Here is a 72,089-nt window from a genome sequence, read left to right as displayed (position 1 = left end):
ATCCCCTCCCCCTGCCCCGCATTTCAGGTTTGGGGACTTTTATCCACAGAGGAACGAGAAGTCCTTCTCTCCAAACCCAGGCATGATTGGCAGCTTGCCAGCTCAGATGTGGCTAAGTCTCCAAGCTTGAAATGGTGTATGCGTGTGTGGTGTGTGTGTGCGTGCACATGCAGCACACCAAAGGAGACGTTCTTCTCCCAATCCCAGATATCTGAGCGCTGGCATTTCCCTCTCCAGTGCCCCTTCCCAGCAAAGCAGGAGGACGATGCTGCTGCACATGGAAGGGCTGAGGAGAAAGTTTTCATGAAGCAGTTTCCTCCGAGTCCAACTTCTGCCTTGACAAATCTCTGGTGAAGAGGGGGTGGCTGGGGAGCTGCAGGGGAGGCTGGCCAGGCAAAGCAGGAGACGAGGGTGACATTGCTGCATGTGGAAGTCAGCAATCAAACGTCTGCCTTGACAGATCTCTGGAGAGCAAGAGGAGGCAGGGGATCAGCGCTCCCCTGTCCTGCACAAGGGAGGCAAATGAAACAAATATTTTTACAAAATAAGCAGATTCCCACACGTAATGAATTATTCCATTTACAGTTTGAAGACTTCAGAAACTCTTGACTTAATTCTGAGATTGCTTATTATCCAGTGGACTTTCTCCCCATTTTGCCCACATTTTTAAGCTAATGTTTCATTAGATATTAACAGATTGCTGCATAATTTACTGCTTAGAAATAGCATGCCAAAAAGACAAGTATATTTGCTGCAGGTCATGGAAGCAGAATATATAATAGAGTTCATACATTGATCTGATTTATATATAATAATAATAATAATAATAATAATAATAATAATAATAATAATAATAATAATAATAATAATAATAATAATAATAATAATAATAATAATAATAATAATAATAATAATAATAATATTTTAATTTGTATACCGCCTTTCTCCCGAAGGACTCAGGGCGGTGAACAGGCAGGTAAAATACAAATACACACAATAATTAAAACATCCCTTAAAAACTAATTTAAATGCCCAAATATTAAAATAACGACACCCCATACAATTATAAAACTTTAAAACCCATCCAATAAAAATAAAAATCAGGCTAGTCCAGCCATACGAAATAAATAAGTTTTAAGTTCAGCGAAAGGTCCTAAGGTCAGGTAATTGTCAAGTCCGAGGGGAAGTTCGTTCCACAGGGTGGAGCCCCACAGAGAAGGCCCTCCTGGGGCCGCCAGTCGACACTGTTTGGCTGACGGCACCCTGAGGAGTCCTCTCTGTGAGAACGCACGGACGATGGGAGATAGAAGCCGGCAGTAGACGGTCCCGTAGATAGCCCGGTCCTAAGCCATGGAGCGCTTTAAAGGTGGTAACCAATACCTTGAAGCGCACCGAAAACAACAGGTAGCCAGTGCAGTCTGCGAGGATAGGTGTTATGTGGGAGCCCAACCGCCCTCAATAACCCGCAGCCGCATTCTGAACTAGCTGAAGTCTCCAGGTGCTCTTCAAGGGGAGCCCCATGTAGAGAGCATTGCAGTAGTCCAGGCGAGAGGTAACGAGAGCATGAGTGACTGTGCATAAGGCATCCCGGTCCAGGAAGGGACGCAACTGGCGGATCAGGCGAACCTGATAAAAAGCTCTCCTGGAGACGGTCGCCAAATGGTCTTCAAAGGACAACCGACCATCCAGGAGCACGCCCAAGTTGCGTACCTTCTCCATCGGGGCCAATGATTCACCCCCGACAGACAGCCGCATCTGCAGCTGACTGTACCGAGGTGCCGGCATCCACAGCCACTCCGTCTTGGAGGGATTAAGTTTGAGCCTGTTCCTCCCCATCCAGACCCGTACGGCTTCCAGACACCGGGACAGCACTTCGACAGCTTCACTGGGGTGGCCCGGGGTGGAAAAGTACAGCTGAGTATCATCAGCGTACAGTTGGTATCTCACCCCAAAGCCACTGATGATCTCACCCAGCGGCTTCATATAGATGTTGAACAGGAGGGGTGAGAGAATCGACCCCTGCGGCACCCCACACATGAGGCACCTTGAGTCGATCTCTGCCCCCTGTCAACCCCGCCTGCGTCCGACCAGAGAGGTAGGAGGAGAACCACCGATAAACGGTGCCTCCCACTCCCAACTCCTCCAACCGGCGCAGCAGGATACCATGGTCGATGGTATCAAAAGCCGCTGAGAGGTCTAATAGGACCAGGGCAGAGGAGTAACCCCTATCCCTGGCCCTCCAGAGATCATCCACCAGTGCGACCAAAGCTGTCTCCGTACTGTATCCGGGCCGGAAGCCGGACTGGAACGGGTCTAGATAGACAGCTTCATCCAGGTACTGGGGTAGCTGACATGCCACCACACTCTCTACAACCTTCATTGTGAAGCGAAGATTGGAGACTGGCCGGTAGTTCCCTAAAACAGCTGGGTCCAGGGAAGGCTTCTTGAGGAGGGGTCTCACCACCACCTCTTTCAAGGCCGCAGGAAAGACCCCCTCCCGCAAAGAAGCATTTGTAATCCCATGGAGCCAGCCTCATGTCACCTCCTGAGTAGCCAGTACTAACCAGGAGGGCACGGATCCAGTAAACATGTGGTGGCATTCAGCCTACCCAGCAACCTGTCCATGTCCTCGGGAGTCACAGGATCAAAGTCATCCCAAACCACCTCAACAAGACGGGTCTCGGAACCTCGCCTGGATCTACCCAATTTTGATCCAATCCGTCCCGAAGCTGAACAATTTTGTCGTATAGATAACCGTTAAGCTCCTCGGCACGCCCTTGTAGGGGGTCCTCCCGCCCCTCCTGTTGAAGGAGCGAGCAGGTCACCCGAAACAGGGCGGCCGGGCGGTTATCTGCCGATGCAATGAGGGAGGAACGAGGAACGTCGATCCCTCATTGCCACCAGGTAGGTCCTACTATAGGACCTAACTAGTGTCCGTCAGCCTCAGAGCGGCTGGATCTCCAGGCACTCTCTAGGCGCCTTCTCCGCGCTTCATCTCCCTCAGCTCCTCGGAGAACCAAGGAGCTGGTTGAGACCGACGCCGGGTCAGAGGTCGCAAAGGCACGACACGGTCCAAAGCTCCAGCCGCGCCTGTTCCCAGGCCGCAACTAGCTCTTCAGTCGAGTCGTGGCCAGGTGCTCGGAAACGCCCAAGCTCCGCCAGAACCTCTCCGGTCCATCAGGCGCCTGGGACGGAACCAACGCATTGGTTCCGTCTCCCGCGGTGGTGGGTAGCGGTCAGAAAGTCTAGACGAAGGAGAAAATGATCTGACCATGACAAAGGTTCACAACTAAATCATTTAAAACCAGATCATTAGACCACTGGCCAGAGATAAAAATCAGTCTAGGGTGCCTCCGACGTGGGTAGGGCCGTCAATTAACTGAATCAGGTCCATGGCCATCATGGAAGCCATGAACTCCTGAGCTGCCGAGGATGCCACGCCGCTGATGGCAAATTGAAATCCCCATGACCAACAGTCTGGGGTTTCAACTGCCAACCCGCCAGCAACTCCAACAGCTCAGGCAGGGCTGTAGTCACGCAGCAAGGAGCCAGGTACGTGATCAACAAGCCCACCTGAGTTCTACGACCCCACTTCACGAGAGGATTCACACCCAGCTATCTGAGGCACAGTGGTTTCCCTCGGCTCAAGACTCTCCTTAATAATAACCGCCACCCTCCACCCCTACCCTGGGCCTCGGCTGATGGAATGCTCGGAAACCTGGTGGGCACATCTCCACTAGGGGAACCCCTTCGGTGCCCAACCAGGTCTCCGTAATGCCCATAACGTCCGCGGTCCCTTCCTGAATAAGATCTGAAATCAGGGGGCTTTATTAACATGGACCTGGCATTACATAACATCAGCCGGAGGCCCAGGTCCCGATTATCCTGGCCACTGGTCACGGGAAATTTCTGGGGCCGGAGCACGCAATCGTCAGAAACAGCGAGGGCGAGCCCCCAAAACCTGATGTGGCCTCCCCTTTCCGTCATATCTGCCTCTCCCACTTACCGTAGTAATAGCTCGACCCTGACAAACTGAAACGACACCCCTCTCCACAACCCTAGGACCTATTAAGTTACTGCCGCGAACACATGGTGGACCTAGCCCCCTCCCTGACGGGTTACCCCCCCTACCCATCCCCCCCCAAAACCAAATCCGTCAATTTCCCTCCCCCCCTTAAAATTCCCCTTAAAACTCCCCGGTAAAAAGCGATTAAAACAGTTCATTAAAAATCATCATAAATGTTACTGTCATTTCTGGTGCTGATTTACTTGTGGCTAGTTCTTAAAGCAATTGTCCATTGTATATAAGCCAACTTATATGGCTTAGGCGCTCCATGGCTTAGGACCAGGATATTTACGAGACCGCCTTCTGCCACCGTTTGCCTCCCAACGACCTGTGCGCTCCCACAGAGCAGGTCTCCTCAGGGTGCCGTTGACCAAACAATGTAGGTTGGCACCTCCCAGGGGGAGGGCCTTCTCTGTGGCAGCACCAGCTCTATGGAACGTGCTACCTCCGGGGTTAGACAACTTCCCGACCTCCGGGCCTTCAAGCGTGAACTGAAGACCTTATTATTTCATCGAGCGGGACTAGCCTAAAGTATATTTTTAAACGAAATTTTAAATGGTTTTAAAGCGGTCTTTGACCGTTTTTAGTGATTGGGCCATTAATCTATTTGGTTTTAATTGTTTTTTAATATTGTTATTTATTACTTTGTATTTATCATGTATTTTAATATGGCTGTAAACCGCCCTGAGTCCTTCGGGAGATGGTGCGGTATAGAAATTTAATAATAATAATAATAATAATAATAATAATAATAATAATAATAATAATAACAACAACAACAACAACAACAACAACAACAACAACAACAACTTAACAGCAAAGCATTTATTACAAAATCGTTGGAGATGAAGATTATTTTAAAATTATAGAGTTGGAAAACATAACATAGAGATTTTAAAGGGGAACTATTGAGCATAGTTGCTGATCTGCACCAGAGCATTGTGCAGTCTTCAGGCACTTCTTTATAATATATTAACGATGTCATTTCTTTCTTCTTTTTCTTGATTGAATTACAAAGATCTCTGGAGAGAAGGAAGGGTGGTGAGGGAGCTGTATGAGGGAAGCCTGGCCCAACTAGCCCATATCCTTACCACGCATGCTTGGAAATGGGGATTCCCTTTCAAGAAGGGCCAGCCTTCCTCGTGCAGGACCAGGGAGCGCTGCTCCTCTGCCACCCCTTCCTTCTCTCCAGATATCTGTCAAGGCAAAAGTTGGAGCAAACTGCTTCCTGCAAACTTTCTCCTCCATGCTTCCATGCACAGCAGCCTCATCCTCTGCCTCCTGCTCTGCCAGGAGCAGGCACTGGACAGGGAAACACCAGCGCTGAGATACCTGGTACTAGAAGAAGAATGTCTCCTTTGGCATGCTTCATGCACATGCACATGCACATACATAGACACACACACCATTCCAAGCTTGGAGACTTTTACCCATATTTGAGCTGGCAAGCTGCCAGTCATGCCTGGGTTTGGGGAGAAGGCCTTCTCCTTCCTCTGTGTACAAAAGCCCCAAACTTGGGCTGTGGTCTGTGTGTCTGTGTGCATGTGCACACGCTTGGCTGCTGGCAGTTGGGGGAGGTGAGAAGCTTGTGGGGTACTGTGTTGTCTCCACGTCGAGTTAGCTGGTGCAACTTATTCCCAGGCAGAAGGGCGGAGCCGGCTGCACCTACTAGTCACACCCACCCAGCTATGCCCACCTGACTGGTCATACCAAGTCAGCTGTGCCAAGTGAGTGGCATCGAGCCAGCCACGTCAAGTTGGCCATCTCACTCAACCATGCCCACCTAATTGTGGCGACCCAGCTGTGACCACCTAGCCATGGCTACCCAATCACTTCCACCCTTTCCCAAGAGCTGAGATGCCAAACCCTGAGAGAACAGGGGAAATCTGGGCATGGGAGTACAGACTGGAAAGCCTCAATGAAGCCTCAATAAAACTTCATGGGTCTCTGCCTACAGGGACTCTCCTGGGACCGTGAGCTGCCCCTGCCAACCCCTGCATTCTTCGGGCTGCTTGGCTGAGCAAAAGAGAAGGCAGCCTCTGAGCAGCCCACAAGGGAGGAAAGAGACGGTTGTCCCTGTCCTCGTCCAGTCCTCACTTTCCTTAGTTTGCAGCCCTCTGGCAGAACTCTTGGAGAGCTAGACTACAACTCCCAGCTCCATTTGTCAGTGTATGGAGCACCCGAGTTTCCTGCCCCTCATTCATGACCAGGCTGATCAGGATCATCCAACTGGAACCTGTCAACATGGAGAAAATAGCAAGTTACCAGGAAATAATCTGATAGAGTTAAGCTGGCAAAAAGTAGCTTCAATTACATTCCACTTGGTTTCATTAAATGTATGATAAAGAGAGCTATCTGGAGTCTGGTATCCAAATGCTCCTGGCTGAATCCAGTTCTAGAAGACACTAGAAGATATTCCTCCTGCTGGAGACTTCCAGTGGCTCCGCTTCATTGATGGCGGTCTCTTTTAGACCGCTAGCTCTGTGATTCCATAGAGCCGCTCAGACAGCGCTAAACAGCTGTCTGGGGCTTGAAAATCTCTCCCTCGGGCAAAGAGGGAGAGGTGAGCATTCGGGCTGAAGTAGAGCCCCCAGGAAAGCCCCAGGAAAATTTCTGGAGGCTTGATGGGAACGCTCCTTCTATAGCCCGAGAAAAGCTCCGGAATCTGGAATGCTTCTGCCTAATGGTGGAACAAAACACAGCACCCATCTCCGCAACTGAAAAGGATTTCTGATGGAATGCTAACGCGGACAGAGCAGAAACAGGAGTGTTGGCATTTGTTTGTAAGAAGATTTTAACTCCCTATCAGAGGAAATATTTGTAGTCAAGAGTGGAGATGAAGAAAGGAAATAGTGTTTTGTGTATTGAAAGCAAATGGCGCTTTGTGTATTGGAAGTGAAAGTTAAGGAAATGTTTATTACAACTGCTGGCATGGAACCTATAAGAAGAATATAACAAGATATTTTTTAAATGGATTGTTTATGGTTTTTTTTTTACCTTTTTCTTTTTATTACAGTGGTTAAGAAGAAAAGTTTATCGAAGCCTTTTTTTCTCTCTCTCTCTTTTTGGTTGATGATATAATTTAAAAATGGCTTTTAAGCAAACAGCATTATCTACTACTAAATTTTTGGAAATTTCTTCAGCTCAGGTACGGAAATTAAAAGAAGATACCAAGGAAGGTTTAAGGAATTTTTTACAGGAACTTTTGGAGGCTCATCTTTTAGAAATAGATCAAAAAGTTAATGAAATGGAGAAAGAAATATTGGATCTTAAAGATGTGGTGGAAGAGCAGAGGGGGGCTATGAAAAAGATAAAGGATTCAATTACGCCATTATTGGTATCTAATATTCAGATGGAGGAAAGACTGGAAGAACTTAACCAAATTAACTTAGATTTGCAAATGAAAATAGAGGAAGTTCAAAAGAATCCAATTAATTTGAATTTAGAAAATAAAATAGATGATATCCAGATTAAGGTGGACAGGGCAGATGAAGAAAGGGTTATATTACAATATAGATTAATGGAATATGCTATAAGGGTGAGGGGTTTAAGAGAATGTAGGCAGGAAAATTTAGAGATTTTTACTCAGGCTTTTGCTCAGATAGAGGGAGTGGAACCAGAAGACTTTGAAATTAATATTGAAAAAATTTATCGTGTTAATTCTTGGTTGGCAAGGCAGAAGCGTTTGCCGAGAGATGTAGTTATTTATTTTACAACCAAGAAGATTAGGTATGGAATTTTACAAGCATTTTATAAAAATAAATTTCAAATATTAGGACAAGATATAATAATGATGAAGGAAATTCCTCCTAAAATGTTAAGAAAGAGAAAAGAATTTGCTTTTTTTGTGGATGAGCTTAAGAAACATCAGATATATTTTAGATGGGTGGTTCCAGCTGGCCTAACAGTGAATTATAAAGGAAGAAAGTATTTTCTTAACACAGCTGTTAAAGCTAGAGATTTCTATACCAATGTATTAAAGATTGGAAATCCTTTATTCTTGGATGTTAAGCTGACTGGTGAGCAGATGGTGGGTGGCTGAATGGATGTGGTCGGCTCGATGCTGATTTCTGGACGTGGCTAATTCGGGATGGCTGGGTCGGGATGGAACAAATCACACCTGCCAACTTGACGTGGGGACAGTTCGGAGCCTCACAAGTTCCTCGCCTCTCCAAACTGCTGGCATGCATGACTCTCATTCCAGAGGCGAAATGTAAAATTTTTTACTACCGATTCTGTGGGCGTGGCTTGGTGGGGGGTAATGTGACTGGGTGGGCGTGGCTAACTTTTTTTAAAAAAACTTTTAAAAGCATTTTTTCTACAACCTCTTTGGCCGAAGAGGTTGTAAAAAAAATCCTTTTAAAAGCCTCTGATGATCCCAGCTGAGCCACGATCATCAGAGGCTTTTTTAAAAAAAATGTAAAAGCATTTTTTCAGCCAAAGAAAAAATGCTTTTAAAAGTAAAAAAAAAAAAAAACCTCTGATGATCGTGTGGCTCAGCTGGGCATGGGGGAGGGCAGGGATTTTTGCTACCGGTTCTCTGAACCACCTGCCACCATTGCTACCAGATTGGGAGATCCAGTCCGAACTGGGAGCATTTCACACCTGTCTCATTCCCATCTCCCTCTCTTCCTCCCTCCTTCCTTCCTTTCTCCCTCCCTCCCTCCCTCCACACCCAGGAAGGGCTGAGGGGAGGGGGAGAGCTTGGGAACTGTGCCAGTGAAAGGGAAGCACTTGCAGGCTGTGTGGCTGGGCCAACAATTGAGCCATGGAGGTGCTGGTGGCAGGCACAGATCTACAACCTCGTGGTAGCCATCCAGGTCAGCCTTAAAGGCACAATCAGCCTTAGATCTGGCTGCAAGTCTGCCCTAGAAACAGCAAGGGGCTGCTCCCACCACCTCAGCCCTGCCCCTGGGCCTGCCCCCAGGAGGCAGCAAGCGCGTGGAACTTGGCATCCATGATGGCCATCTTGCCCTGCAGGCTGAGCATGTTCTGAGCACTTCCCTTTCACCTGGGACGCCAGGCCTTGTGTGCTTGCCGTCTCCTGTGTGCACACCCAGGTGGCAGGGCCAAGGAGGAGGTTATCTCCAAGGTAGCCCTGCGGATCTAAGCCTGAATGTGTTCTGGCCCAGATGGTCCCCAAGAAGTTGTAGATCAGCAGCCGCCCAGGCTGGGCTGGGTAGTGAGGTAGCAGGGGCCGGTCCTTCACTGTCTCCAAGGTGGCCCCGTGGGTCAGATCTAATCAAATTGTGGGCCGGAACTGGCCCATGGGCCTTGTGTTGGACATGTCTGCTTTAGAGGCAAACAGGTGGAAAAAGGGAGTGGGACATACTGTAAGGACCAGGGCCACCATAGAAAATAACACAGTCCAAGGGTGATGCTGTATCGCCAGAGTTTCTTGTAGGTTGAAGATTCCTTCCCCCCCCCCCCGCCCCCAGAATATAATTTAATATTTTAATTCTTAGCTGTCAGTGAAATACCTGGTTTGACATATTACCCATGTCTGAGCAATAAGGACAAGTCCACAACAAACAATAATATTCCTTGAGAAAGCAGTCCAGCGCTCGGGTCCCGTCAGCTAAGGAACATAGTTTGGGGTGCCCAGAAAACACTTTTCTGCCTTCACGTCCCCCTATGGAACATTCTCCCTCCAGAGTTTAGGATGGTTGGATTTGTGTAATTTAATTTTTATTTTTATGCTTTTATTTTTATTTAATATTGTTTGCCACCCAGAGTCACTTGCTGAGATGGGCAGCTTTACAATAGATAAATAAATTTAACTTTATGCTTTTCTGACTCTTGGAGAGTCTGGGAGTGGCCTGCTGAAGTGCCTCTCCTAAGGAAAGCAGTTGTCTGTGCCACGGCCAGGCAGATGATGCCCCAAGGCCACAAGCATCTAGGCAAGAAGATGGGAGATGCTGGAAGTTCCTTGGATGGTGGTCTAGGAGAAGCAGAGAAAGCAGAGAAAGTGGGCAGGTGTTGTGTGGCAGATGCTGCAGAACATCTGCTGGAGAGGAGCTCACTGGGAAAGATAGATTGACCTGGAATGAAATCCTGGGGTGGTTTATAAAAAAGAGGATAATGGCACAGAAAGAGTTTGAGATGCATCAGCCATGAACTTTTGTAAACTGTATTTCACTTGCATGTAATAGTTGACACTCTTTTATTTGGGAATCTGTTTAATCTCTTCCCCCCCCTCTCTTTCCCTCCCTCCCTCTCTCTTATGATCTCCCATGTTGACCCACCCTCTGACACCAGCTGGTTTATAACTGGTTCAAACCTTAACACTAAACAAAAAGAATTGAACCAAGGGTATGAATGAAGAACAAAGATGGCAAGGAGGTTCAGCCACCTGGGAACAAAGGGAAACAACCCACCCCTTTAAAGGGAGGGGGAGGTATTGGAAAATGGTTATTAGAAAGCTGAACTGACATCATTTTTAAAGGGAAGCTTGTATTTTGTCATGGTAGAGGCGGAAGTGAAGACAGAGAAGAAAGGAAGGAGGAGAAACTTTTACACTTCTAGCCACTGATTTGTGCCAGAATTTGAGAATTCAGCATACACAAACTGGTTGTTTGTATCTGACTATAAAAGGTGTCATACCCCTGACTGGGGCTACTGGCTGCATTTATTCAAGACTGTTGTCTTTTCTGCCATTTTTTAAAATTCTGATTTATGGTGTCTGGTTTTTTTTTTAAGACGTATGGCAGGGATCACCAAGGTGGCCGGCTGCCTCTGTGAAAGGATTTTTTTTCGGGCAGTGTTATCTTACCCGCTGGATTGCCTGAATGCCAATAGGCAATTGGGGAAGGTTCATGGGAATGGTGTCTGGCATTTGGACCAGTTCCAGCTTCTGGGTGGTCTTCAAGGGCAGCCCCATAAAGAGCACATTGTAATAGTTAAGCCATGAAGTAACCAGGACACGTCTGTCTGTCTAAAGGGCCCCTTTATGTAGGAAAGGCCATAACCAGCACAATGTAACTGCAGAGCTTCTCGCCACAGCTGCCACTTGCTCATCAAGTCGAGAAAGAAATCACCCCACGAAAACAGGGACTGTTACCCAAACAATTTGTTAGCACCTAATTGGACACTCCTTGATAACTAGGTGGGTAGATTGAACTAAGGGGAAGAATGCTTTGGGCATGAAAACCCCAGATTCAGCTTTGCTTCTTCTGTAACTATTTGGCTTTAGTAAAGTGGTTTACTAAAATTTTGCAAAAAAATGCTTGAATTCCTCCTCCTACTAAATGTGGCCCTTTTTGATCTTATCTTTATCTGTAAGACGTGGTTGAATGTATCCTTTCCAGACTCCATTACCACAGTGCATGACTATCATGTTTTCCGATCCGATCGTGAAAACTGTAGAGGAGCTAGTGTTGCCATTTTCTATAAAAAGTCTGTAGATCTGAAAAAGATTCAAGTTACACAGGAGCTTGCTCTTCCTGGGACCATCATCTGCGAACTGTCCCCAAATTTCACTTCTTACTATTAACAAATTAACAGAGTTGGAAGGGACCTTATAGGTCATCTAGTCCAGAGGTTCCCAACCTTTTGGGCCTCAGGGACCACCAAGTTCATAATTTTAAATCCCGTGGACCACTAATATGAATCCAGTGCGCTGCTTGCTGAAGCGCCTGGATTCCGAGTGATGGGATGGGGCCATAAGAGCAGCAAAAAGAAGCTACTCTGAAAAGCTAAAGAATCAATTTTCAGCAAATGAACCAGCAAACATGTGGAAAACTCTTAAAAATATCACCGGCTATGGCAAACCTCCTTCCCAGGCTGAAGGTAATCAACAACTGGCAGATGACCTGAATGAGTTTTACTGCAGGTTTGAAAGGAAACTACAGCCACCTATCTCCACAACCCCCATCTCAGACACACCAACAACAGCCAAGCCTCCTACAACTGACCCCATTTCATTGGGTTCACAACCCCTAGTGATCACAGAAAAGGAAGTGCAGGACCTATTTCACAGACAAAAGCCAGGAAAAGCTCCAGGCCCAGACAAGATAACTCCTTCTTGCTTAAAAGTCTGTGCTGACCAATTGGCCCCCATCTTCACCCATATTTTCAATAAATCACTAGAGATGTGCTATGTTCCTTCTTGCTTCAAACGCCTACCATCATCCCAGTGCCAAGAAGCCCACCATCAAGGAACTGAATGACTACAGACCAGTTGCTCTAACATCTGTAGTCATGAAAACCTTTGAAAGGCTAGTGCTTTCCTACCTGAAAACCATCACGAATCCGCTGTTAGACCCCTTGCAATTTGCATACCGAGCAAATAGATCAACAGATGATGCTGTTAATATGGCTCTGCACTACATCCTACAACATCTTGAGTCTCCAAAGACCTATGCAAGGGTCCTTTTTGTAGACTTTAGTTCAGCATTCAATACCATCATTCCAGACATTCTTCTAACTAAGCTAAACCAGCTACAGGTACCGGAACAGACTTGTAAGTGGATCACAAGCTTCCTAACAAACAGGAAGCAGCAGGTGAAGCTAAGCAAGATCACATCAAATACCTGTACAATTAGCACAGGGGCCCCCAAGGCTGTGTGCTCTCCCCACTTCTCTTCTCTCTGTATACCAATGACTGCATCTCCAATGATCCATCAGTTAAGCTACTGAAGTTCGCAGATGACACAACAGTGATTGGTCTCATTCGAGACAATGACGAATCCGCATATAGACGAGAGGTCGAACGACTAGCCTTGTGGTGCAACCAAAACAATCTGGAACTGAACACACTCAAAACCGTAGAAATGGTGGTAGACTTTAGGAAAACCCTTCCATACTTCCACCTCTCACAATACTTGACAACACAGTATCAACAGTAGAAACCTTCAAATTTCTGGGTTCTATCATATCGCAAGATCTCAAATGGACAGCTAACATCAAAACATCATTAAAAAGGACAACAAAGAATGTTCTTTCTGCGCCAACTCAGTAAGCTCAAACTGCCCAAGGAGCTGCTGATCCAATTCTACAGAGGAATTATTGAGTCTGTCATTTGCACCTCTATAACTGTCTGGTTCGGTTCTGCAACCCAACAAGAAAACACAGACTTCAGAGGATAATTAGAACTGCAGAAAAATAATTGCTACCAACTTGCCTTCCATTGAGGACCTGTATACTGCACGAATCAAGAAGAGGGCCGTGAAAATATTTGCAGATCCTCGCATCCTGGACATAAACTGTTTCAACTCCTACCTCAAAACGACGCTATAGAGCACTGCACACCAGAACAACTAGACACAAGAACAGTTTTTCCAAGGCCATCACTCTGCTAAACAAATAATTCCCTCAACACTGTCAGACTATTTACTGAATCTGCACTACTATTAATCGTTTCATAGTTCCCATCACCAATCTCTTTCCACTTATGACTGTATGACTATAACTTGTTGCTGGCAATCCTTATGATTTATATTGATATATTGATCATCAATTGTGTTGTAAATGTTGTACCTTGATGAACGTATCTTTTCTTTTATGTACACTGAGAGCATATGCACCAAGACAAATTCCTTGTGTGTCCAATCACACTTGGCCAATAAAATTCTATTCTATTCTATTGAGGTACTCTCCCTCCTCTCTCTTTCTCTCTCTCTCTTTCTCCCCCTCTCTTTTTCTCTCTCCCTCTCCCCTCTCTCTCCCACTCTTTCTCTCTCATTCTCTCATTCTCTCCCTCTCCCCCCTCTCTCCCCCTCATTCTCTCTCCATCCTCTTGCTCTCTCTCCCCTCACTCCCCCATTCTTTCTCTCTCATTCTCTCTGTCTCTGTCTCTCCCTCTCTCTTTCTCTCTCTCCCACTCTCTCTTTCTCTCTCCCCCCTATTCTTTCTCTCTCATTCTCTCTCTCTCCTCCCTCCCTCCCACTCATTGTCTCTTTCTCTCTCCCCCTCTTTCTCCCACTCATTCTCTCATTTTCACTCTCTCATGTCTCTTTCTCTCTCTCGCTCTCCCCCTCTCTCTCTTGTTCTTATTCTCTCTCTCTCTCTGATTCTCTCTCTCTCTCTCTCATTCTCTTTCTCATTCTCTCTCTTTCATTCTGTCTCTTTTTCTCTATTTCATTTTGCATGGCATCAGCATTCTGCCTCGGTATATTTCCGCCAGCCAGTGGCGCAAGCAGCCCTCGTCTCCTGCCGCTTGGGACTCGGAGCGGTAAATGGCATCTGGTCCAGGGAGCAGCCAGATTTTGCTCTTCATTGCAGACACCAGATTGGCCCCCTGCAAGCTGTCATCTCTCGAGGAGCCCGACCGAAGTTTCAGTTAGTGCTCCTCGAGAGACGAGAGTTTGCAGGGGGCCGATCTGGCGTCTGCAGTGGAAAGTAAAATCTGGCTGCTCCCTGGACCAGACGCCATTTACCGCTCCAAGTCCCAAGTGGCAGGAGATGAGGGCTTCTTTGCACCACCAGCTGGGCAAATATACCAAGGCGGAATGCTGATGCTGTGCAAGTGCAAGTAGTGCTTCGTTCCCACAGCTTCCAGCCATCACAATCGCTGCTTTGGCCTGCTTGCACTGCCCTCCCCCGCTATGGCAACAACACCATTATTTCATTCTGGACGGAGAGGGCTGTGCTCCTTTTTGTGTATTGCACCACCTGGAAAGTTGCACATTGTACGTGCCTCCCCAGGGCAGAGATTTCCAGCCCTGCCACAGCCGATCCCATATTCCAGAACTGTAGTAGTCACACTCATAGGACTGGACCATTGATCATCCCGGAGCAGCTCCTCCACCAGGGTGCACCGGCAAAAATACAAAGATTTCTCCACCAACCACCAAAATTTTCTTCTTTAGCTATTCCTGCCAGCTTAGTATCATCTGTGTCAGGCTGCCTCTGATTATAACTAGGAAAGAATACACCTTGACTTCATTTGAAAATAAACAAAAGTACTTTTACTAATTACATCTGGATAGCAGCAGGGTTTAAGTTGAATCTGAGACAGAATATGGCTGACAATCTGTATCACCCTATTCCTCCCTCCTCTTTCCCAAAAGGTCATCAGGTCTGGTCCAATGCCAGCTCCTTCCCGGAGTCCCGTGGTAATCTTCTTCTGCAGGTCTCTGGTTGTCAATCAAATCAGGAATGCAATGTCCGTTAGAGTTCGCGCCCAAACATTCCTGTGAATTCAAAACATTAATCTCTCCTCCCACCTTAATTATGTCAGACCGACACTCTTAAAGGCCCCTCTCTTCTTAACTTGAATCCAATAGCTATTTACATTAGAAATACAATTCCATTCTATCTAACAACTGAAATACAATCCCATTCTATCTAACAACTGAATATAAGGAGTACAAAGAGATACGAAGTTTGGAGTGGAGGCTGACAATCTGCAAATTTTGTGAGTCCCTCTTTAATTCCCTCATCTAAGTTATTTATGAAGATATTGAACAGTACTGGGTCTAAAACAGAACCTTATGGCACCCACTGCTTACTTCTCTCCACGTAGACTTAGACCCATTAAGGACTACTCATTGAGTATGGTTTGTCAGTCAGTTGTGAATCCATCTGGTGGTGAAGCTATCTATCCCACTTTTTTCCAGCTTACAAAGAAGTAGGTTGTGGTCTACTTTGTCGAATGCCTTGCTGAAGTCTAAGTATATTATGTCAACAATATTTTGCTGTTCTACTAATTTAGTCACTATGTTGAAGAATGAAATAAGATTGGTTTGGCATGATCTGCTTTTAACAAACCAGTGCTGACTGCTAGTTATTACTTTACTCGTTTCTAAGTGTTGGCAGATCTGGTTTTCTATTATCTTTTCCAGTATCTTCCAGTAATATTGATGTTGGCTGATTGGTCTGTAGTTTCCTGGGTCTGTTTTTTTCCTTTTTTGAAGGAACAGAGCCCCTGATTATGATATCAATCATAGAAATAAGCTCATTGCACTACTAATGTGGGCAGCCTCCTGCTCATACCCTCTTATCTTTCTTGGTGATCTCAACTTATTCTTATTAATTGGACCCTAAACGAATGTACAACTGAATCTATACATGCAACCTTGTACAATACTGTTACTACTCTGAGGCTGGATCAGTTAGTAACAAACAACACTAGACTCAACAACTGCCTTGATCTCTGCCTCTGCAAACAGTTTAAACTCAATTTATGGACCATGTAGCTAACTTTAAAAGTCACTACAAAACCTTATGCCACCAGATAAAGGCAGAATGCACCAATTACCACTGCAAACAAGAGGAAAAGCTGTTACACATGAAATCCACTCGTGCCTTCTATAACTTCATAAACGCCAAATTTAAAGACTCGAAAACCATACCATCCCTAAAAGGGCCCAACGGGGAAGACTGTAATGATGAAGCCATTAAGGCCAACCTCTTCAACACATTCTTCAGTTCAGTCTTTGCCAACAGCTCATGCTCCACATTTCCTAATCATACCACAACTAATTGCAATGATCTGCTACATGTTGATTTTACAGAAGATAACATTGAAAAGGCACTACGCAACCTAAAACCATCTCTATCTATTGACCCTGATGCTAATTGTATTAAGTTTAATAGGGAATCAAATAAAAAATGACCCCCTCCTCCCCAACTCGCAAGATTCAGCTGGGAGCCCTCCTAAAATGGTTGCCTCATTCTGTGGCGGTGGGGACAGCAGCTTTACCTCAAAGGCTGGGGAGACTCTGGGGAGCGATCTGCCACATTTGAATGGGCCAAAGGGAAGTTTGGAGAAGGGTAGCTCCCTACTAACCTTGTCAAAGGAATTTGATTGTTGCTCAGAGATTTTGCGATTTTCCTCTTGCATTTCAGGGATGTGGAATGCTAAATACCTGAACCTGTTCACCGACCTTGAAATCTTGCTACAAGGACCATTTCATAACACCCATCGGAAGAATGAAAGTTCTGCCATATTTTGTCTTGGAGCAATGAGCATTGGCATTACTGTAGCAAGGCAGATGCTTAGCCAACTTTCAAAACTTACAACTGCAGTTGCCGTTTCCCTTAAGAGTTTTTCAACTTGTTTTTCAACAAGTTATTTCTCTTGAAGAGCAACCCTCCCCACCTGGCAGACTGTGGCTGTCTTGTTGCTTTGCGGAGTAGCTCCCATCTTCCAGGGAAGTGTGACAAGGTTCCCCCTGCAAGCTCTGGGCTTCCCCAGAAAACAGAGGAGTGACCACCCCACTATGTCCTGTGGATTCCTGGAAGAATAATTAAGTCAAGCAGCTGAACTTTGGTCACTAGCCACAGTCATCCCAATTTTCAAAAAAGGAGACCCCAGCTTAGTCGAAAACTACAGATCAATCTCTCTGTGCTGCGTCACCTGCAAAGCCATGGAATCAATCATCAACCAATCCATCACCTCACACTTAGAAACAAACAACCTACTCTCTAATAAACAATTTGGTTTCAAGAAAAAATTATCATGCAACTTACAACTTCTCCATTGTAAAAATATATAGACTACAAATCTTGATCAAGGCAAAACAATAGATGCAATCTACATAGACTTCTGCAAAGCTTTTGACTCAGTAGTACACGATAAACTTCTCCTAAAACTAAAATCCTATGGCATTTCAGGACCTCTTCACAAATGGATATCTGCTTTTCTGTCTAACAGACAACAAGTGGTCAAAATTGGCAATGCTCTATCAAATCCTGTTCCTGTCAAGAGTGGCGTTCCTCAAGGCAGCGTTCTTGGACCAACACTCTTCATACTATACATAAATGATCTTTGTGACCATATCTCAAGTAATTGTGTTCTCTTTGCTGACGATGTCAAACTATTTAACACCACAGACAATACATCTATCATTCAAAAAGACCTTGATCATCTAACCGCTTGGTCCAAAACTTGGCAACTCCAAATCTCATCCAGCAAATGCTCAGTCTTACATATTGGAAAAAAGAACCCAAACACTAAGTACATACTTGATGGACATTACCTTGCAGATGACCCCCACCCTGTTAAAGACCTTGGAGTTTTCATATCAAATGATCTAAGTGCCAAAGCCCACTGCAACTACATAGCAAAAAAGGCTCTAAGAGTTGTAAACCTAATCTTGCGTAGCTTCTTTTCCAAAAACACCACACTACTAACCAGAGCATATAAAACATTTGCTAGACCAGTTCTAGAATACAGCTCGCCTGCCTGGAACCCTCACCACATTTCTGACATCAATACAATTGAGCGTGTCCAGAAATATTTTACAAGAAGAGTTCTTCATTCCTCTGTAAACAACGAAATAGCTTATCCCACCAGACTTGAAATCCTAGGCTTAGAAAACTTGGAACTCCGTCACCTTCGACAAGACCTAAGTTTAACTCATAGAATCATCTATTGTAATGTCCTTCCTGTTAAAGACTACTTCAGCTTTAATTGCAATAATACAAGAGCAACCAATAGATTTAAACTTAATGTTAACCGCTTTAATCTAGATTGCAGAAAATATGACTTCTGTAACAGAATCATCAGTGCTTGGAATACTTTACCTGACTCTGTGGTCTCTTCCCATAATCCCAAAAGCTTTAACCAAAAACTTTCAACTATTGACCTCACCCCATTCCTAAGAGGACCATAAGGGCATAAGAGCACAAACGTGCCTACCGTTCCTGTCCTATTGTTTTTCTTTTTCTCCTTCTTATATATATATATGCTTATTCCTCCTAATATTTACTCTTATGTATGTTTATACACTATATAATCTTTTCTGTATGATACTTATATATATTGTTGTGACAAAATAAATAAATAAATAAAATAAACCCCAAAATAAAACTTAAAACTGTACCACTTGCTGAAGTGCGCTCATCCTGCTTCAGATTTGCACCCGACCAGTCTGTTGAACCCTTTGGGAAGAATGCTGGAGCACTGTCTGAATCTCTAAGTCAGGAATGTGTGCTTAGTCACCCATTACACACCATGATGCAAATGTTTAGCTTGGCAGGTGGGAAGCTGCTTGAAAGTTTCCACTGAACCAGGAGTAGGAGGCAAGGAGCAGATGGTCCAGATGCCTACAGCTGGGAGGCAATGTTGGTCTGAAGCCCCTCCACTTTCGCATTGAATAACCACCCTTGCTGATTGGCTGAAAAGCAAGCATGATCTGCTAGTAATGTTGGAATCGATGGAGTTAATTTTAGAGGGGCTCTTAATGGGTTTGATGCCCTTTGAGGCAACCCTGCCTTGCATGTGTGGCTTTTGCTGCTCACACACCCTGTACAGCATAACCAGAACAAGTTTCAGAGCCATGAAACAAAGGCAGAGGGTCTTTGGCGGTCTCTGCTAGAATTTGACCCTTGGCCTATCTCATCTTCCAGCTCATAATTCACTAATTTAAAACCTGCCTTCCATCTAGAACAGGGGTGTCAAACTCAATGTCATTGAGGGCCGCATCAGGGTTGTGTTTGACCTCAGTGGGCCGGGGTGAAGGGGCCAGGGTGGGTGTGGCCAGCTCAATGTGACTCTGTCAGGGGCGCCTGTGGTGGCCAGAGCACTCTGCCAGCAAAAACTGGCTCCCAAGCCCCGTTTTCGGCTGCCACAGCCACCTCTGCCATTGAAAACAGAGTTCAGTGGGGCCTTCCTGAGCTCCACTTTCACTGGCAGAGAGTTGCAGGAGGCCATGGCAGCTAAAAATGGACCTCGGGAGCCCGTTTTCACTGGCAGAAGCACCACAGGCCAGTCCTTTGCTGTTTCCAGGGCAGCCCCGTGGGACAGAACTATGTACCCCATAGGCCAGATCTGGCCCCTGGGCTTTGAGTTGGACACCCCTGATCTAGAGCATTTCCATAAACCTGTAAGGCAGGTTGGGCTGAAAGTTCCCAAAGCTTTCATGACCAAAGATGGTCTTGAACGGTGCTCTCCACAGCCTAGACCAGGGGTGTCAAACTGGCAGCCCGCAGGCCAGATGCATCATGCACAAGCCACATCTATCCCAGCTCTGTGAAGGGGAAAATGTCACAAAATGTCACATGACAGCAGCACAACGCCACAAATTTGACACCTATGGCCTAGACCATCTGACTCCCAGGTCTGCTGTTCCTACTAGAGGTTTGCAATTGCTGGACATGATGAAGGTAAGTTGCAATTCAGATAATACATGATGAATTGAAATTAGGGAGAGAGTGTGTGTCAAATATTAACCGCTCTGCCATGCTGGGACAGTAAAACCATAGCCCACAGGAACAATTTGTAAGTGGATTTTTTATTGTCCTGTTGATCTCCCTGTATTTTAAGCTGTAAATTTTACACTCCGGTTTCCTGTCCTGTGAGTTACACATCATTAACCATACACCTTTGCCTAGAGGCTCTTTTCCGAGGCCACAGGGACGAGGTGTTATAAACACGCACAGTAACTCATGCTTCTGATAAAGTTTAAATACAAAGCAGAACATAAAACAATAGGATTGGAAAGGACATGGAATCTTCTAGTCCAACCACCTGCAGAAGACCCTTTTATAATTTTGGACAAATGGCTCTTAATTCTCTTCTTGAAAACCTCCGGTGATGGAGTGCCTACAAGTCTTTCCACCCATTACTTCTTTTCCTGCCTCTGGTACTTTGGAAAAGAGGTTGAGTCCCTCTTCTCTATGAGAACCCCTTAAATATTCCAAGGCTGCTCTCATGTCACCCCCAGTCCTTTTTTTTTTTTTTTTTTTTTTACACAAACCCCCTCCCCCTCCCCCCCTGGCTTCCCGGAACAAACACAAGGTATAGTTAAAAATAAAACAAACATATGCTAAAAAAAAATTTTTTTCCCAAAACTATTATACCAATTCTCCCTCTCTAGCTCTGACTTCCTCCTTACATAACCAAATCCTTCAAAAAATTAACAATAAACAATAATAAAATATATAAATCAGTAGAACAAATTAATCCTAAAATATTTAAAACCAGCTAAAACGTAAAAATCCAATCCAATTCAGAGAATATCTCCCTTATAGCTTCTATAACCATATAACCATATAATTCTTTCGGGGACACAAATATTTTTGTCTATTAATATTTTAAAAAAACCTTGTTTCAAAAATAATACTATTGTCTCTTGCCATTTTTTTTGGTGCATTAATCTCTGTCTTTCCTTCGTTGCTCCTTTTAAAAAGTCAATCACAATATTTCCTAGTAATTCCTTATGTCCAGAAATCCAAAAATTACTGCCATATATTCCATCAGTCCAAAAAGAGAACTCTTGGGAAACATTAAGCTTGTGAGTCTTTTCCATTTGAGGGACAATCTCCTGTAGCACAAATTCAGGCAGCTCATCCAAACTATTTAAAGAAAACTTCTTTAGATCACCTTGTTTCTTCACGATCAAATCTTCATATTTATCCACTTTTATTTGTATATCCTCCATTCCATTTTCCGAATAATTGCACTGGTTAATTTGCTCCAAACTCTCATCCAAAACGTCCCCAATTTTTATCAATTTGTATTTTTGAATAATTAAATACATTCTTTCTGTGTAGTCCTGTATAACGTCAACCCATTCTTCTGAAAGAACCTCCATAACAAAATTCCTGCTGAGAATCCCTTGTAACGTACTTAAACAGCGAATATAATCCAACAGTCCACAGTCAAACACAATAAGATAAAATCTCCATTCAGTTTCGATTCAACAGCAAAGCTCCTTTGATGTATCGCTCTGCTTTCAGTTTCTCTAAAACGAAACTGAAGGGGGAGGAAGTCAGAAAATCAAAAATACTTGCAAACCAATAATTGCTCCTCACATTTGTTCCGCCTGCTTTTCGTATCCACAAAAATCAATTGCTAGCAGAAGTGGACATCTTCCTCTTTCCTGCTTTTTCAGGAGCGCAGAGAATACTGGAGGTGGGGAGGGGTAAATAAGGATTCACCGTCAGGACTTTGTATTACAAAACAAAGCCCTAGGGAATCTACCCACCTCCCTTGCTCTGTCTCTCTTTCAACCAGAGAGAGAAATGAAGCCGGATCAGTTGTTAAATCCGCTTTACGGTATTCAATGAGTGCCATAAATTGGCACCCATCACCCCCAGTCCTTCTCTTCAGTATTCTTCATAACCAGATCAAAATCACAACAGATGGGAGTTTTGGAACAGAAAAACAAACGTTACTGGGGATTCTGGCTCAAGCATCACACACTCTGATAAAACATGCTTTTTGGTCTATAAACTAAATTTAATTCAAGAATAGAAACCACCGCAATGGATATTTGTCCACTTTTTTCCTTCCTTCTACTAGCAGAAACAGGAAAGCAGATAGCTATTTTGTAAATCTTCCATTGGTCTATATTATTTCCTACCACACAGTTCTTCCCTAGGGAAAAGATATGTATTTTCTGCCCTTCCCTACTTGGTCAGGGCAGCCACCTGGCAATCCCTTTGCTTTTCAATCAACAGCTGGCTGGGTTCACAAAGAATAATAGGAAGCCACAATCCTTGGTTTACCAAAGACAACTTCTCAAGACAAAGTGGCGCATTAGGGCTCTGTGGGATCAAACAACCCAACAGAGCATCAGAAGAAGCAATGATTACATAAGTGATAGAGAAGTCCCTTCATATCCAATGTACAATGTCCAAAAACAGCCCCAACACAGAACAGATGATGCAAGTGATGGCTAACCTTTTTGCCATCGTGTGCCAAAAGCGGGGGGAGTGCAGGGGGGTCACACACACCCGTGCCCACACCCATAATTCTATGCCCCCCATGCATGTGCGCACAACCCTTCCACACTCCCACCGCTTTTGGCACATAATGGGATGGTGGACCTGGTAGGCCCATTTTTTGCTCTCCCCAGGCTCCAGAGCCACTCTAGGAGCCTGGGGAGGGCAAAAACGGCCTTCCCCACGTCCCCGGAGGCCGTCCTGAGGTCAGAAACAGCCTATTTCCCTACTTCCAGTGGGCCCAGAAGGCCCAAAAATCAGCTGGCCGGCGCACACATGTATACCGGAGCTGAGCTTATGTGCTCACCGATATGGCTCCATGTGCCACTTGTGGCACACGCGCCATAGGTTCGCCATCACGGGACTATGCAAATGCCCTTCTGCAGCAAACGATTGTCCCAGCGGAAAAGGGTAAATGGGGGAAGTCACAAGGGGCAATTATCACAAACGTTTCACTTTTATTCTTTTTATAAAATAACTTAATGTGGCGAACATGCCTAAAACTTCTCCCTCACTCCTATTTTCTCCACAAGTATTTGCTGAGATGAGTTGGGCTGAGAGAAACTGTCGTGTCCCACTCCTCCGCTGACGGCCGGGTCAGGGAAATCCGAATCAGGCTTGCCTCTGCAGCTCTGCCCAAAGTCCTAGCAAAGTCCTCAGAACAGGCAGGAGACCAGAAAGTGACTTCAGCAAGATAAGTTCGACTTTGCCTGACTCAGAGACTGCCAGAAAGCAGATCCTTTATATAGGCCATGGGGTGTGGCTCCATGACTCAGCACTTATCAGGCCTGCCCTCCTTCCTTCTGTTGCCTCCGCCTATCAAGTCTTCTGATGCGAGAGTCACTCCAATCAGCAGCTGTTGGAAATAAACTTTCCTCAGGCTCACATGCTGTGGAGGAGGGGGAGGGGTCTAGCTGCTCCGTTTGCCTGGGCATGGAGCCAGGGCTGGGACCGGGAGGCATACATTCCTCCGTGTTCGGGAGCAGATAAGAAGGCCCCGGCTGCTGTGAGAGCGGGCAAGACACAACAGAAACTGGCCCAAGGTCACCCAGCCAACTTCGCTGCCTAAGACAGAACTAGAACTCACAGTCTCCCTGTTTCTAACTTGGAGCCTTAACCACTTATCAATTAAATTAAACTCAATCTGTATTAAAAGAAAAATGAAACGTAACAATGAAAACCAGAAGATTGCTGCAGAGGTATCAAAATATAACAAACATGTGAGCATTCAATATAATCAGTAAGGCATAACTTCCTAACTTCCATCTCTACATATTTGGCTAAAAATATGTAGAGATGCTACCAGTCATGGACAAGAAGAACAGTGCCCATTAAGTGAGATTTTTACTTTATTTTTTTTTTACTAAAGATTTCTTTACCAAAACAACTTTTCCTCTATTTTATTTTTATATGCCGCCCATCTGGGGTGTCAAACTCAATTTCATTGAGGGACGCATCAGGGTTGTGTTTGACCTAGGTGGGCCGGTGTGTGTTACCAGGGTGGGCATGGCCGGCTCAACGTCACTCATTGAGGCTCCATTTTCAGCCATGACAGCCTTCTGGGGGGCTCCCCGTTTTTGCTGGCCGAGGGCTGCAGGCGGCCCGGGTGGGTCACGTGACCAACCTGAGCTCCATTTTCATTGGCAGAGGCACCTTGAGCCGGTCCTTTATTGTTTCCAGGGCAGCTCCATGGGCCAGATCTAAGCACCTTGAGTTTGACGCCTCTGCTCTAGGCAGTTTACAACCAAATAAAAGTGGCAGAGTATAGCATTGACCCCATTTACTCTATTATTTCTTGGAAGCAATTTCAATGATTTCATCTCTAATTTCCACCTCCTCTCATATTTCTTTTGTCATTTACAACTTTAGAATCTCAGGGGCTGGACTTTATAATCCACTATTCAATTTTAATTTGTTTCTATTCTGCAAATTCCACCTTTTAAAAAAATAAAGGGTTCCCTGTCCTGAATCTGGCCATTCTGATCTGACCTGGAGTTCCCCTCACTTACCTGTCGGTGCTGCCTCTCAGTCTCCTGATGACTCTGTGTGTGCACGCATGCACTGGAAAGGGGGTTGGGCAGGTGGATCCACTTGGCAGATCATAACCAGATTTCTAAAACTGAGGTTCAGTGACTAAAGAGGTCGAAGGAAAACTTCCCTCAACTACACCTCCCTTCCCACTTCTTGTCAAACTGCTTATGGAATCGGGGCAGAACCTAAAGCTCCCCTAAGGCTCCTGTCTTTTCCCCAACATTGATTCAGTGCATGCAAGCCCAACCTGAGATTTCAGGAGGGACACAGAGGAGTTGCCCCTAACTGTATGCCTAAACCCTCATATCAAATCTACTATTCGGCAAAAGCCTGGGAAGCATTATAGGGGTGGGGGAGGGAGACCAATTATACAAATCAGGGTCACTGCATTCGCTCTTTATGGGGAGGGGAAGATTCTTTCAAATCAGGCCGGATTCCTGGTGAGTACAGGTAGTCCTTGACTTACAGCAGTTCATTTAGTGACTGTTCAAAGTTACAACAGTACTGAAAAAGTGTCTTATGACTGTTTTTCACTTACAACTATTACAACCATAGCAGCATCATGTGATCCAAATTCTGATGCTTGGCAACTGGTTCATACGTATGACCGTTGCTGTGTCCCACGATCATGTGATCTCCTTTTGCAGCCTTTTGACAAGCCAAGTCAATGGGGAAGGCAGAGTTAACTTAACAGTCGGGGTTACTAACTGATCAACTGCAGTGATTCACTTAACAACTGGGGTAAGAAAGGCGTAAAATGAGGCAAAACTCATTTAACAAATGTCTTACTTAACAACAGAAATTTTGGGCCCAATTGAGAGGGGGCGTGGCCAGCATTGCTGCGGGACGACGATTCTCAGGGCTCCTTGAGGATCCTGAGGATCGCCGATATTCCAGCCGTTTTGGGGATCCCTTTTTGGGATCATAGCAGTCCTGTAGAGAAAGCGAAGAAAGGAGACACAGATCAGCGCGAACTGGGAAGTGGCAAATTCCCTGGAGCGCTGACATCAGCCTCCGACCCGGCGGCATGGGAAGCAGGGGCGACCACACCCAAAAATTGGAGCAGGAGAGGTGACCGAATGGCGGATTCTTACCGGAAAAATGATTTGCCACCATATAAGTAAGAAGAAAAATAACTAAGGCTTGAAAAAAGTTTTTAAGTTGAATCAGTGGCTAAATTGGCATGCGGAAGTACAAATAGAACAGGGGGGGGAAATGGAACTTGGAAATTAAAGCCCCAGAAAAACTTTTCACCTGAATTTCAATTTGACTGTGGAAAAGATTAAATATTAAAAGAAACAAAAAACTGAAAGAAAACATCGTTTGCTAACAAAAAACTAAGTCAGGAAATGATAAATTTGGTGGATACTTTGTAGCTGAAGCATTTGTGAACGGGAAAGAATGATCTGCTGGAGGATAAAGTATCAGAGCATTTAGATCAGCGTGGGGAAAAAAGCATTGTTTGGACATCTGCTGTGAACTTGCACGGGAAGGAGGGGAAGCAGAACTGATAAATACTTATTGGAATATTTTAAAGACATACTGGGTAGACTCTTCCAGAAATAAAGAAGAAGAAAAGAAATATATGGACTTGAATTTTGTTTATAGATTTAAAAAGTCTTTATCCTTGTATTGGAAATATGGAAAATTGGGAGGAATTGTGGGAGATGCTTTTGATGATCCGAGAGTCTGTGAGACATATGGCTGGAAAAGAAATCAGTGAGGAGAATACAGACGATTATATTGGGATTAATAGTGGAAAAGTAAAAATGGAGAGAAGGAAAGAAATTTTTAAAAAGAGAGCGGGGGGGGAATGAAAAAGAAAAGATTGAGAAGGACAATTAAAAAAATTGAAAAAGATAGTGAGAAAAATAGATCATTACACTGGGTTTAGCAGTGAAAGATGAAAGAGAAGAGGAAGAAATAGAGAAAAATTGAGGGGGGGCATCAAAAGAGTGACAGAGAAAAGTAGGAAAAAAGGAAAAAGAAGGGGAGAAAGAAGAAAATGAAAGAAGGGAAGAAAGGGAGGGATATGGGAGACTGAAAGAAAATGGTTAGAGGTAGAAGAAAAATGGATAAGTGCAGGATAAGTGAAGTTCGCAGATGACACAACAGTGATTGGTCTCATTCGAGACAATGATGAATCCGCATATAGACGAGAGGTCGAACGACTAGCCTTGTGGTGCAACCAAAACAATCTGGAACTGAACACACTCAAAACCGTAGAAATGGTGGTAGACTTTAGGAAAAACCCTTCCATACTTCCACCTCTCACAATACTAGACAATGTCAACAGTAGAAACCTTTAAATTTCTAGGTTCTATCATATCGCAAGATCTAAAATGGACAACTAACATCAAAAACATCATCAAAAAAGGACAACAAAGAATGTTCTTTCTGCGCCAACTCAGTAAGCTCAAACTGCCCAAGGAGCTGCTGATTCAGTTCTACAGAGGAATTATTGAGTCTGTCATTTGCACCTCTATAACTGTCTGGTTCGGTTCTGCAACCCAACAAGAAAAACACAGACTTCAGAGGATAATTAGAACTGCAGAAAAAATAATTGCTACCAACCTGCCTTCCATTGAGGACCTGTATACTGCACGAATCAAGAAGAAGGCCGTGAAAATATTTATAGATCCCTCTCATCCAGGACATAAACTGTTTCAACTCCTACCCTCAAAACGACGCTATAGAGCACTGCACACCAGAACAAGAAGACACAAGAAGTTTTTTCCCCGAAGGCCATCACTCTGCTAAACAAATAATTCCCTCAACACTGTCAAACTATTTACTGAATCTGCACTACTATTAATCTTCTCATCGTTCCCATCACCAATGTCTTTCCACTTATGACTGTATGACTATAGCTTGTTGCTGGCAATCCTTATGATTTATATTGATATATTGACCATCATTTGTGTTGTAAATGTTGTACCTTGATGAACGTATCTTTTCTTTTATGTACACTGAGAGCATCTGCACCAAGACAAATTCCTTGTGTGTCCAATCACACTTGGCCAATAAAAAAAAATCTATTCTATTCTATAAAAGAACAGAAATTAAAGTAGTGATAGATTTGCTTTCTTATCTTTCTTTTTGTGTGTGTGTGGGTTAATGTATGGAATGAGGACAAACTAAAATTGATGATCAAGAAATAAATGTTAAATTTTTAAAAAAGAATGGAAAATCCAGAAGAGGAAATTTGGAATGGTATGGTTTATAAACGAAGATAATTGAATTTTAAGATGTAAAACGGGATAAAATTGAAATGTTAGTAAATGATGTATATTGTTGGAAGAAAATGTAAGTATTGAATTTTGAATAGAAATGTTAAGATGATAAGAGGTGGAAAGTAATATTAACTGATCATATGATATAAATGGAATAAGATGAAGATAATATTAAAGTTTAAAATATAGGAGAGGAGGTTGGAAAAATATGTGTAATAAATAAGAGAATTGGGGATGTCTGGACATTAGAGAAATTGAAAATGGATACAGCAAGAGATAGAAATAAGGAGAAAGGTGGAAGAGAGAAAGAGGGAGAGAGAAAGAAGAAAGGGAAGAGGAGGGGAGAAGTGTAGGAGAGAAGGTTAGATAGGGAAGTAGGGTGGAGGAGGAGAAGGGAAAAGGAAGTAGGGAAGGAATAGGAGAGGAGGGGAGAAGAAAGTAGGAATGAAAAAAGGAGGGAATGAAAGTTGTGTAAGAAAAGGTTGCTGTGAAAAGGAAATGGAGAAACAACAACCCCGAAAATATACAAAGAATAAAAATTGAAATAATAAAAAAAAAGAAAAGGAATGAAAGGGAATGAATATGAATAAAAATGGAGAAATTTGAAAACAAAAGGCGAAAAAAGATGTAATTTAATAAAATAAGCAAAGAAATATTAGGAAAGGAATAAAAGGGGGGGAAATATTTTGGCAAAACATGTAATTAAGAAAAATATATTTGAATAGTTTGAACGTATAAGATAATACGTTTATGAATTGTGTTTGTGTGGAGGGGGGGAAATTAAAAATCAATAAAAACTTGTATAAGAAATTTTGGGCCCAATTGTGGTTGTACATCAAGGGCTACCTGTTCTACACACACTTTTTGTGGCTTGTCCCTGCCTTTTTTACCCATTTAGCCAACCCTAATGCTGCGATTTCCTGGTGCTGTCTCACTCCACCCCTCCCAGCCTTTGAGGGAGCAAATAAGCCAAAGCAGAATTACTCAGCTATTATCTTATATGGTGCTGCTATATAGAAACATAGGAAACAGATGGCAAAAGACGACCTGCTGGTCCATCGCCAGCAACTGTGGTGGAGCAGTGAGTAGATCGCAGCATTGTAGGCTGACTCTGCATTATCACTTTCAGCAGATCCATTCTGACTGGCTCAATAGCAATAGCAACAGCACTACACTCATATATCGCTTCACAGTGCCTTACAGCCCTCTTTAAGTGCTATAGTCAGCCTATTGCCCCTAACAATCTGGATCCTCATTTAACTAACCGCGGACGATGGAAGGCTGAGTCAACTTTGATGTCAGCCCTGGAAGCCATTTTTTTCTTTGATAGCTTTGGGGCTGCCATATTTAGTGCCTGGGAAAGCGGGAGGGAAGATTGCAAGGAGCAGAGGAAGTTGAGCCATAACATTACTTTCTCTTGAGAGTCAAGGACAACTGCCCTGCACCTGGATGGGAGTGGCTGAGAATTTCCTCCAGCAGGCCTGGGTGCAAGGTAGATCTTTGACTTTTTTTTGTGTGGGGAAACCTCGGAACTCCCAGATTTGGATTTTCCCAGATGTGCCAATATGACTTCTCTAATAAATGGAACTTTGAGGAATTGCCTGCCTGGGAGTGTTGTTTTGTTGGAGTTATTAGTTAGAATCCTGACACTTGAGCTAGTGAAACTCAAACTGCTGGCAGTCAGCAGGAGCCTGCAGGGCTACATTCTAACCACTGTGCCACCACAGCTCTTCCCTGAGGACTCAGCCTTCTGTCCTTCCAAGGCCAGTAAAACGAGGACCCAGATTGTTTGGGGCAAAATGCTGACATTGTAAACTGCTCAGAGGGCTGTAAAGCACTATGAAGCGGTCTATAAATCTGCTATTGCTATCAAGTATGCCTTTTGTTTTATTTATATTAATTTTAAAACTTGCATTTATTTTTTATCAAATGATGGACACATGCTTATCCCAAGCATGTTTAAAGTCAGTTACTGATGATTGACCCCCTACCTCTGCTGGTTCCCAGCTTCCACTATTCTTTCGGTGAAGTCATCCTTTCTAACATGACTTTTGATTAGTTTGAGGTTATGCTCATCTTCTTGAGTTTTGCTTAACATTGAAAATGCTGCCTTCTAGAACAGAGATCCCCAACCCCCGGATCATTACTGGGCTGCCTGCATCCCCACTTGCGAGAGCAGCAGGTTCTGACGCAGGCTTAACAGAATCACGAAACAGACCCCTTGTGCCCGATAGAACTCCTCTTTTTATTTGGTTAATGTGAATTCCTATCATTCACATCCAGAAAAGCCCCAGCAATAAGCCTTTCAAGGTTTAATTGCAAAAACAGACCTTATCAGTCCTTGGATAGCTTCCAGTCACAATGCTGTAAAATGAAATACCTGGCAAGGGGTCTCTGTGAGACATGAACTCAGGTAGTAAATCTTCACAATAAGCAAATAATCCCCTGCAAACACGATTCCCCTTTTGCTCCTATTTGTTCCTTATGAGAGGGGCCATTCAGCATCCACTTGTGCCTTTACTTCCAGTCAACCCGTTCCTTAGTTGTCCCCTTCTCCTGACAGCTCTGCGCATACGCGCATCTGGAACAGGTTCCAGCTGTTCTTCTTTCCCACTTATCTCCGACTCTGAAGTCAGCTGATAAATGTCAGGTGGCCCTGGCCCCATCTCTGCCTCTGATGCAGAGCACCCATCAGAGCCTTCCCCAGACTCCAGGACTGGCCCAAGTTCCTCCCCAACCTCCTCACTGTTAAGAGTCTGGCAGCCACAATAATGTATTCAGTTCCTCCAATCTCTCCTGATATGTTTTATCCCTCAAAGCTTGCACTATTTTTGTTGCCTGTCTCTGGATCCTTTCAGTCTTATATTGTGTTTTTAAGTGAGGTCTCCAGAACTGGACACAGTGTTCTAAATGGGGCCTGACTAAAGCTCTCTCTATAGCAGGATTAGGACCTTCTTTTTCCTGCTGGTGTTCTTTCTAGTGGTGCATCTGAGAATTTTGTTTGTGTTCACAGCTACCTGGTTTGCTCATTTTGCAGTCATCTGCTATGAGCACACCTACATCTTTTTCTTCTCTTATCCAACACTGTACCCCTAATTCTGTACCATAACAAACAATTCATTTTCCCTAAGTGCATCATCTTACATTTAGAAACACTGAACTGCAGACTCTACATTTTGACCAATTTTTCAGCCATGCCAAATCATTTTCCATGTTACGAATATCCCCAGGAACACCAACTCTATTACAATTTTTTGTGTCATCAGCAAAAAGACAAATCTTACCTAGCAATCTTTCTGCTATATCACTTACAGTGTTTAACGAAAGAGGACCTAGCCTGGGAGTATGCCGCTTGTGACAGGTCTAAGACAGCGGCCCAAGGGCAATCATACCCTGGGCTCTGTCCTTGAGCCAACTTTCCACCACTGAACCACTCAGGGGTTAAGCCAGAGCCTGTACAACTTTAAAACCCAGACAGGCTACATCCACAGCATTTATGAATATTCCCGTTTCCCTGAAAATCAGGCCAGTCTTATTTTCTTTTGACCCCTGAAAAACCGGCTAGGACTTATTTTCGTGTGTGTTTGTGTGCCTTATTTCTCCCCAATGTATGAGGCGAGGGGGTGAGCGGCTTCTTGTGCTAGCCTTGTGGGTGCTGCTCTGGCTGCTGCCTCCAGCAAGTGTGGCTGCTTTTGCTATCAATTGCGGCCATAAAAGCAGCAGGAGGCCAAGCAATGAGCCCCATGCACCTTGCGCTGGCTTCTGAAGGGTACTGTAGCAGCAGTTCCCTTCGGTACCATTTCAGAAATGTTAACTTTTAAGACCATACTGGGCCAAAACAATAGTAAAAAAATTGTGGATAGCTGCTGCTACAGTACCCTTTGGAAGGCTGGTACGAGGAACGTGGGGCGTACTGCTTGGCCTCCGGTTTCTTTTACAGCTGCAATTGGCTGCAAAAGCAGCCACTTACTTGAGGCAGCGGCTTGAGCAGCTCAGCTGATGCGTGGGCCCCGATTAAGGGGCTGAGCAGTCCTGAGGAAAGGGCTGCCTCCTGTGCTGGCCACGGCCACTCACTTCAATAGGGCTTATTTTGGGGGGCTTATATTAGGCCTACCCCCACAAAATCGGGCTAGGTCGGATTTTCAGAGAAACACGGTATTTATAATATATTTGTAATATAATATAAAAATATAAACCTTTATAAAACCAGCATTATACAGCTTCTAAAATATTTCCATAGTATTTCAATATATGTTATATCAGACTGGAAATGTTTATTAAAATATAATCAGGAGTTGTCTCTGGCAATTGCAGAACGAGGCAAAATTCCAAAGCAGATAATAACAGGTGCTGCTTAAAAGAGACTTGTGTTCAGCCAGAATAGAAACATCACCAGCTCATTTTGTTAACTCAAGCACTTCAGAATGACTATCATACGGTCAGATAACAATGGAAAAAACATACTTCTAAAATAAGCCATTAACTGAGTTCCTAGATCATACTGGTTTGCTTAACCACCATTTACTAAAGAAATGAGCTGAGATCATGCAACAAGCTACACCAAAACTAAATGCGTCACATAGTGGCTTAGTGACACCCCCCAAATATTGCAAAGAAAAACCGACTGCTAGGCACATGGACAGAGAAAAAAAGAGAACTAATTAGTATACATTTGGGGACAAAGAAAAGGAATCTGGAAATGCATCTTCCATCTTGATGGATTATTTATTTAAAAAGTCGTTTGGACGTGGGAAAAGAAGGTTTTGACAGCTGCCACAATTTGTTTTTACTGGACCCCAGAGGTAGAGACTGGGGAAAGGAGGGACGCCTGGCTTGCCAAGTTAATCCAGGGAGGGCTGCAGGCCCCCAAGCAGGATGCCAGTCCTTCGGAGAGACAGTTTGGTGGCCGAAGGTCCTCTGCAGAGGTTACCAGGCTGGAGCTGTGTTAGCTAAACGCCTCATGCGCCTGCAGGGAAGACAAGAAGATTCATCAGCAGCAGATTCATGGCACAACTTCATTTTAAACTGGGAAACAGGCTGGAAAAAAAGACAGGAACAACTCCTGTGCAGGGAGAACAAATCATCATTCCTGTTTCAGTACATGGAATTCAGCACAATCCATGGTACAAGAACATTTTCAGGAAAGTTCTCTGCAAACCACAGACGCACAATAAGCCAGGGTTCCTCAAAATGGTCAGTTCTGACCCGAAAAGATCAAAGGGACAATCCGTTGTTGTTATTTTTAGAACTATTAATTAAAATATTATTTATTAAATTATTTTCATACTTTGTTTGGTGATCCATGAACTATCCAAAACTTTACCTGAAGACTCTGGGAAGACTTAAGAGTCTTTTTAACTCTTCTTCTGATTGTCAGAACTAGCTAATTTGTGAAACATCTGGGAACATCAAAAGTTTTTCACTTGTATTTATTTGTTGAATTTATTTGCCAGCTATCTCACTGTTGGGCTACTTTAGGCAAGTACACTTGATCTCATGCAGAAAAAAATAAATAATCCCAAAAGGAGAGGCGGAAGGCAGTACCTTGTATTCCGGTCTTGGTCTCGGATCTTCTTCTCCATCTCTGCATCAGTGAGGGTTTCAAGCAGAGGGCACCACTGGTCGGCATCCCCAGTGTTACGAATGGCGATCTCCACGGTCGGCAGGGGGTTCTCACTAACAGATGACATGAGAGAAGAATCAGAGCTAACAAAGTCCTGAGCTCCAAACCTTGGAGTACCGGGTCACATCCTTTTATTCTCACTCACATCCTATATGGACTGCCACATCCAGCAGAATTGGATCTGAAGTTAAGCAGACAAGTTGGCTTCAGATTGTGGAAGACACTTGGACTCCCAGGTGCAAGGAAGCAGAGGTGCTGCATTACAGCCTCTTGCAGTCACAACAGCTGAACTCCACGTGGCAGGAGTGGGAAAGCTGTGCCTCTCAGAATGTCTATTTCCAACAGTCCTGAGCAGCACAGCCAAAGGAAATATTCAGCAATACCTGGTGGTTCACAAATCGGCCATCCTTCAGATCCCCCCACTTGGGGACAGGATCAAAGCATAAATACCTGAAGGCGTACGTCTTCTGATGCCAGCTCAGCTGCCCCCGGATGCTGTAAGCGATGGTGGTGACGAACTCACCGCCCAGTCCAAGTTCTGAGCACAGCTTCAGGGCAAACTTCTCAGGAGAATTCTCCTTCTCAGACATATCCCACTCAAACTGGTCCACCAAGGAGATGTTCCCCACATGAATGTTGAGCTAGAAGCAGAAAACACAGGTGAGGTCTTCATTTTTTATATGTCAAGGAAACTTGAACCTAGCCATCCCTCTCCATCTCCTACAGAATATAAAGATCAAAGAAACTGAGTGCTACAGACTGAACTTCCACACAAGGCCTCCATGCCTGCTGGCTGCCTTCCTTTGGAGAACAACAGCTTTCATCCTCCACCTATTTCAGGACATGTTGGGGTAGGCAGCAATAAAAAACTCCAGCAAAGAAATGGAACAGTACAAAGGTACCCAGAGGTGTCATGCAAGGCAACTACTTGTTTGATGTCTCATCAGAATCTTTTTCATAGGACTTGCTTATTCCTATAAAAATATATGTATCTCCATCTTTCAGAATACCATACAATTATAATCTAAACAAAACTCATCTAAGGTCTTTTAGCCAAACATAGAATGCAATTACAAAAGATAGTCATTAACATATTTTTAAAAATGTATACTGCTTAAAAAGCAAAAACAGTAGCTGAAAAGTCAACTGATCTGCAGACTTTGGTAATGAAAATTGAGAAACATAATGAAAAAGGGCTCCAGTGACGTCACCGCTCCTGCTGGGTGCTCTAACAAGGCACTTTCCTCGTTAGAAGATCGTAAAAGTCAGTGAAACAGTATAAATCACTGTTCACTGACCTTAACATACCCTTTGGGCATAACAGGGTTTATGCAGAGTTGTGGGGGAGTGGTAGATCTAAACAGGGGGTTTGCTCTTAAGAGCGAATTTTCCTGGATTTATGGTCCCACCGAACTTCACTATCTCCGACTTCAAGCGCGCTCCTGTTTTTTTTCAGGAAAAAGGAGTAGGGGTCATTTCTGCTCAAAAGGACTTATTAAATTGATTGATTTTCTAAGCAGACGGGAATTTCACAAGCGTTCGATCTTTGAAGTAGAATCAACACGGCAAGTATACCGACTCCCTTTTTGAAACTTGAAACCTCTCTTTGTCTCTGATTAATTGACTTTTAAAATGGCGTCTGAAAGTGAAAGTGAATTTTTTTAGTACAACAAAGTAGCATTATTTGTGGATTGTTACAAACGGAGTTTTTATACTGAAAGGAGGAAGGAAAGTTGTTAAGTTTAAATTCCTGATTCTTTTGAAGACAGAATGGCAGCTAAACCTTTAAAGCCTTCTGGAAGAAGGGATCTGAACCAAGTCTTGAGGAAAATATTGAAAGAACAATTAAAACTTTCTGAAGATAGGCAAAAGAGATGATGGAGAATTTTAATGCAAAAATAAGAAGATATTCTCATGGCAGTTCAAGGACTGAGTAAAAATTGAGGATTGGAAGAAGAAATGCAACAGATCTCTCAGTCAAATAAGCATTTAGAAGACAAATGCAAGGTGTTCAGAAAAAAGTGGATCAAAATGAAGATCAGGTTGTGATATTACAATATAAACTTATGGAAGGAGCTCTTAGAATCCGTGGTATGCAAGAAGAGCGAGGAGAAGACTTAAGAAAAATTATATCAGAAGCATTGGCTGAATTTATTGAAGTGGAACCCCAAGAGGTAGCTTACCAAATTGATAAAATATATAGAGTTAATTCCTGGATTGCAAGACAGAGAAAGCTTCCTCGGGACATTGTGGTTTATTTTGTGAAAAGGACTATGAGAAATCAGATTCTGCAAGTTTCATATCAGACAACTTTAAAAATTGGAGAACAGGAGCTGAAGGTGTTGAAAGAGATTCCTTCCAAGATGTTAAGAGATAGGAAGGAATTTGTTTTTTTTACACAAGAACTTAAAAAACATCAGATTCAATTCAGATGGGAGGTGCCAGTTGGACTGACAGTATTTTATCAAGGAAGGAGATATAGAATTGACACTGTTTTAAAGGCAAAGTTTTCTTTCTACAGTTTTGAAAGTCGAAATAGAAGTGATAGAAAACTTCAAGAGATTCAAGAAGGCGTGGTGATCCAAGAGCCTTCATTGCTGCCAGCATCAGAGGAACCACAAGAGCAAAGGGTGACAAGAGGAGCTCTTAAGCGTAAAGAAGAGCAACAGTCTCAAAGTAAAAGTCAGGATCCCAGTATGGAAGCTGTGGGAGGAGCTAGACGGAAGATACCGGAGGAGGATCTTCCGTTGTTTGCTTCAAAGCTTCAGGAGGCCAGTAATGGCAAATAGAATTTTGTCATGGAATGTTAATGGCTTGAATTCAGCTCAGAAAAGAAGGAAAATATTTCACTACTTGAAACAATTTAAAATGATGTGATTTGCCTGCAAGAGACACATATAAAATTATCAGACCAAAATATTTAATTAACTCAAAATTAGGTAAACATTTTGTTGCATCAGCTTTGGAAAAGAAGCATGGAATTGTTGTATATATCAGGAAGGATATACCAGCTAAGTTAATTGAGGCAGATATTCAAGGAAGATTTATTGCTATTGAACTGGTGATAGATGCAAAAAAGACTTTGCTGATAGGTATTTATGCACCTAATCAGCAACAAGAAAAGTTTTATAAAATGTTACACGAGAGGTTGATCCTCTGGGATTATAGTTCGTTTATTTTATTAGGAGACTGGAATGGAGTAATTGATACAAGAAGTGATAAGAGAACCTCTTCCAAGAAGATACCTATACATGCAAAACTACCAAAATCCTTTTTTGAAATGATGGAAGACTTTGAGTTTAGAGATATATGGAGGTTACGGAATCCAGATGAGAGAGATTTTACTTTTTTTTCCGATAGGCATCAATCTTTCTCACGTATTGATTTTATGCAATTTGGAGATTGTTTTGTTAGAATAATCAAAGCGATTTATGGAGAGCAAACAGCACAGATTATAATAAATGGTAGCTTGACAGAAGTTATTAAGATTGCGAAAGGAACGAGACAGGGATGTCCCTTATCACCATTATTGTTTGTTTTGACTCTGGAACCATTATTAGATAAAATACGAGAATTAACGAAAATAGAGGGAATTAAGATTAGACAATATGAGTATAAAGTTAGAGCTTTTGCAGATGATGTAGTGGTTACGTTAACAAATCCTATAAATTCAAGTAGATTTTTGTTGGAAGTAATTGATAAATATGGAAAGGTATCAGGATTTAAAATAAATCAGAATAAAACAAAAGTGATAATCAAAAATATGTCTATACAACAGAAACAAAAACTAGAGGAAATGACAGGATTTGAGGTGGTAAAAAAGTTAAATACTTAGGGGTTTATATTAGCTCATCGAACAAGAAACTTTATAAGAATAATTATGATTTGCTATGGCAAAAAGTTCAGAATGATATGAGTGTCTGGAAAAAATTGCAGTTGTCGCTGTTGGGAAGGATTGCGGCTATTAAAATGAATGTGTTACCTAGATTTTTGTTTCTGTTCCAGATGATACCAATAATTAAGAAAGATAAAAATTTGGAGGATTGGCAGATTGGGATCAATAAATTTATATGGCAGGGTAAAAAGGCGAGGGTTAAAATGAAAATAATACAGGACTCACGGGAAAGAGGTGGCTTAAAAATGCCTAATTTTAAACTATATTATGAAGCAGTAGCCCTTTCAGTAATAAGTGACTGGTTTATTTAACGGAGGAAAGAATTTTGAATATAGAATGTTATGACTTGTTATATGGATGGCATGCGTATTTATTTTATGCAATTTGGAGATTGTTTTGTTAGAATAATCAAAGCGATTTATGGAGAGCAAACAGCACAGATTATAATAAATGGTAGCTTGACAGAAGTTATTAAGATTGCGAAAGGAACGAGACAGGGATGTCCCTTATCACCATTATTGTTTGTTTTGACTCTGGAACCATTATTAGATAAAATACGAGAATTAACGAAAATAGAGGGAATTAAGATTAGACAATATGAGTATAAAGTTAGAGCTTTTGCAGATGATGTAGTGGTTACGTTAACAAATCCTATAAATTCAAGTAGATTTTTGTTGGAAGTAATTGATAAATATGGAAAGGTATCAGGATTTAAAATAAATCAGAATAAAACAAAAGTGATAATCAAAAATATGTCTATACAACAGAAACAAAAACTAGAGGAAATGACAGGATTTGAGGTGGTAAAAAAGGTTAAATACTTAGGGTTTATATTAGCTCATCGAACAAGAAACTTTATAAGAATAATTATGACTTGCTATGGCAAAAAGTTCAGAATGATATGAGTGTCTGGAAAAAATTGCAGTTGTCGCTATTGGGAAGGATTGCAGCTATTAAAATGAATGTGTTACCTAGATTTTTGTTTCTGTTCCAGATGATACCAATAATTAAGAAAGATAAAAATTTGGAGGATTGGCAGATTGGGATTAATAAATTTATATGGCAGGGTAAAAAGGCGAGGGTTAAAATGAAAATAATACAGGACTCACGGGAAAGAGGTGGCTTAAAAATGCCTAATTTTAAACTATATTATGAAGCAGTAGCCCTTTCAGTAATAAGTGACTGGTTTAATTTAACGGAGGAAAGAATTTTGAATATAGAAGGTTATGACTTGTTATATGGATGGCATGCGATTTATTTTATGAAAAAGTGGATAGGGCTTTTAAGAATCATGTGTTGAGAAGTGCTCTTTATGGTCTGGAAAAAATTTTCTTATAAATTAGATTACAAGATTCCTATATGGGCGAGCCCCAGACATGCAATAGAGAATATAAATATAGAACAGAAACAGGAAATGATTACTTATAAAGAACTTTTGTATGCTGAAGGAGGTAGATTGCAATTAAAATCATTACAGGTATTAAATGAAGAAGGGAGGAATTATACTTGGTTTCAATATGGGCAAATAAGTGCTAGATGGAAAGAAGATCAAAAAATTGGTATAATGCAAAGGAGGAAAATTTAATAAAGCAAATTAGAAATCAGACCCAGGAGCATATAAAGAGATTGTATAATGTGTTGCTTGAAATAGATTCGAAAAGGATTTGGTAAAGGACTGTATGATAAAATGGGCACAGAATATTCAGGAACCAATAATGTTGGAAACATGGGAGAAAATCTGGGTTAGAAATGTTAAGTTTACACAAGCACAGAATTTAAGGGAAAATTTTTATAAGATGTTTTATAGATGGCACTTAGATCCCAAAAAATTATCATGTATGTATCCTAATATCCAAGCGAAATGTTGGAGGTGTGATTGTGATGACGCTACATATTTTCATATTTGGTGGACTTGCAAGAAAATTAAGGCCTTTTGGATAAGAATTTGGTGGATTATTCAAAATGTACTGAAGAAGAAGATAAAGTTCCTGCCACAATTTTTCCTTTTGGGAATTATAACGGATTGTACAGGGATTGAGACTAAACTGATTCTGAATTTAATAACAGCAGCAAGACTGTTGATTGGACAATACTGGAAGAAAGAAGAGGTACCTACAATAGAAGAATGGATACTGAAAGTCATTAATTTGGCTGAGATGGCTAAAATCTCAGCTTTTTTAAAAGACAATACGCAGGAAAGATATTTAATTGAATGGAAAAAATGGATTGATTATCTACAAAACAGATATCAGATTAAGAAATATCAGATTGCCTTTGAATAATTAGAAAGTTATTTTATGTAATGGGGAGGGTTGGGAGATGAAAAGCTTTGGATGAGGTTAATTGGATTGGAAGGGAAAATTTTATTCTATGTTTGGTTTATGTATAACAATACCTTGTGATTGACCCGGGAAGCCGGGGGGGGGGGGGAGGGGGGAAGGGGGTTTTCTGGGAGGGAGGGGGAAAAAAGGGGGGGGGGAAATGTTTTTGTTTTTTTAAAACTTTTTCAATTAAAAAAAAAAAGAGAAACATAATGAAAAAAACAAAACAGCTTAAAAATAAAGAAGACCACATTAAAGGCAACAGGTACAGCAATGACCCTTCATCACGTGACACTTCATCACGTGAAGTGTTAGTGCCACTTTATAATGCCTTGGTAAGGCCACACTTGGAATATTGCATCCAGTTTTGGTCGCCACGATGTAAAAAAGATGTTGAGACTCTAGAAAGAGTGCAGAGAAGAGCAACAAAGATGATTAGGGGACTGGAGGCTAAAACATATGAAGAACGGTTGCAGGAACTGGGCATGTCTAGTTTAACAAAAAGAAGGACTAGGGGAGACATGATAGCTGTGTTCCAATATCTCAGGGGCTGCCACAAAGAAGAGGGAGTCGGGCTGTTCTCCAAAGCACCTGAGGGTAGAACAAGAAGCAATGGGTGGAAACTGATCAAAGAAAGAAGCAACTTAGAACTAAGGAGAAATTTCCTGACAGTTAGAACAATTAATAAGTGGAACGACTTGCCTTCAGAAGTTGTGAATGCTCCAACACTGGAAATTTTTAAGAAAATGTTGGATAACCATCTGACTGAGATGGTGTAGGGTTTCCTGCCTGGGCAGGGGGTTGGACTAGAAGGCCTCCAAGGTCCCTTCCAACTCTGCTGTTATGTTATGTTATGACCCTTGGATCTGATAATGAAGATGTTGAAATGATGCAGAGATTCTGCTTTTTAGGACTTTCAACAGTAAAAGAACCAGCAGTCACAAAATGCACTGCACTCTTACGGTTTATGGCCAACACCTGACACGCCCAGAGAATCTCCTCTCTCTGGACTGTCATTTTTCCAACTTAACAACAGAAGGAACAGACAAATCATACAGATGATATTAAAAAGAACAAGAGACACAATTAGATGTAGAAAATTATCACCCCTTTGTGACAAGTCAACAAATACTGGACAATGCAAATAACTAATTTTGGAATATAAATCTGATATCATTATGATGATGGTTTGAACATAACCTTCCCAGTGCTATTGAAACAAGAGTGGGAAGTAAATTCACAATTTTTAAGATGTCAAGTTTGAGATACTAACAAGGTTGAGAATCCTTTGAGAAAAAAAGATAGACATCTCAGAGTTTTTGTATTCTACAAGGAATTACTCCAAATTATTCTACAATTTTTAACAGAATTTTGGGACTTATTAATGGATATTAACAAGGCTGAGAATTTCTTGAAGAAAAAAGACTTGATAGACATTCCTGAAAATAAAAAGACTTTATTCTATGAAGATAAACTGGAGGGAGTGACTTAAGTTTAATGACTTAATTAGTTAGGATGGACTTAATTAGTTAGAGTAGCAATGAAAGCCCTGGAAAGATTTCAGATGCTGGGATATGTCTGTGCTGGTAGTCCTCAATTTACAACCACACTGGGATTAGAATTTGCCCTGCTAAGTCATAGTTACAAAGCAAGATGTCACGTGACCACATTCATAATCCTGGCTCTTCCCACTACATTCATTCTATGAACGTGGAAACTGGACTTCGAAAAAGCAGAACAAAAACAATATTGACTGTTTGGAACTGGAGAAAATTCCTGAGAATACCATGAACAGCCAAGAAAACAACAAATTGAACCAATCAATGTGGAGTTTCCAGTTGAGGTGCAAAAGTCCAGGTTCAAATTACAGGTAGTCTTCAAATTAAAACCACTGAAGTTACAATGGCACAGAAAAGTGACTTATAAACAGTCCTTGCACTTATGACCACTGCATCGTCCCCACAATCAAAGGGTCAAAGTGCAGGCATGTGGAAGCCAGCATCTATTTATGATGGTTGTGGTGTCCTGAGTCATATATTGACCACCTGCAACCTTCTCAATTGGCTCCTGAGAAACAAAATCAGTGGAGGAAGGATTTCTTTAATGACCATGTGATTTGCTTAATACAAAATCAGTGGGACTCATGTGATCATTGACTTGCTTAGCAGTGGAAATTCTGTTCCAAATTGTGGTTATAAGTCAAGGACTTTTTTGTATTGTATTTTGAACACATTATGTTAAAATCGAGCTCTCTGGAGAGTCAAAAGATGGTCCTCTACACCTTCCCAGTAAGATGGGACAGTCTATGGAAGAAGACAGTAGACCTGAAATTGTTAGCAGAACTGCTGTAGAACAGCATGTAATAATAATAATAATAATAATAATAATAATAATAATAATAATAATAATAATAATAATAATAATAATAATAATAATAATAATAATAATAATAATAATAATTTAATTTGTATACCGCCCTTCTCCCGAAGGACTCAGGGCGGTGAACAGGCAGATAAAATAAAAACGATACATTTCAATAAAAACAATATTTAAAAAACTTATTCCAATAGCCTAAATTTAAAATACTATACAAAATATAAAATAAACCCCAATAAAATCCGTATTTAAAAACCCTATTAAGCCAGTCCTGCTCAAAAGAATAAATATGTTTTAAGCTCGCAGCGAAAGGTCCGGAGGTCTGGAAGTTGTCGAAGTCCTGGGGGAAGCTCATTCCAGAGGGTAGGTGCCCCCACAGAGAAGGCTCTCCCCCTGGGGATCGCCAGCCTACACTGTTTGGCTGACGGCACCCTGAGGAGGCCCTCTCTATGAGAGCGTACCAGCCGGTGGGAGGCATGTGGTAACAGAAGGCGGTCCCGAAGATATCCCGGTCCTATGCCATGGAGCGCTTTAAAGGTGGTAACCAACACCTTGAAGTGCACTCGGAAAACCACAGGTAGCCAGTGCAGCCTGCGCAGGATCGGTGTTATATGGGAGCCACGAGTGGCTCCCTCTATCACCCGCGCGGCTGCATTCTGAACTAACTGAAGTCTCCGGGTGCACCTCAAGGGGAGCCCCATGTAGAGAGCGTTACAGTAGTCCAGGCGAGAAGTGACGAGGGCGTGAGTGACCGTGCATAAGGCAACCCGGTCTAGAAAGGGGCGCAACTGGCGGACCAGGCAAACCTGGTAAAAAGCTCTCCTGGAGACGGTCGCCAAGTGATCTTCAAAAGACAACCGTCCATCCAGGAGAACCCCCAAATTGCGCACCCTCTCCATTGGGGCCAATGATTCGCCCCCAACAGTCAGCCGCGGTTGCAGCTGACTGTACCGGGATGCCGGCACCCACAGCCACTCAGTCTTGGAGGGGTTGACCTTGAGCCTGTTTCTCCCCATCCAGACCCGTACAGCCTCCACACACCGAGACAACCGCTACAGCTACATTGGGGTGGTCAGGGGTGGAAATGTACAGCTGGGTGTCATCCGCGTACAGTTGATAACTCACCCCAAAACTACTGATGACCTCGCCCAGCGGCTTCATGTAGATGTTGAACAGGAGAGGCGAGAGAACCGACCCCTGTGGCACCCCACAAAGGAGGCGCCTCGAGGTCGACCTCTGCCCCCCTGCCAACACCGTCTGCGATCGGTCGGAGAGATAGGATGAGAACCACCGAAACACGGTGCCTCCCACACCCAATCCCCCCAACCGCCGCAGCAGGATACCATGGTCGATGGTATCAAAAGCCGCTGAGAGATCAAGGAGAACCAGGGCAGAGGAATAACCTCTATCCGGGCCTCAGAGGTCATCCACCAATGCGACCAAAGCTGTCTTCGTGCTGTACCCAGGTCGGAAACCGGACTGGAACGGGTCTAGATAGACAGATTCATCCAGGTACTGGGGTAACTGGTGTGCCACCACACTCTCAACAACCTTCGCCACAAAGCGAAGGTTGGAGACTGGACGATAGTTACTCAAAACAGCTGGGTCCAGGGAGGGCTTCTTGAGGAGGGGTCTCACCACCGCCTCTTTCAAGGCGGTGGGCACAACACCCTCCCTCAGAGAAGCGTTAACAATCCTCTGGAGCCAGCCTCGTGTAACCTCCCGGGTGGCCAGCACCAATCAGGAGGGACACGGGTCCAATAAACATGTGGTGGCATTCAGCCATCCCAGCAACCTGTCCATGTCCTCGGGAGCCACAGGGTCAAACTCCTCCCAGATGATCTCAACAAGACTAGCCTCCGTCACCTCACCCGAAACTGCCCAGTTTTGGTCCAGACCGTCCCAAAGCTGAGCGATTTTGTCAAACAGATACCTGCTGAAATCCTCAACACAACCCTGTAAGGGGTCATCGCCTCCCTCCTGGTTAAGGAGGGAGCGAGTCACCCTAAACAGGGCGGCTGGGCGGTTCTCTGCTGACGCAATGAGGGTAGAGACATAGGCCCGCTTGGCCTCCCTCAATGCCACTAGATAGGTCTGAGTAAAAGACCTAACTAGTGTTCGGTCAGCTTCAGAACGGCTGGACCTCCACGCGCTCTCTAGGCGTCTTCTCCGGCGTTTCATCTCCCTCAGCTCCTCGGAAAACCTAGGAGCTGGTTGAGATCTACGCCGGGTCAGACGCCGCAAAGGCACGACACGGTCCAAGGCACCCACCGCGGCCTGTTCCCAGGCCGCAACAAGCTCCTCGGCCGAGCCGTGGGCCAGATCGCCAGGGAGCGGCCCAAGCTCCATCAGGAACCTCTCCGGGTCCATCAGTCGCCTGGGACGGAACCAACGTATTGGTCCCGTCTCCCTGCAGTGTGGAGCGGCGGTCTGAAAGTCCAGACGAAGGAGAGAGTGGTCTGACCATGACAGAGGTTCAATGACTAATTCTCGTACTTCCAGATCACTCAACCACTGTCCAGAGACAAAAATCAGATCCAGTGTGCTTCCCCCGACGTGGGTGGGGCCGTCAATTAATTGGGTCAGGTCCATGGCCATCATGGAGGCCATGAACTCCCGAGCCGCCGTTGACGACACACCGGCTGATGGCAAGTTGAAATCCCCCATGACCATAAGCCTGGGGGTATCAACTGCCATCCCGGCTATCAACTCCAGCAACTCGGGCAGGGCTGTTGCCACGCAGCAAGGAGCCAGGTACGTGATCAACAAGCCCACCTGCATCCTACGCCCCCACTTCACGTAAAGGGATTCACAACCGGCTATCTGAGGAACAGTGGCCTCCATCGGCTCCAGACTCTCTCTAATAACCACCGCCACCCCTCCACCCCTACCTTGGGCCCTCGGCTGATGAAATGCCCGGAAACCCGGTGGGCACATTTCCACCAGGGGAACCCCCCCTTCAATGCCCAACCAAGTCTCCGAAATGCCCACAAGGTCCGCAGCCCCCCCCCGTATAAGATCGTAGATCAGGGGGGCTTTATTCACTACGGACCTAGCATTGCACAACATCAGCCGAAGGTCCAAGCCCTGGGGATACTGGCCACTCGGGGAACGGGAGAAGTCTGAGGGGCCGGAGCGCGCAATCGCTCTCAAACAGCGAGTGCGCACCCCCTGAACATGATGTGGCCCCCCACTTCCGCCATATCTGCCTCTCCCACTTACCGTACTGATGGAACGATCCTCTGGAATTGGAGAGCAAGGCTTCCCCTTAACCTCCGAACTTGATAAAGTATCGCCGCGAGCAAACGCAAGGACTGGCTCCCTCCCCGACGGGTTTCCCCCGATACCCGCCTTGTGGTCTGTAGCAAGGAAGAACTGAGGACAGATGGGAACAAAGCTACTCTTCATCAGAGGAGGCTTCTGCCCACTTTGTTATAATATATGGAAGCATAAAACAGGGAATAGGCTCCATAAGAAACATGTGAAAAAGCAAAACTGAACAACAGAAACAGAACTACTAAGTGATGAATGAATGAATGTGTATGCAGAAAGAAGTACGCTGAATGATTTCATCATACAGATAAAAACAAATGAGTAGAATACGAAACCAATAAACAGATGAGAGTAAGGGAAAGGCAGAGACCATGGATTTGGTACAGAGGTAATGAGATCCTCAAAAAGAGAGAGGCGAGAAGTTAATCATTAATAATAATAATAATAATAATAATATTTTAATTTGTATACCGCCCTTCTCCCGAAGGACTCAGGGCGGTGAACAGGCAGATAAAATATAAATACACACAGTAATTAAAAACATCCCTTAAAAAACTAATTCAAATGCCCAAAAATGTTAAAAAATCATTGGTGTGCTGGAGGCAAGAATGGCTTTCAATGACAGAAAATCACAGAGATGTAATAAATGGTATGGAAAAAAACTTGCTGCATGTCCTTTTCTCCGTTCTCCAGCCTTTGTTTTGCTTTTTTCTATGCTCTCATCACTTTATTAAAGCTGACCTGTCTTCACAAGCCAGAGAGCTTTGTGGGATTTTCCCTGCTGCCTCCCCTTTCCTTGCCTTAATGATGACCCGCTGATCTGACTGGTCCTCCAGGATGCTGTCGGTAGGGTAGGACTCAATTTGCTGTCGGATTGCAGATGCGATCGCAGGAACAAAAGTGAGGGGATTCAAATCCAAGTCATCACAGAGAATCTCTGAAAACATTTCTGGAGTCATCAGTTTTTCTGATGGAAACAAGAAACCTGTGTTATTAGGCAAACGCCACAGCAACATTTGCCTCTGAGCTATAAATACTTTAAAGCAGGGGTCTCCAACCTTGGCAACATTAAGACTTGTGGACTTCAACTCCCAGAATTCCTCAGCCAGCAAAGCTGGCTAAGGAATTCTGGGAGTTGAAGTCCACAAGTCTTAAAGTTGCCAAGGTTGGAGACCACTGCTCTAAAGCACTTCTGTCAGGCTCAAGAAAAAACATTTCAATCGGTTCTCTTTAATCGGTTAACGGAATGACTTAAAATACAATATACACAATATATTCACAGGCAAAAGGAGACTTTAAAAATACAGTCCTATGACGCTTTTGTTTCTGAAACTAACAAAATCAAGATTGTACACAGGAGCATAAAAAGGCACCATCTAAGTGTGGTGAGTTCAAGCACCTGCTGCAGTTGCCTTATTGAGGGCCCTAAGATAAATCTCTTTGTGCTGCCTTGGATGTGACCAATTTATGCTAATGGTTTAACTCCAATGCCTTTTCTGAGTGTGCTAAAAAGAAAATATTTTCTGGTTTACTGATTTATCTGAAAACGTCAAAATCTTTTATAAAACTGTTGCATTTTCTGTTCACAGTTTAAAAAACTCAAGTGTGTACACCTTCCAATGTGAAGTTAAGAGTAGGTAAAATGTATTTTTAGGGGAGAGCCATATTTGCTCATGGAATGTTTCCAATGCCTGGAATCGGGATGGTTAGATCATTTGCATATCTTTCTTTACAAACCATTCATATTCCATGTAAAAGCGTCTCTCAGTTTCTGCCCATCGATTTCCATGTCCAGCCGAATTGGGACCAGCACCTCTGGTTGTGAGGCATTTTCGTGGATCACTGCTGGGTCGTGGTCATCAAAGCTGGGAAAAAATGATAGGACCATCACTGAATTAGACACAGCAGACTCCAGGGGCAAGGGTGAGCAGATTCAAGGAGCAGTACTCTGGGGAAGATTCTACCCTTGCAGGAGAAGGAACCGCAAGGCACGCTCATTCTTTCTGTGGGAGAGCAGCTCCTTCTCTGGCATATTCTTTGTGTTAATTTTCTTAATTTATTTAGGACTACAACTACTATATGTTTGTGAAACTATTGGAAGAAAAATACCACTAGTGCAGTTAAGCACATATGATTAAGATATGATTTTTTATCAGATATATTTGAACCCTCACCAAACAGGCTATTGAACTCCATTAAAAAAATTGGTAAATTTTCTCTAATAACTAGCCAATTAGCAATATTTTCAATCCTGTTCACTGGATTAAAATATGGTATTATAAACGGTTAGGAGGGTTTATCATAAAATAATTTCTTCTCCTGTTATGATGCCATGAGGAGCTTGTCACAAATGTCCACTCTCTCCTTTCATTTTTGATTTGACTTCAGAACCATTGACTAAGAAAAGAAGATGGAACATCAATTACCATAAATTATTATATACTGATAACATTTTGTGCCTTACTGACAAGTATTGATGGCTTTTTAAATCAACATTTATGGATTGAAATATGCTTTAGTAGTAACAGGTTATTCTCTTAATTAGAAGGAGTAATATTCTTCCTGTTAGTTCTAAAGTTGCTGTGGATACACATGGGCTTAACATTTTGCTTCATCCCATTTAAATATATTGTAGTTTTTTTCCCTTTAGGAAGCTTTCTTTGTTGGTAGTATTAATAATTCCAATTTTCTCAAGCATTATCTATATAAATAAATGGTTTAAAATCCCCAAAAACTAATAAAGATAAATGGCATGTGATTAAAGTAGAAGCGATCAAGTGCCTTGGCCCAATCACCCAGAGAAAAACCAAGATTTCAGCAGCCCATAAAAGGCCAGCATGGGTGACCACGCTACTCTTGGATGGTGTGCTGTTCCACAGGATAGGCAGCCCAACAGAGAAAGCATATCCCATCAGATAATATACTCCATAGAATGGACCTGGACCATGTTTATTCCATTTGATTTCTGGGATTTAGAGATGGCCAATCCTGCAAATAAACCAGCCCAATTCCATGCTGAGGTTCATAATTGATTACCAGTACTTTAAATTGGACCTACATCTACTGGGAGTCAGTGCAGTTGGTGAAGAAGGGGTGCTACAGGGGTGTATCGCAGTGTGTTACTCCATGCTGGACCAACTATAAGTTCAAAGTGATCTTCAAGGGCAACCCCATGTAAAGTGTGTTGCAATAGTCCAAATGGGAGATGATCAAGGCATGTGTGACCATGACTACAGGTTCTCGGTCAATGGATGCCCCAAAGAGTTGCACAAAGGTTTCATGATCACACTGCCACCTGCTTTTTAGTCTTTTCTATAGATCATGTAGCCTTAATTCTTTCACAATCTTTGTAAGCAGTACCAGTAATTCAGGAAAATTTACTATCCCTTAAAAGGCATGTATATGAAATCTGACTATTACATGTTATTATGAGTTCGAAAGCTAAAGATTTTTGCATTTGAAAAAGCTTAGTGTTTAGCTGATGCAAAAACTTTGCAACCAACAAATCTGGAACTGTATGGTTTGTATACCAACACCTCTCCTTTTTCTACAATTCTTTTTCAGGTAAAAACCCATTTCTGGGATGCTGAAATGAGCACTCAGCTTACCGCAATCTAGTACTCCACTCCCAACCAATTTGCCCCAAACAAATTGTTATGCTCACCAGAGTGGGAACGTTCTCTTCTTGTCTCGGCCCAGGCGGTTTCTATTAATGGTGGTTGAGCAAGGCACAGCATCCAGATGATGGGAGCTATTGGGAAGAGTTGGAACCCACTGGCTGTTTCTTTTGGCCTTCTGTTCCCTTGAAGAGAAAAGTGCTCATGAAGAGGAAAAAGCGCACTTTCTTTAAAACATTATTCTTTCCTGAGTGAGAGTTCACATGCAACACATGCAACATTACACCAGCCATAGGTTTTATGTGGATTTTGTGGTATATATCCAGCAAAGCAAATTTTGAAAGGAACACAGTTGCACCACCAAACCCAGATGATGCACATAGCCTTCCTTTGCAGGTAAATAAATCAGCTGGTTACCTAAGATAGGTGGGAGGTTCAGTGCTGATGGAGACGGCTTTGTACTTCTCATCATTTCCATCCAGGATTTCTTCAACTTCAGAAGCTTTTAAGAGAGTCACGCTGGTGGCCAGGGTGGTATACCCATGATCTGGAGCAAGAAAGGGATACTAAGAAACTGTTGGTTGTGGAACTTGAGAAGCACCAACCTCTCAGACAACTAAAAGATAAAAAATCAAGGCTGACACCCAGGCTGTACTAGCCAGGAAAGCAAGGCTAGCCAAAAGTAGGCTCCCATTCCCTCATCTCAAGTTCTAACCCACCCCCTTCACAAAAGGGAGCCAAAAACACTTTCCACAGATGCTCCTGCAAGCCACCGTTTCAGCAGGAATGTAATTTATTATTAAATAACTAATTAATATTATTTATTATTAAATAATTTGGGTAAATTGCCTATTTCTATGAAATCAATAACAGAAGCATTAAACGATTCCATTTAACCAGGAGCAATTAACGCAAATCATCTGCACCCCAATGCTCTGTAGAAGCATTTAACGTAAGATTTTCTAAAAAGGTGCTTGAGGGCACCTCAGAAGCCAAGACGAGCTTCCCCAACATGGATGGAGCAGTTGCAGATGGTCCAAATGTAGCCGTGTGAGTAGCCATTGGGGCAATTCAGGGTATCCATTTAATACTTCTACTTGGTGTGCTTACTGATTCCTGGGTACCATCATCAGTCCACAAAGATGCTGATTCTCACTTATAAGGCCCTACATCAGGGATGTCAAACTGGATTTCTTTGAGGGTCGGATCTGCACTGTAGTTCTCCTCTGTGGGCTGGTGGGGGGAGGGAGCGGGGGTTGGTGGGACAGATGCATCCTGCAGCACCCTGCTGGCCAAAACTGGGTGCTTCCATGCAACACACGCAGCCTCTGGTGGCTCAGACTGCTAAGACAGTCTGTTATTAACACAGCTGCTTGCAATTACTGCAGGTTCAAGTCCCACCAGGCCCAAGGTTGACTCAGCCTTCCATCCTTTATAAGGTAGGTAAAATGAGGACCCAGATTGTTGGGGGCAATGTTGACTTTGTATATTATATACAAATGGATGAAGACTATTGCTTAACATAGTATAAGCCGCCTTGAGTCTTCGGAGAAGGGCGGGATATAAATGCAAATAAATAAATAAATAAATAAATAAATAAACACACATACGCCCACCTCATTTTCACCCTCCATGGCCTCCTGCAGCACTCTGCTGGTGTTTTTGGGCCCATTTTCCGGCCCATTTCCAGGCTGTTTTCAGGGCCATTTTCGGGCTGTTTTTGGCCGGCAGAGTGCTGCGGGAAGTCATGGGGGATGAAAATGAGGCACAGGGGGGTGCATGCAGCCCGTTTTAGCCACCGGAGGCCCCGCGGGCCAGTCCTTTGGTATTTCCAGGCCAGCCCTGTGGGCTCGATTTAAGCACCCCGAGGGTCAGACCTGCCTGCGGGCCTTGAGTTTGACACCCCTGTCCTACATGATGTAGGGGAAAGGTTATAGGTTTCAGCCTGTCCGTGATGGAGCGACTAGAGGGGGAAGAAAAGATTCCAAAAGAGTACTGGGACCTGCGGGGGGGGGGGTTAGCGAGAAGGCCTCAAACATGCTACCCCCCCCCCCATAGGCCAATGGACTGTGCCATAGAAATCCTTCCTGAAGTAAAGTCCCAAAGCCGAAAGCCTAACCCATGACACAGAAGGAGCTAGGAGAGTTGCGGAACTTTATAGACAAGAATTTGGAGCGAGGATTCATTCAACTGGCCCGACTTCAAGTAGCGGCTCCGGTGATGTTCCGGGAAAAGAAAGATGGCACTTTTCATCTTATTGTTGATTAGATTAGATTAGATTAGATTAGATTAGATTAGATTAGATTAGATTAGATTAGAATAGAATAGAATAGAATTTTTTATTGGCCAAGTGTGATTGGACACACAAGGAATTTGTCTTGGTGCATATGCTCTCAGTGTACATAAAGGAAAAGATACGTTCATCAAGGTACAACATTTACAACATTATAGGAACTTGAACGCAGTGTGCGTGGAAAACGTTTATCCCATGCCATTGATGAAGGACATGTTGACCCATTTGGCAAAGGGGAAAATTTTCACCAAATTGGACCTACGAGAAGCTTACTACAGAGTGCAGATAAAGGAAGGAGATGAATGGAAAACTGCTTTCAATTGTCCCCTTGGCTGCTTCCAATTTCGAGTGCTCCCTTTTGGACTGCAAGGGGCCCCTGCAGTGTTCATGCAATTGATAAATGACGTGCTCCATGACCATTTGTTTAATGGGGTTCTGGTTTATCTTGATGACAACCTTATCTACACAGAAACAATGGACGAACATGTGAAACTAGTAAGAGCAGTACTCAAAAAATTACTGGCCGCAGAACTTTATGCAAAACTGTTTAAATGTGAATTTCATCAAACGAAAATCGATTACTTGGGATACCGTATATCCTCTGAGGGTTTGGAAATGGATCCTGCAAAAGTCCAAGCAGTACTAGAGTGGGCATCCCCTCGCTCCCGCAAACAGTTGCAGAGTTTCTTGGGTTTTGCCAATTTCTATCGCCAGTTCATTCCCTCTTTTGCGAACATTGCCCTGCCAATCACCAATCTCCTGAAAACTAAAGGGAACCCCAAGCCCAAACCATCCTTCCCACTAGAATGGTCAATGGAGTGTCAAGCAGCTTTTGAAAAGTTGAAACGACTATTTGCGGCCGAACCTATCCTCAAGCACCCTCACATGGAGTCCCCATTCGTGGTTCAAGCAGATGCTAGGGATGTAGCAGTGGGGGCTGTTTTACTCCAAAACAATGCTAAAGGAGAACTTCAACCTTGTGTGTACACATCACGGAAACTCACAGATTGGAGATGGGCCATCTGGGAGAAAGAAGCATTTACGGTACACTGGGCTCTCCAAACATGGAGACAATTCTTGGAAGGAGCCAAACACCCTTTTGAGGTGTGGACTGATCATAAAAACTTAGAGGCCCTGAAAACACCCAGAAAACTATCGCCAAAGCAAGCTTGATGGGCCCAATACTTTAACCGTTTCAACTTCTCTTTGCAATACATTCCGGGGGGCAAGAACTTCCTGGCAGATGCCCTTTCCCGCTTGCCTCAATACAATAGTGCGTGCACAGATGTGGCATGTCCTATACTCCTGGTTCAACAACTAGCTGCCCTAGCCATTACCCGAGCCCAAGCACAAACCGATGCAGCACTACCAGATGATCTCACCAAGTTGCTGAAGGAAGCCTTGGCCACAGACGACTGGTCCTTAGCCCATTTGCATGAATGTACCCTCCGTGATGGGCTGGCCTGGGTGGGGGTGACACTTTATGTCCCTGCGTCAGCAAGGGAGACCAAACTTCAGTGCTGCCATGATGCTAAAATGGCTGGACACTTTGGGTTCGTGAAAACCTTGCACCTTCTGAAAAGGCAATTCTGGTGGCCAGGATTTAAAAAGGACATTGAATCGTACATAGCAAGTTGTACTATGTGTGCAGCAGCGAAAAGGCCACCAGGAAAACCACCAAGACTGCTGCAAACAGTTGCATGCCCAGGAGCCCCATGGAAAGAAATATCCATGGGCTTCATAGTGGAATTGCCCGAGAGTGGGGGCAATACAGTAATCTGGGTAGTGACGGAGTTTTTTTCCAAACAAGTGCATTTCATCCCGTGTCCTAAAATACCCTCAGCTAAAACCTTGGTGAAATTGTTTGTACAGCACATCTACAGGCTACATGGGGTTCCTGAACGTATTATCTCAGACCGGGGAGTGCAATTCACTTCCCAATTCTGGAAAGAGTTTTTACGATTCCTTGGCTCTGCCCAAGGGTTAAGCTCCTCCCACCATCCTCAAACGAATGGATCTTGTGAACGCTCGAACTCAGTACTGGAACAATATCTCTTACATTAATTATCAACAAGATAATTGGGCAGATCTACTACCTTTTGCCGAAGTGGCTTACAATAACTCAGTTCATAGTAGCACAGGCTTCACTCCGTTCAAGATGGCTTTGGGTCAAGAGTTTGTCCCCATCCCAGAACTTCCCGAAGAGAGAGAGAGAGAAGCCTTCTATTCCATCACTGGCTGAATGGATAAAGCAAATACAAAGTACCTGGAAAATAACTCGCAAAGCTATTGATGACGTGCATCGCTTACACAAGAAACAAGCTGATAAAAAAAGGGCTCCTGAAAAGAAGTACCAAGTAGGAGATAAAGTTTACCTGTCCACCAAATATTTACAAACAACGCAAAAATCAAAGAAACTGGGACCTAAATATGTAGGTCCTTTCCCCATTGTGAGAATTATTAATCCACTGACTGTCCAACTAGAACTACCGAAAACCTTGAGAAGAATTCACCCTGTTTTCCATGTTAGTTTAGTGAAACCTGAACAGACTTCCCCTATTAGAGCTAAACCTACCAACCCTCCAGTGCCTATCCTCATAGAAGGGGAACAACATTTTGAGGTTAAGGGGATCCTGGACTCTAGAAAACATAGAAATAAAGTCCAATATTTAGTGGCTTGGAAACATTTTCCCTTATCCCAGGCAGGATGGGTGAACAAAGAAGATGTTTGTGCCCCCAAGAAGCTAGCACAATTTTATGAAAAATATCCTGATAAACCTTAACATTTCTTTTTTTCTTTTCTAGGACTAACATCCTTGTTGCAGGAGGGCCGAATGTCAGCCTCCGCTTATTACTTTAAGTGTTTATTTACTTAGTAGAGTGTGTACCTGTTTTATCACTTTGTTAAATGTTTTATTGCTACTTGTTGACATGTGTGATTAATGGGGTTGAGGCTCTTTTAAGCGTTCGGCTGCCATCTGAAAGGAGGAGGGAAGAAGAATTCAAACAGACAGACGCGCACAGGTTTAATGAACACTGCATGCCAGGCATACCAACTAGAAGACAGACAGAGGAATAACATCGGAAGCAAAGTACCACGTGGCCAAAGAGGAGAAGACAATGGACAAGAACTGTTTGACCTTTGGAGGGAAGAGGGCTGAGTAAGGGGAAGCCATATCTACTTCCAGTTCTAGCTTTACTTCTATTGCAATCAGACGTGCTCAGTAAAAGTTACCTTTCTCTATAATCAAATGGAGTCAGGGTTATCCTTTCTTGAGTATTGATCGGAGGCAATGTGACAGAAAGCTTGTTGCAACAATCAGCACAGACATCAAGACTCAAGTGTGGTAAAAATGGAAAACAATGACATTGGAGCAGTTGAGAGGTTTCCACAGAGTTCTCTTCCAACTCCCTTTCAATCTGGGCAAGAGATGAACATGTCTGCAGAGATTCTCAGTCATCCAGGTCATGGTTGTCCAAAAGGCAGCTGGACTTCCTTGGTTATTCCTTGAAAATGTTTCACTTCTCATCCCAGAGGCTTCTTGGAAAAAGAAGATTTTTTTTTAAATTTGCATTTATATCCCGCCCTTCTCCGAAGACTCAGGGCAGCTTACACTATGTTAGCAATAGTCTTCATTCTATTTGTATATTTATATACAAAGTCAACTTATTGCCCCCAACAATCTGGGTCCTCATTTTACCTACCTTATAAAGGATGGAAGGCTAAGTCAACCTTGGGCCTGGTGGGACTAGAACCTGCAGTAATTGCAGGCAGCTGCTGTTAATAACAGACTGTCTTACCACATAGACCCTTTCCCCCTCTTTTGGCTTCTCTTCCTGTATCTCCCACATGTGCCCGTGCATATCTATAGTATATATTCTAATAAAGTGACTAGAAAACATTTGCCCTCATATGAGAGACTAAGAAAAAGAGATGAAGGGTGATACTGACTTATTTTAGACCACACAGTCAAGATGAAGTTGAAGTTGACTTTGTATATAATATACAAATGGATGAAGACTATTGCTTAACACAGTGTAAGCCGCCCTGAGTCTTCGAAGAAGGGCGGGATATAAATTCAAATTAAAAAAAAAAAAGATGTGAGAAACATGGGAAGAAAGCCTTTCGGAGAGAAACAATTTGTATTCACTAGTTATAACTCTGACTAGAAATTTGTGCTTCCTTTTTCAAGCACCTGTATTTGACCAGAGGACATAGCATATAAAATCCTACATATAGTACATGATATTTTGGGAAGCTCTCTAGGTCTAGGTGGAAGCACCAGAGAGGCTATTATACCCTGGAGCCCTCGGGACGAGATGTTTGTAGATGGGGAGCAGTGGGGATCACATTCTGTGGTGGCTTAGCAGAAGCACAGGAAGGACTGAAGGAGCTGTGTGTGAGAAACTCCCTACAGTGCTGATCTTCACAGTTAGTACTATTGGGTTGAATGGGGGGTATTTGGGGTTGTTGTTACTGTATTTCCCTGAAAATACGACCTATTCAAAAAGCCCGATTTTGGGGTATTCTTAATATAATCCCTACCCCAAAAATAAACCCTATTGAACTGGGTGGGCATGGTCAGCACAGGAGGCAGCCCTTCCCTTCCCCGGTCACCTCAGGGCTGCTCGGCACCTTAATCAGGGCCCGCAGATCAGCTGAACCGCTCTTGCTGCTGCCTCCAGTAAGTGTGGCCGCTTTTGTAGCCAATTGCAAAAATTGTATGAACGCATCAATGCAGTGCATGTTATCTCAGCTTGCAGAGCTTGGATTCATTAAATGAGTTTACCAAAAATGTAAATATTGCAGAATATGCAGCCTAATGCTACATAACTAAGCTCCATTTCATGCTGAATAAACTAAATTATTAACGTATCTTAATAGAAAACTATTTTTAGATAGATTTATAGTCCAAATCATTTTATTAAAATAAATTTGAGAAAAATAAAAAAATCCAATTTAAATTTTAAAAATCCAATTTTTTTTAAAAAAATCATAGATTTTTATCCACCCTACTTGCTTCATTATGGGCTACAGGGAGACTGTTGTCCATGGGGAATTCTTTTTCCATTTTTTTTCCCACGGAGAAAGTTCTCATGTCTGCAAAAAATAAAATACTTAAACCACTTTTTATTTACTGAAAAAATTTTCAAGTCAAGCAGCACAGTCTAGACTGGGTATCAGCAACCCATGGCTCCACCCTGAGACACTCTTTCGTCCGCCTGCTGTGACTCCCTGTCGGCTGAACTCACCACTGGCTGCCCCCCCCCTTGCCCTCCCCTCCTAGTCACTCCCCACCTGGCCTGAGAAGGACGACGGGAATTCCAGAGCAGGAGTAAAGTGCCCCTTTACTTGCCTCATCTCACGGGTGCTTCTACCGGCCCTTGTTAGTGCTGCATGCACCTCAGTCACTCGGGGAGATGCGTGACTTGCTCTTCGCCTGAGACACTAGCCCGGCCCGGCTGCTGCCGCCGCCTCCATGGCCTGCCCACTGCTCTCGTAGCGCCTTGTGCAGCAGTTAAATTTAGCATGCTTCACAATGGGGGAATGGCATCCCCTCCTCCACCTGGAGCTGATTATGACATGGAGCATCTGCCACAACTGAGTTAGGCCAGTGTCTCGGGGCAGAGAGCAAGTCACGCGTCTCCCTGAGCAACCAAAGTGTACGCAGCACTAACAAGAGCCGGAAGAAGCACCCACGAGATGAGGCAAGTACACGGGCACTTCACTCCTGCTCTGGAATATGGAGCGAGTCTCCGTTCTCCACCATCGCCCTTACCTTCTCAGGCCAGGCCAGGAGTAATTGGGAAGGGAGGGCAAAAGAGCTTCATTTATTTGGGAACCTGAAATGACTCTTGACTTAAATCATATGGTAAAAGGCATCCAAAGAAGAAGAAAGAACAGTATCAGCCAAAAAAACCCACCAACCCTCGCCTGTTTTTGGAAATGGCTCAAGAGGAAACACACATACACAAAAGAGAGAGGGAGAGAAAGAAAGAAAGAAAGAGAGAGGGGAAAGGGGGGGGGAGAGAGAGAGAGAGATAGAAAGAGAAAGAGAGAAAGAGAGACAGAGAGAAAGAGACACACAGTGAGAAAGAGAGAGAGATAAAGAGAGACAGGGCAAAAGAGAGAGAGGAGAGACAGAGAGAGAAAGAGAGGGACAGATAGATAGATAGATAGATAGATAGATAGATAGATAGATAGATAGATAGATAGAAAGAAAGAAAGAAAGAAAGAAAGAAAGAAAGAAAGATAAGATTTTGCTTTTAGTTGCAAAGTTTTGTCCGACCCATCGCAACCCCATGGACAGCGTTCCTTCAGGTCTTCCTGTTCTCTACCATCCTCTGGAGTCCATTTAAGACCAAGCCTACTGCTTCAGTGACACCATCCAGCCACCTCATTCTCTGTCGTTCCATTCTTTTGCCCTCAATCTTACCCAGCATTAGGTTCTTCTCCAGTGAGTCCTTCCTTCTCATTAGGTGGCCAAAGTATTTGAGTACTTTGGCAGGGTGGTGTCTCTGCTTTTTAGTATGCTGTTTAGATTTGCTAAGCTTTCCTCCACAAGACCAAGCATCTTTTAATTTCTTGTCTGCAGTCCCCATCTGCGATGATCTTGGAGCCCAGGAAAATAAAATCTGTTACTACCTCCATTTCTTTCCCATCTATTTGTTAGGAATTGAGAGGGCCGGATGATAGACAGAGAGAGATACCTGTTTCCCACTGAAAAGAAAACACCAGGAGTCACAAAACCTGGGTAGGCATGGCAGGGGGGGCGGGTTTCATGTGACTGGGTGGGAGTGATGTTGAGTTGGCCACGCCCACCCAGGTTTTGTGGCTCCCACTGTTTTCTTTTCTGTGGGAAACGGGTCCAAATGGCTCTTTGAGTGTTTAAAGAAACGCAAGTCTGCAGAAAAGCTATCCATATTAACCAAGTGCTCCACTACCAAAGAAACAACCCAACCTAACATAAGAGAAACTGTGTAAGAACTTTATTTAGGTGAGCCCAAACACACTGCAGCAACCTGGAACAGCAGAAAAAGAGCATCTATTCCAACAAAATGGATATGTACACAACTTTATCAAAAAGTCCCTGAACACTCAACCCAATACAGCACAACCAACGTCTATGGAGATTGTCCCCAAAAGGTGCTTTTTCAAGAGGCAACTGGACTTTCTTGTTTTTCTCTAAAGCTGTTTCGCTTCTCATCCAAGAAGCTTCTTCAGCTCTATACAAGCTTCTTGGATGAGAAGCGAAACAGCTTCAAAGGAAAACAAGAAAGTCCAGATGCCCATTTGAAAAAGCACCTTTGGAGCACAACCAACACAAACTCTAAAAAGAATTACACTGCCATACATCAAGAATATCTCGGAAACCACCAACAGACTACAACCACACGGAATTAGCATAGCACACAAGCCAACTAGAACCCTTCACAACATCCTAAGCAGTCCACAAGACCTAACAACCCCAGAAGAAAAAAAAGGAGTCATCTCCAATAGGGGTCCCCAACCCCCAGTTCATGGCATGCCAGAAACTAGGCCACGCAAACTAGCGAAGCGTCATCCACGGGATGAAAGCAGCCCGTCCCCTTTGCTCAAAATGTGTCTCCACGGAACAGGTTCCTGGCGCCCAAAAGGTTGAGGGGGCATTGATCTACAACATACAATGTAAAGACTGCAACAACCACTAGTAGGACGAACAGGCAGAAAACTGGCAGAACTAGCAGTCAGAAGACATGATGAAAATTCTTTTATTTCACAACATACAGACAGATTTAACCTTCATTTCAATTGGGAAAATGTGACCATCCTAGACCAAGCCAAGTCCAAAAAATGCCAGGGAATTTATAGAAGCCTGGGACTCTGACCGATCAGCCATCAATAGACACATGGACATTAACAACATCTCTAAACTGTGCAAAAGGGACTCTCCCCCAGCCCAAAAAGGACCCCAAGCAGCATTCCACCGGCAGTCAGCACCCAGATCAGCATAGATAACTCCAAGGTTAATATCAAATCAAAAATCAAGAAACTACCAAGAAGCCAACAGCAAACAGCCCAACCAAAGACTCTTTAAAGCCACCCCCCCCATCCACAGGAAAGACACCAGACTATAAACTGACAGCAAACCCTTCTCCCTTCTAACACTGACCATGTTCCCTAGTTGGGCCATGAAACGTCTGCAAGAAAAGAAGCCAGTCAGAGAGCACCCAGGAGCCCTCATGCCAGCTCTGCGCTCCAAATAGTCTCCTTTATTAGTACTTTACATTCCCTGCTGACGGGGCCGCCTTACCTCGGCTTCCAAGCTCTTCGTGCCGAAGAGGGGCAATCTCCGAAAACGGCCAGTAGTGGAGCCGCCTTCGAGGCTTTTCTTCAACAGGCCGCGCGGGTTCCCGAAAGCGAGTCATTGCCCCCCCCCCGGCCTTCCCTGCCCAGCCCTCGGAGCTTTCTTTCCCGCTTGGAAGGCCGCCTTGCGCCTCCCCCGCCCCATAGAGCCCGGGGCGAGAGTCTCCCGCAGGACCCGCTGCCCCCCTCGCGCGAGAAACTCACATCTTCTCGGGCTGTGGCTCCGCTGCGACTCTGCGGGGAGGAGAGCAAAGAGAGCGTCACGCCGGGCCTCCCCCGCGTCGCCCCGCCGCCCCCTCGCCCGCCGCCCCCCGCGGGGCTCACCGTGGGACGAGGCGACGATCTTCTTGCGCTCCTCCACCGTCGCCAGGCGCCTCCAGAGCGACGGGTAGCGCTTGTAGAGGGAGCCGCGGAACATCCGCAGGTAGTTGCCCACCTGCAGGGCGACACAAGGGGCACCGCCGGCAGGTCAGGGGGGAGCGGGGGGGGGCCGAGCCAGGGCCTGCGGACGGGGAGGGGGGGGAGGGCGCCGGCGGCGGAAGAACTGCTCGCCCGGGCACTGGCCCGGCCTGCCACCCACCTCGGAGCCGATCATGTAGAAGTCGCCGTCCTCCTCCAGCTGGAACTTGACGGGCTTCTGCCCGAAGGTCTTGCTCAGCGCCATCATCATCATGGCTGGACGCGGCCTCGCGCACGACGCCAACGCGCACGCGCAGCCCCTCGGGACCCGGATGCGGCGGTCGCCGTGGAGACCGGGCCGGCCGCTGGGGGTGGGGCCCGCTGAGGCGCTCGGAGGCCGAGAGACCCCCACGGGCCGCGGAGCTTCCTCGGAGGCGCCTTCCTCGGGCGTCGCTGCGCGGTGGGCGGCGCGAGAGGCGCGTGGATGCCCTTCCGGGTTGGGCCGAGCCAGGAAGGGCTCGCGGAAGGATTTGGGTTCCTCAAGAGAAACAGACCCGGCAGAAGACGAGGGGCGCGAAGAATCCCCTCTAGGGAAGCGCCAAAAGCGAGGATGGTGGTAAAGGAGGAAGAAACGGCATCGCCTCGGCGTCTGCTGCAGGGCACCCACCGACGCAGAGGAAACAGACGAACCGCGTGGTAGTCCGTGAGCTGAGACGTGCAGAAAGCACCACACAGTAGTAATGGGGGACCGTAACTGCCCTGGCATCAACTGGGGGACAAACTCTGCAATAAATGCAAGCTCGAATAGGTTCCTGATGAGCCAAGCTGTCGGGTCTGCCTCCGTTCAAATCCTAAGAAAGAAAAGCCCCGAGTCCGTGGAGTTAGAGAAAAGGGGCTTTTACTAAGAATGAACTGATATCAGCAAAAGATCTGGGGGGGAAATCCGCATGAAAGTTACACATTGAAAGTCACCCCAAATCCCTCCCCTCCCCACCCACCCCGCTCCAGCCCAGAAAGACCAATGGGTGTCCAATATGATGTTATGAGAAAACCTCTGCAGAGGTGTTGTGCGCCTCCAGGGGCCCAGGACGGTTGGCCTTGGAAAAATCCAAACAACTCCGCTCAGTTTATTTATTTATTTATTTATTTATTTATTTATTCATATTTATATACCGCCCTATCTCCCTAAGGACTCAGGGCGGTTCACAGGCAAAATAAAAATACATATAGGATACAAAATAAAACATCTGATTAAAAAACTTATTCAACATAGCCCAATAGTTAAAAATAACAATATACACAATAAAACCCAGTTAAAACCCATATAAATTTAAAACCTAGTCCAGTCCTGCGCAGATGAATAAATATGTTTTAAGCTCGCGGCAGAAGGTTCGGAGGTCCGGAAGTTGACGAAGTCCTGGGGGGAGTTCGTTCCAGAGGGTGGGTGCCCCCACAGAGAAGGCCCTTCCCCTGGGTGTCGCCAGACGACACTGTCTGGCTGACGGCACCCTGAGGAGTCCCTCTCTGTGAGAGCACACGGTTCGGTGAGAGGTATTCAGTAGCAGCAGGCGGTCCCGTAGGTAGCCCGGCCCTATGCCATGGAGCGCTTTGAAGATCGTTACCAAAACCTTGAAGCGCACCCGGAAGGCCACAGGCAGCCAGTGCAGTCTGCGCAGGAGAGGTGTTACATGGGCACCCCAAGGGGCTCCTTCTATCACCCGCGCAACCGCATTCTGGACTAACTGAAGCCTCCGGGTGCCCCTCAAGGGGAGCCCCATGTAGAGAGCATTGCAGTAATCCAGACGAGACGTCACGAGGGCGTGAGTGACCGTGCATAGGGCATCACGGTCTAGAAAGGGGCGCAACTGGCGAACCAGGCGAACCTGGTAAAAAGCTCTCCTGGAGACGGCCGCCAAATGATCTTCGAAAGACAGCCGTTCATCCAGGAGAACGCCCAAGTTGCGCACCCTCTCCACCGGGGCCAGTGACTCGCCTCCAACAGTCAGCCGCGGACTCAGCTGACTGTACCGGGATGCCGGCATCCACAGCCACTCTGTCTTGGAGGGATTGAGCTTGAGCCTGTTTCTCCCCATCCAGACCCGTACGGCTTCCAGACACCGGGACAGCACCTCGATAGCTTCGTTGGGGTGGCCCGGTGTGGAAAAGTACAGCTGAGTATCATCAGCGTACAGCTGGTACCTCACACCGAAGCCACTGATGATCTCACCCAGCGGCTTCATATAGATGTTGAACAGAAGGGGCGAGAGAATCGACCCCTGCGGCACACCAACTCACTTCCCCATCCCAAATGCTGAAAACCCCCCTCTCTTTTTTTATGGCAGCCAAGGGCAAACCACTCTGGAAATACAGCTGACATTCTCCCTCCCTTTGACAGAGGCATTAGCCCTGTAAAAGAATAAAAGCCATAATACAAACCTAAATAAGGGGCCAAAAAATGAAATAAGTCAATTAAGGAACACTCCATTAGCCCAGGTTTATCAGGATATTTCTTGTGAAACACCTGAAGGAGTTTAGAGACCCAAGCATTCAGCCATTCTGATTGCGAAGGAGAGAAATACTTCCAGGCCACTAAGCATTGTATTTTCCCTTTATGGTTTCCAGAGTCTAAAATTTCCTTGACTTCAAAATGCTGTTCCCCCTCTATAACAGGGGTGTCAAACTTTATTACATTGAGGGCCACATCAGGGTTGTGTTTAACCTCGGAGTGTGTGTGTGTGGAGGCATGGTGGGCATTTGACACATGTTCAAGATGCACCCCACTGTGCTGGTGGGGTAAGAGACTTAAAGCCATAAAACCAATAATTAAATCAGTGAAAACCTGGACGGAGGAATCAGAATTAAAGCTACAGGCATGTTTTGACTGCACTGATTGGAATATTTTTAAAGATACCTCTGCAGACCTGGATGAACTCACAGATACTGTAACATCATATGTCAGCTTCTGTGAAGACCTATGTGTACCTACAAGGAACTTGCGAATACACAGTAATAACAAACCTTGGTTTACACCTAAACTTAAGCAGCTACGACATTCCAAAGAGGAAGCCTACAGAAAAGGTGATAAAATGCTGTACAATCAGGCCAGAAATGCACTAACAAGGGAGATAAGAGCAGCAAAAAGAAGCTACTCTGAAAAGCTAAAGAATCAATTTTCAGCAAATGAACCAGCAAACATGTGGAAAACTCTTAAAAATATCACGGCTATGGCAAACCTCCTTCCCAGGCTGAAGGTAATCAACAACTGGCAGATGACCTGAATGAGTTTTACTGCAGGTTTGAAAGGAAACTACAGCCACCTATCTCCACAACCCCCATCTCAGACACACCAACAACAGCCAAGCCTCCTACAACTGACCCCATTTCATTGGGTTCACAACCCCTAGTGATCACAGAAAAGGAAGTGCAGGACCTATTTCACAGACAAAAGCCAGGAAAAGCGCCAGGCCCAGACAAGATAACTCCTTCTTGCTTAAAAGTCTGTGCTGACCAATTGGCCCCATCTTCACCCATATTTTCAATAAATCACTAGAGATGTGCTATGTTCCTTCTTGCTTCAAACGCTCTACCATCATCCCAGTGCCGAAGAAGCCCACCATCAAGGAACTGAATGACTACAGACCAGTTGCTCTAACATCTGTAGTCATGAAAACCTTTGAAAGGCTAGTGCTTTCCTACCTGAAAACCATCACGAATCCGCTTTTAGACCCCTTGCAATTTGCATACCGAGCAAATAGATCAACAGATGATGCTGTTAATATGGCTCTGCACTACATCCTACAACATCTTGAGTCTCCAAAGACCTATGCAAGGGTCCTTTTGTAGACTTTAGTTCAGCATTCAATACCATCATTCCAGACATTCTTCTAACTAAGCTAAACCAGCTACAGGTACCGGAACAGACTTGTAAGTGGATCACAAGCTTCCTAACAAACAGGAAGCAGCAGGTGAAGCTAAGCAAGATCACATCAAATACCTGTACAATTAGCACAGGGGCCCCCAAGGCTGTGTGCTCTCCCCACTTCTCTTCTCTCTGTATACCAATGACTGCATCTCCAATGATCCATTTGTTAAGCTACTGAAGTTCGCAGATGACACAACAGTGATTGGTCTCATTCGAGACAATGACGAATCCGCATATAGACGAGAGGTCGAACGACTAGCCTTGTGGTGCAACCAAAACAATCTGGAACTGAACACACTCAAAACCGTAGAAATGGTGGTAGACTTTAGGAAAAACCCTTCCATACTTCCACCTCTCACAATACTTGACAACACAGTATCAACAGTAGAAACCTTCAAATTTCTGGGTTCTATCATATCGCAAGATCTCAAATGGACAGCTAACATCAAAACATCATTAAAAAGGACAACAAAGAATGTTCTTTCTGCGCCAACTCAGTAAGCTCAAACTGCCCAAGGAGCTGCTGATCCAATTCTACAGAGGAATTATTGAGTCTGTCATTTGCACCTCTATAACTGTCTGGTCCGGTTCTGCAACCCAACAAGAAAAACACAGACTTCAGAGGATAATTAGAACTGCAGAAAAATAATTGCTACCAACTTGCCTTCCATTGAGGACCTGTATACTGCACGAATCAAGAAGAGGGCCGTGAAAATATTTGCAGATCCCTCGCATCCTGGACATAAACTGTTTCAACTCCTACCCTCAAACGACGCTATAGAGCACTGCACACCAGAACAACTAGACACAAGAACAGTTTTTCCGAAGGCCATCACTCTGCTAAACAAATAATTCCCTCAACACTGTCAGACTATTTACTGAATCTGCACTACTATTAATCGTTTCATAGTTCCCATCACCAATCTCTTTCCACTTATGACTGTATGACTATAACTTGTTGCTGGCAATCCTTATGATTTATATTGATATATTGATCATCAATTGTGTTGTAAATGTTGTACCTTGATGAACGTATCTTTTCTTTTATGTACACTGAGAGCATATGCACCAAGACAAATTCCTTGTGTGTCCAATCACACTTGGCCAATAAAATTCTATTCTATTCTATTCTATTCTATTCCGTTTTTAGAAGAGACTAACTTGGGGGAGGGAAACAAGAGTTGAATGGCAGATTAATTCTTTTTTATAAAGAAATTTTGTTCCTTCTTTTTTTTATTTAAAAGAGAAAGCTTCCTTTTTCTTTTTGGAACGCCTCTTCATTGGATTTAATGGACAAAACTGTTTTGAATCATTTTTAGCTTTTGGATCTCCTTTAAAAAAGAGGAAATTTTCTGTGCTTCCTTTGGGGGATTTTTTTGGATTTCTCTGTTATTTTTTACTTTTTATTCAATATTAATTAGTATTATTTGGCAATATAAAATTTTTTGTTTAGGCCGGGAAGCAAGGGAAGGCTTAACAACACTGCCACCTAGTGGACTTTGACATTTTCATCTTTATTTCTAGTTTCTCTTCCTGTTCAATGGTGAAATCTCCCTGATGCAAGAAAGTTACTATAAGCCTGAGACTCTATGTTTATACATCGTTGCTTTTGAGATAGAGGGTGAGAGCATCGAAGAAACCTTGTACTCTTGTTTATTCAGGGGCTCTAACGGATACTATCAATTGAAAGAGCCTGGAAGGAAAAGGGAGAATTCTTTTCTTTTTTCTTGTTATGAAAAACTTTGCTGCAACTCTGGAAAGAGAGCAGCAAATAATTATTTTTATTTTTTTAAATTTTCTTAAGAAAAGAAAAAGGAAATTTATATTTTGCTTCTTTTTTGTTGTTGTTGTTGCTCCTTGCTTCCTATTTGGGGACCATTATTTTTTTTATTTTTTCTTTATCTTTTTTTTTGACACCTCTGCTTATTTTTTGATACTTTTGCTCATCTTTAATTTTTTCCTCTTACGTTGGATTTTTTTTTTCTGGAACAATTGGATTAAGACACACAAGAGTCTGAAGAAATTTTTTGTTTACTATATTTAAGTTTTATTTCCTTCTCCTTCATATGAGTAGAAAAGGAACACCATATGGATAGGCCATGTCAATGCTTTCTTCCTCACCAGTAGGAGCTCAAAAGTGGTGCTTCAACAAGAAAAAGATAGAGACAAAGATAAAAACCAAGAGATTTCTTTACAGATTATTTGGCAGGGAATTCAGAAGCTGCAGAAGAGGCTGAACAAAACAAGAAAAGAACAGAGAAAATGGATGAAAAAGTGGAAGACATACAAAAAATGATGAGAAAATATGAGGAGAGACTTCAAAGGGTTGAGGAAAGAGAAGAGCAAAGAGATAAAAAAAGTTAGAAATATTGATAGTAGATTGGAGGAGGTTGAAAAAGACAAAAGCGCATTAGTGGGATGGGAGATGGATAGAGCAGAATTTTTTCTTAGATTCCAGAATATTGAGGAAGAGAAGGGAGAAAAAAGGCAGATAAAATGGTGGATATTTTGGCTGAGGTCTTAGAAATTAGTAAAGAGAAGATGATTGATGGCATTGACGAGATTTTTAGGGTTCACACGAGATATGCAACAAGAATATCTTAAGAAGATGTTGGATAACCATCTGTCTGAGTTGATGTAGGGTTTCTTGCCTGGGCAGGGGGTTGGACTAGAAGGCCTCCAAGGTCCCTTCAACTCTGTTATTATTATTATTAAATAATCTCCCAAGAGAAGTACACATAAGATTCACTAAAAAATTAATAAAAGCACAAATACTCCAAATTGTGAGAGATAAAACATTGAAGTATAAAGATAAAGAAATTACAGTATTGAAGCAAGATCTCAAATGGACAGCTAACATCAAAACATCATTAAAAAGGACAACAAAGAATGTTCTTTCTGCGCCAACTCAGTAAGCTCAAACTGCCCAAGGAGCTGCTGATCCAATTCTACAGAGGAATTATTGAGTCTGTCATTTGCACCTCTATAACTGTCTGGTTCGGTTCTGCAACCCAACAAGAAAAACACAGACTTCAGAGGATAATTAGAACTGCAGAAAAAATAATTGCTACCAACTTGCCTTCCATTGAGGACCTGTATACTGCACGAATCAAGAAGAGGGCCGTGAAAATATTTGCAGATTCCTCGCATCCTGGACATAAACTGTTTCAACTCCTACCCTCAAAACGACGCTATAGAGCACTGCACACCAGAACAACTAGACACAAGAACAGCTTTTTCCCGAAGGCCATCACTCTGCTAAACAAATAATTCCCTCAACACTGTCAGACTATTTACTGAATCTGCACTACTATTAATCGTTTCATAGTTCCCATCACCAATCTCTTTCCACTTATGACTGTATGACTATAACTTGTTGCTGGCAATCCTTATGATTTATATTGATATATTGATCATCAATTGTGTTGTAAATGTTGTACCTTGATGAACGTATCTTTTCTTTTATGTACACTGAGAGCATATGCACCAAGACAAATTCCTTGTGTGTCCAATCACACTTGGCCAATAAAATTCTATTCTATTCTATTCTATTCTATTCCGTTTTTAGAAGAGACTAACTTGGGGGAGGGAAACAAGAGTTGAATGGCAGATTAATTCTTTTTATAAAGAAATTTTTGTTCCTTCTTTTTATTTAAAGAAAGCTTCCTTTTCTTTTGGAACGCTCTTCATTGGATTTAATGGACAAAACTGTTTTGAATCATTTTAGCCTTTGGATCTCCTTTAAAGAGGAAATTTTCTGTGCTTCCTTTGGGGATTTTTGATTTCTCTGTTATTTTTACTTTTTATTCAATATTAATTAGTATTATTTGGCAATATAAAATTTTTGTTTAGGCCTGGAAGCAAGGAAGGCTTAACAACACTGCCACCTAGTGGACTTTGACATTTTCATCTTTATTTCTAGTTTCTCTTCCTGTTCAATGGTGAAATCTCCCTGATGCAAGAAAGTTACTATAAGCCTGAGACTCTATGTTTATACATCGTTGCTTTTGAGATAGAGGGTGAGAGCATCGAAGAAACCTTGTACTCTTGTTTATTCAGGGGCTCTAACGGATACTATCAATTGAAAGAGCCTGGAAGGAAAAGGGAGAATTCTTTTCTTTTTTCTTGTTATGAAAAACTTTGCTGCAACTCTGGAAAGAGAGCAGCAAATAATTATTTTTATTTTTTTAAATTTTCTTAAGAAAAGAAAAAGGAAATTTATATTTTGCTTCTTTTTTGTTGTTGTTGTTGCTCCTTGCTTCCTATTTGGGGACCATTATTTTTTTTATTTTTTCTTTATCTTTTTTTTTGACACCTCTGCTTATTTTTTGATACTTTTGCTCATCTTTAATTTTTTCCTCTTACGTTGGATTTTTTTTTTCTGGAACAATTGGATTAAGACACACAAGAGTCTGAAGAAATTTTTTGTTTACTATATTTAAGTTTTATTTCCTTCTCCTTCATATGAGTAGAAAAGGAACACCATATGGATAGGCCATGTCAATGCTTTCTTCCTCACCAGTAGGAGCTCAAAAGTGGTGCTTCAACAAGAAAAAGATAGAGACAAAGATAAAAACCAAGAGATTTCTTTACAGATTATTTGGCAGGGAATTCAGAAGCTGCAGAAGAGGCTGAACAAAACAAGAAAAGAACAGAGAAAATGGATGAAAAAGTGGAAGACATACAAAAAATGATGAGAAAATATGAGGAGAGACTTCAAAGGGTTGAGGAAAGAGAAGAGCAAAGAGATAAAAAAAGTTAGAAATATTGATAGTAGATTGGAGGAGGTTGAAAAAGACAAAAGCGCATTAGTGGGATGGGAGATGGATAGAGCAGAATTTTTTCTTAGATTCCAGAATATTGAGGAAGAGAAGGGAGAAAAAAGGCAGATAAAATGGTGGATATTTTGGCTGAGGTCTTAGAAATTAGTAAAGAGAAGATGATTGATGGCATTGACGAGATTTTTAGGGTTCACACGAGATATGCAACAAGAATATCTTAAGAAGATGTTGGATAACCATCTGTCTGAGTTGATGTAGGGTTTCTTGCCTGGGCAGGGGGTTGGACTAGAAGGCCTCCAAGGTCCCTTCAACTCTGTTATTATTATTATTAAATAATCTCCCAAGAGAAGTACACATAAGATTCACTAAAAAATTAATAAAAGCACAAATACTCCAAATTGTGAGAGATAAAACATTGAAGTATAAAGATAAAGAAATTACAGTATTGAAGCAAGTTCCAAGAAGAGTGAGAGAGATAAGAAGAGAATATCATTTTTGACCAAAATTTTATTACAGAAAGGCATCAACTATAAATGGCTGGTTCCAAAGGGTCTGATGTTTACCTGGCAACAGCAAAAATATAGAATAGATTCATTTAGACAAAGCCAAAGATCTTTATGTGGAATGTTTTAAAGAAAAGGATATTGACACAAGTGGAGAAATTACATTGGTTGAACTTCAGGAGTCTGAGCTATTGGCGATGATTGGAAAAGAAGAAGGCGCTGTGGGGGGGAGGTAGAAGCTAAGCCACGACGTGGACCAAGATTGACAAGAGCGATAAATCCTAACTCTAAAGTGTGAGAATGGAAGAGAGAAAATGGATAACAATAAATGTTAATGGACTAAATTCGGCTATCAAGAGAAGGAAAATATTTCACAAATTAGAGAATTTTTTTTTTATTATTTGAATTTATATCCTGCCCTTCTCCGAAGACTCAGGGCGGCTTACATTGTGTAAGGCAATAGTCTCATCCATTTGTATATTATATACAAAGTCAACTTGTATTGCCCCCCCCAACAATCTGGGTCCTCATTTTACCTACCTTATAAAGGATGGAAGGCTGAGTCAACCTTGGGCCTGGTGGAACTCGAGCCTGCAGTAATTGTAATTGCAGGCAGCTGTATGTTAATAACAGACTGCATTAGCCTGTTGAGCCACTTCCCAGCCCTATATCCAAATTGAAATTGGATATAATTTATTTGCAGGAAGTTAATATTAAAAAACAACACGAACAATTATTAATTAGACCAAAATTGGGAAGAGTATTTACCTCACTGCCACAATGCAAGAAAAGAGGTATAGCTTTATATATTAGAGATATAATTAAGGCAAGGCAAATTTATTCGGATGAGAATAGCAGGATCTTGATACTGGAAATAACAGAGAACAATATGAAAATACTTTTAGTAGGGTTATATGCTCCTAATGACAACCAAGAAGAGTTCTACAGGAAACTACATTTAAAAATAGTTGAATTGGAATATGAGAATATTTGTGTACTGGATGATTTCAGTGGTGTAATTAATGCCAAACTGGATTATAGAACACAAAAAAAACAACTAAGTAAAACAGAAAGACTCTTCCGAAATCCTTTTTTAAAATGATAGAGGAAATGAATTTAAAAGATGCATGGAGAGAAAGAAATCAGGAAAATTTAGTTAGTTAGTTAGTTCATCTGGTAGTGATGACTCGGGTTTGGTATGGCTTCAAGTTATAGCTGGAGCTGCTAATTGTTGAATGGGAAGTATTGGGCGAACCACCTCGGAGCGTGTACCATTGTATTGGGGCAAACGTGAAAGAGCATCTGCCAAAAAGTTTTTCCCTCCAGGAATGTAATGTAAGGAGAAATTAAAGCGGTTAAAATATTGAGCCCAACGGGCTTGTTTAGGCGAAAGTTTTCTAGGAGTTTTTAGCGCTTCTAAATTCTTGTGATCAGTCCAAACTTCAAAAGGATGATTAGAACCCTCTAAGAATTGTCTCCATGTGCGAAGAGCCCAGTGGACTGCAAATGCTTCCTTTTCCCAAATAGCCCAACGTCTTTCAGTTTGAGTTAATTTTCGAGAAGTGAAAGCACAGGGCTGTAGTTTACCATCGGAATTGTTTTGAAGTAAAACGGCTCCGACTGCTACATCACTAGCATCAGCTTGTATCACAAAAGGAACATCCATGTCGGGGTGTTTTAAAATAGGTTCAGCGGCAAACAGTCGTTTTAATTTCTCAAACGCTGCTTGACATTCCATTGTCCATTCGAGAGGTAATGATGGTTTGGGTTTTGTATCTCCTTTAGTTTTTAAGAGGTTGGTGATTGGCAAAGCAATTTGAGCAAAGGAGGGGATGAATTGACGATAAAAGTTTGCAAATCCCAAGAAACTTTGCAATTGTTTGCGTGTGCGTGGGGGGGCCCATTCCAAGACAGCTTTCACTTTCTCTGGGTCCATTTCTAGTCCATCCATGATATCACGGTACCCTAAGTAGTCTATTTTAGTTTGATGGAAATCACATTTGGATAGTTTGCAGTAAAGTTCTGCAGATAATAACTTTTTAAGAACTGCTCTTACTAGTTTAATATTGTCGTGTCCCACTCCTCCGCTGACGGCCGGGTCAGGGAAATCCGAATCAGGTGTGCCTCTGCAGCTCTGCCAAAGTCCTAGCAAAGTCCTCAGGGCAGGCAGGAGACCAGAAAGTAACTTCAGCAAGATATGTTTAGACTTTGCCTGACTCAGAGAATGCCAGAAAGCAGATCCTTTATATAGGCCATGGGGTGTGGCTCCATGACTCAGCACTTATCCAGGCCTGCCCCTCCCTTCCTTCTGCCTCCGCCTATCAAGTCTTCTGACGCGAGGGTCACTCCAGTTGGCAGCTGTTGGTAATTGACCTCCCTCAGGCTCACATGCTGTGGAGGAGGGGGAGGGGTCTAGTTGCTCCGTTTGCCTGGGCATGGAGCCAGAGCTGGGGGCTGGAGGTATTTCTTCTTCTTCAGCCTGTCTGGGCATGGAGCCAGGGCTGGGGGCTGGAGGTATTTCTTCTTCTTCAGCCTGTCTGGGCATGGAGCCAGGGCTGGGGCCGGGAGGCATACTAGAACATTCCTCCGTGTTCGGAAGCAGATAAGAAGACCCCAGCTGAGGTGAGATTGGACGAGACACAACAAATATGTTCTTCCATTGTTTCTGTATAGATAAGTATATCGTCAAGGTAGACAAGAACTCCTTTAAACAAATGTTGATGGAGTATTTCATTTATTAGTTGCATGAAAACTGCGGGCGCCCCCTGCAGTCCAAACGGCAAAACTCGAAACTGGA

The 72,089-nt window shown here is 43.4% G+C and overlaps 2 protein-coding genes across 3 annotated transcripts in view; both read right to left on the bottom strand.

Moving 5' to 3' along the window:
- The window catches only part of LOC131185830 (solute carrier family 2, facilitated glucose transporter member 11-like), a gene marked incomplete at its 5' end in the record, with an annotated part of 23,725 nt that extends 22,776 nt beyond the window's left edge, over nt 1–949 (bottom strand). Inside the window, one exon of the mRNA XM_058158734.1 lies at nt 941–949. Within this exon, the coding sequence (XP_058014717.1) occupies nt 941–949 (9 nt within the window). The remainder of the gene's footprint in view (nt 1–940) is intronic.
- Nucleotides 950–32,642: 31,693 nt separating this feature from the next.
- SMARCB1 (SWI/SNF related, matrix associated, actin dependent regulator of chromatin, subfamily b, member 1) lies at nt 32,643–60,546 on the bottom strand. Of its 2 annotated transcripts, XM_058158326.1 has the most exons (11): nt 60,268–60,546; nt 60,012–60,123; nt 59,892–59,921; nt 49,465–49,594; nt 49,095–49,232; nt 47,168–47,295; nt 46,231–46,397; nt 34,016–34,206; nt 33,711–33,746; nt 33,487–33,618; nt 32,643–32,908 (listed from the first exon to the last, which is right to left on the bottom strand). In XM_058158326.1, the coding sequence occupies exons 1-11, from the start codon at nt 60,358–60,360 to the stop codon at nt 32,869–32,871; spliced, it is 1,197 nt and encodes a 398-aa protein (XP_058014309.1). In that variant the 5' UTR covers nt 60,361–60,546; the 3' UTR covers nt 32,643–32,868. The 2 variants fall into 2 exon arrangements, with proteins under 2 accessions (XP_058014309.1, XP_058014310.1); XM_058158327.1 differs by lacking the exon at nt 33,711–33,746 and having other exon boundaries at nt 60,268–60,543.
- Between the last annotated feature and the right edge of the window lie 11,543 nt (nt 60,547–72,089).

Source organism: Ahaetulla prasina, chromosome 15 (genome assembly GCF_028640845.1).
Source record: "Ahaetulla prasina isolate Xishuangbanna chromosome 15, ASM2864084v1, whole genome shotgun sequence".
Taxonomy (NCBI): Eukaryota; Metazoa; Chordata; class Lepidosauria; order Squamata; family Colubridae; genus Ahaetulla; species Ahaetulla prasina.
Note: the sequence above shows the minus strand (reverse complement) of the source record. Positions and strands in the feature narration are given on the sequence as shown.

Bases quoted from the DNA above. Each gene is read 5' to 3' on its own strand.
- SMARCB1 (XM_058158326.1), bottom strand. From the start codon at position 60,360: ATGATGATGATGGCGCTGAGCAAGACCTTCGGGCAGAAGCCCGTCAAG. The intron at 60,124-60,267 runs GTGGGTGGCAGG...GTCGCCCTGCAG, and splicing joins TCTACATGATCGGCTCCGAG to GTGGGCAACTACCTGCGGAT. The intron at 34,207-46,230 runs GCAAGGAAAGGG...TTCTGCTTCTAG, and splicing joins ATCAGCGGGTCATCATTAAG to CTCAACATTCATGTGGGGAA.